The sequence below is a fragment of the Pogona vitticeps genome, chromosome 3 (assembly GCF_051106095.1).
Source record: "Pogona vitticeps strain Pit_001003342236 chromosome 3, PviZW2.1, whole genome shotgun sequence".
Lineage (NCBI taxonomy): Eukaryota > Metazoa > Chordata > Lepidosauria > Squamata > Agamidae > Pogona > Pogona vitticeps.
Genome location: NC_135785.1, coordinates 55,610,328 through 55,682,416, shown reverse-complemented (window position 1 = coordinate 55,682,416; position 72,089 = coordinate 55,610,328). Strand labels below are relative to the sequence as shown.

General features: G+C 42.0%; 2 protein-coding genes and 1 long non-coding RNA gene across 10 annotated transcripts in view; 1 reads left to right on the top strand and 2 right to left on the bottom strand.

Annotated features, from left to right (window-relative positions):
- The window catches only part of CNNM2 (cyclin and CBS domain divalent metal cation transport mediator 2), a 159,834-nt gene extending 135,084 nt beyond the window's left edge, over positions 1-24,750 (bottom strand). For 4 of the 8 annotated variants that reach the window (XR_013543130.1, XR_013543131.1, XM_072995614.2 and 1 more), the window contains exon 1: positions 22,905-24,750. Coding sequence is in view for 6 of the 8 variants with exons in the window: in XM_072995614.2 (XP_072851715.2) it covers positions 22,905-24,561 (1,657 nt within the window). In the remaining 2 variants the exon portion in view is untranslated. The remainder of the gene's footprint in view (positions 1-22,904) is intronic. The other 4 variants (XM_072995613.2, XM_072995612.2, XM_072995611.2 and 1 more) reach the window with 3 other exon arrangements.
- A 1,417-nt stretch (positions 24,751-26,167) lies between these two features.
- LOC140705978 (uncharacterized) lies at positions 26,168-33,285 on the top strand. Its single transcript, XR_012085643.2, has 2 exons — positions 26,168-30,118; positions 31,009-33,285. It is a non-coding gene; the product is annotated as an uncharacterized LOC140705978 (long non-coding RNA).
- Positions 33,286-37,042: 3,757 nt separating this feature from the next.
- Positions 37,043-70,073, bottom strand: AS3MT (arsenite methyltransferase). The gene is made up of 11 exons (XM_020790906.3): positions 69,928-70,073; positions 69,649-69,680; positions 68,316-68,443; positions 60,139-60,289; positions 57,123-57,259; positions 55,561-55,630; positions 53,856-53,937; positions 52,940-53,071; positions 50,948-51,090; positions 49,565-49,699; positions 37,043-39,437 (listed from the first exon to the last, which is right to left on the bottom strand). Coding segments are annotated over exons 1-11 (1,110 nt in total). The 5' UTR covers positions 69,929-70,073; the 3' UTR covers positions 37,043-39,338.
- Positions 70,074-72,089: the final 2,016 nt, after the last annotated feature.

The window sequence follows — 72,089 nt, the reverse complement described above, 5'->3', positions numbered from 1 at the left end:
CCTAACACCCATCTCCCACCTTTTAAAAATAAATTCACTAAACAAGGGGAGGAGCACTTGTGTAACTGCAGAGCAATACAGTAAACATCAGGTACTATTATTTAAAAGCAAATTATTTGGACCAATAGGTATCAATTACAGTATACACATGGTTCCCCTTGACGTATTTGCTAAGGCTTTCACTGCCGGGATCTAATGGTTGTTGTGGGTTTTTCAGGTTCTTTGGCCGTGTTCTGAAGGTTGTTCTTCCTAACGTTTTGCCAGTCTCTGTGGCCGGCATCTTGGTTTGGCTCCCAGCAGTGAACCCGAAAAACCCACAACAACCGTTCCCCTTGACATTTAGTCTAGTCGTGTTCAACTCAAGGGTACAGTGCTCATCCCCGTTTCCAAGTCGTAGAGCCAGCGTTTGTCCGTAGACAGTTTCCATGGTCACATGGCGAGCGTGACTAGACACGGAATGCTGTTACTTTTCTACCATGGTGGTACCTATTTATCTACTCACATTTACATGCTTTCAAACTGATAGGTTGGCAGGAACTGGGGCAAGCGACAGGAGCTCACTCTGTCACGTGGATTCGATCTTACGATTGCTGGTCTTCTGACTTTGCAGCACAGAGGCTTCTGCAGTTTAATCCGCAGCGCCACCACGTCCCCGTATAACTAAATATACTCTTTTGTTAAACATTTAAAACTTGATATACAGTGCATCACCTTTACAATCAAAAATGTATACAAACACTAAAATAGTATTTTTATAGGAATCAAGTTTTTGTAATGTTTACATTTTTGGGGGAAAACAGCTTTAAAAATATTCACTCTAGTGTATTTAAAAACAACTTGGGGGTAAACTCAGCATTAGCCTACCTAAAGCAGACCCAATGAAATCACTTGTACTTAACATTAGTTTTGAATAACAAGCCTTACATGTAGGGGTCTACTCAACATACAATTAACATTGATCTGACTCAAAATTCAAGTTATGTTAATAATGAATAGTGTTTAATAAGTAAATGAGAATACATGAAAATAACTAAAGAAGCCCATATGAGATATTGTAAGCTATGCTCCAAGGTGAAAAGAGAAAGAGCAATATCAGGAAAATCAGCTTCTCTGAATCATTACAATATTTATTTATTTTATTTATTTATTTTATTTCTATCCCGCCTATCTGATCATATTAGACCACTCTAGGCGGCTTACAGTAAAAACAACAATGTAATTTTAAGACTTTACAGCAGAAACGTAAATAATAAAAAAGAATAAAGAACAGAATAAGAAAAAAAGATCGTCAAGGGTTTTCTGTTGGGAAGGCCCGCCTATACATCAATGTTTTTAGTTGTTTCTTAAAAATGCCCAGCGAGGGAGCCGCGCGAATCTCAGGGGGCAAGTTGTTCCAAAGGCGAGGAGCCACCGCCGAGAAGGCCCGGTTTTTGGTCTTTTCCTTTCGGGCCTCTCTCGGCGTTAGGCTCCTCAGCCTTATCTCCTGGCTCGCGCGAGTGACACGGGTAGATCTAGGTGGGAGAAGGCGTTCCGCTAAGCAATCAGATCTGAACAGAGTTCAAAGGAGAGCAAATCTTAAAGCAACTACGAAAATGCTAGAATACTGATGCAGATACCTCTCCTGCAAAACAGGTTATTGATTCATACTCAGCAATCTTGTAATGTAATATAGTAGCGAAGAGATAGATAAAGCAAGAACAAGAAGCAAATCTCAAAGTCTCCAAGTCTATGATTGCAGCAGATAAGGAAGAACTCACAGAAACTCCTGAATAGTTGGGCTGCAAAGGGCACTGGGAAAGCTGTTGTACAATGAACAGTCTGTGCTAAGTGTGTCAGCTTTACAGTGTCTGTGTCACAGCACAGGGCATTTCAAGTTGAATTCTTACAGCAAGCTAGAAATAAAATGTTTTGGATTTAGGATCATACATGCTGAGAACAGTCAGAGAAGAAAAGCAACAGGAAAGACCGCCAGTGGTTTCACCTAGGACTCAGGCAAAGAGGATCATTAAAAACACAACTGGAAGAGAGGCAAGAAATATTCACAAGTTTTTTTTTCCAAACTAAAGCTTTTATCCACTCCCTACTGCTGACCTCAAACCAACTCACCTTTCTGCGTATGAATCTTTCCAGTTTCTCTCTAGAGATAAAACTAAGCCTTTTATACAGTACTTGGACTGTACTGTTTTATGACAGTATCATGTGTGGAATTACAGGGCACTGACAGGCTGATAGAAGCATGTGTGTCAATATTTCTCAAACTATTTGCAAAATGTCACACCAAAATCAGCATAAAACCATGCTTCCCCTTGCAAGCTTATTGTTTGCAAGCAGCATGCTCACTACATTACCTGCACTTCTGCTAGCAGACAGCATCAGACACATTTCACACAACAGGTCCGAATACACCATCAAATAACATGGGATCTGCTCTGCTTAAAAATGATATATTCAACATTTCTTTTACTGACCACATGATGTAAAGACTCATTCAAATCCATCCAAGACTTTTTCCTCCCAACCCAGCTGTCCCCCCCCCCCCGTATCTTCTACTTTTTCATTCTAGAAGGATGCAAACATGGTATTTGCAAATACAATACAAATCCTTTCACAAAATATTTCAGCTATCAAACAATAAATTGAAGCACTTAAGCAAATTAACCATGAATCAGTTAGCATGATGTTGAATCCCCCCTTGAATCTAGCTCTAACCAGCATTCCAATCACAACAAAATGCGACTCCTGTAAAATACCTCATCCAACTGCTGATGTACAACTTAATGTTATTACTCAAGCCAATTTTTTAGATGTTGCACTAAAGGCCTCTGACTCAAGTGAGATGATATTAAACAAACCTCCAAAGCCAGGATCCCACCCTCCCAATGATGAAAAGAAAAAAAAGAGGATTGGAAGGGGGAAAAAGAGTAAGAAGACCAAACAAAAAAACAAAAATCAGAAGTGCCACAATAGAAAATATAAACCATCCAGGAGGAACCAAAATAAGCAGATTGTTTATTGTAATTTCAATTCTAAGAAAGCTATTGAAGGCACAGATCAAGTCAACTGAAGCACCATTTACTCCCTTATTTCCCCCAGAAGCTGAGGACCTAAATTTACATACAGTAACTATGGATCTCCTGCCTTCCAATTTACCTAACTTGGAACTTATATCCAATGCCTCATCTTCCGCCATAAGCCTAGAGGCACCCATGTTAAAGGCAAATTAAATCAGCAACTAAATACTGTGTCAAGTCTACCCTTACGTCCTCCAGTACACAAGGATCTAAACACAGTGGCTGCAAATGCGGACTTTCCGTCTCTCAAATCATCCAATTCGGAACTTTTAGCTAGCACTTCATCTCTAGCCATACAATCAGATAAGACTCCTGCTGAAGGTAAACCTGTACAGTCACCAAAAATATCAATGGTGCTTTCAAAGAATCAGTTAGTGTTTCTTAACTTTCCTAAGGCCAATGGAAAACTAACTCAGCTAGGACAGAAGTGTCACCTCTTACAAATTCTTGAAGAGGCAGGAGTGTATCACCTGTCAATCAAAGGCATAGAGAATGTTGAATATCTTTTATCCTATGGGATAAAAGCAACTTTCACAGGCCTGACTTCTGTGTATCATATACTTAAAAAAGGCAGGCTTTTACTAGTTTATGGGTTCGGGTGAGGAGGCACTTTGTCAATGCCATAATCCAGCCACTGATCAAAGACTGGTTTGCTAGGGATGGACAAATTATAGAACAGGAGAAATCTTTACCGACTTATAATTTAATACATTTAGACCTTAGTGATGCAAATTTAAGATTTGAGAATTTAAACTCCACTGGTCATAGAAGCAAGAACCTCGCCTATAATAACCAATTAAACAGAGACACAAGTGACACCCTCCAAAGCTCTCTGGAAGTAAGAGACTACTTTCCAGAGGGTACTCCAATAGTGCCTATGATGATCTCCGAAGAGGAGAAAGTTCTAATTGACAGGTATTTCACTTTGCCTATAACAGAACAACAGCATATCATAAACAGGCTTATCCATAATTTAGTCAGTAGTTCACTTAGTTTGAATCCCTCACAAGAGGAAGCAAATGAACTTCAAACAAAATCTGCAGACCTCTGTCCAATGGCATCACAAGCTTCCTGTACGCAAATCCTATCAGAGGCTGACCAGGCACATAGATTGCTATTAACAGATTCAAGAATCTGGCAAGCACCACCACCTCCAGCCAGATCATTATGTTTAGTTGATTTGGTTAAACCCCCCTCTATAGAAGATATATAACTCATACAGGTTATTTTCAAAATAAAACAAAAAAGTTACAGCAGAAATTAACATAAACCCTCAGTTGACAGCTAAGACAAATGCCACGACTATACCCCAAACTGAGGCGCATGCAGCACAAAACTGTATATCATATATGACGAACAGTTACCCTCACATTCATATGATGCAGTAACTGATGGACAGCCGTCCACCAAGGAAATTGGTCCCAAACCCAAAGGTATAAGTTCTGCAAGTAGTATTGGCAATATACTTGGAAGAAGTGAACAGAAATGATTACCTCTCTCTCCAAGTCTTAACAGATGTCTTCTTAAAGCCATATCCTGGAACATTGCAGGCTGGCCTTCCAAATTGATAGACAAAGATTTAAAGATTTCTGCTCTCAATTTGAAATTGTCTTTATTCAGGAAACCTGGGTGACTCTACAGGTTTCCCTCATCTCCTAGGTTTTGCCACTCATGCGCGACCCGCCAGCAAACTGGAAACTAGGGGCCGGGCACGGGGAGGTGTGGCAACTTTAATATCCCTTGATAGTAAACCAGAATTTCTAGAACTTGATATGGGTCTCAGAAGTAACATCCTAATCCTACAGGTTATCTAGCCACCTGCCATTAAAATCTTCTTGCTAAATGTGTATTGTATAACTTAACACCAAGAAGAGGTGGCAAGAATATACAGAAGAACTATACCAGAAAGATTTGGATATCCCAGACAACCCAGATAGTGTGGTTGCTGACCTAGAGCCAGACATCCTAGAGAGTGAAGTCAAGTGGGCCTTAGAAAGTTTGTCTAACAACAAGGCCAGTGGAGGTGATAGGATCCCAGTGGAACTATTTAAAATCTTAAAAGATGATGCTGTTAAAGTGCTACATTTAATATGCCAGCAAGTTTGGAAAATTCAACAGTGGTCAGAGGACTAGAAAAGATCAGTCTACATCCCAATTCCAAAGAAGGGCAGTGCCAAAGAATGCTCCAACTACCATACAATTGCACTCATTTCCCATGCTAGCAAGGTTATGTTTAAAATCCTGCAAGGTAGGCTTCAGCAGTATGTAAACCGAGAACTCCCAGAAGTACAAGCTGGATTTTGAAGGGGCAGAGGAACTAATATGCTAATATGCACTGGATTATGGAGAAAGGCAGATAGTTCCAAACAAAAACATCTACTTCTGCTTCATTGACTATGCAAAAGCCTTTGACTGTGTGGACCACAAGCAAACTATGGCAAGTTCTTACAGAAATGGGAGTGCCTGACCACCTTATCTACCTCCTGAGAAACCTATGTGTGGGACAGGAAGCAACAGTTAGAACTGGATATGGAAACACTGATTGGTTCAAAATTGGGAAAGGAGTACGACAAGGCTGTATATTGTCTCCCTGATTATTTAACTTATATGCAGAATACATCATGTGAAAGGCTGGACTGGAGGAATCCCAAGCCAGAATTAAGATTGTCGGAAGAAATCTTAATTTCGCTACGGGCGAGCGCGGAGCGCAGGACGCCGGGTTCGCCTGTTCAGCGGTGGTGAGCGGCTGCCTGGAGGAGCTTGGGGGTCCCTTGTTTGCCTGGGAGGTGTCCTGCCCCGGTGGAGTTGGTGGAGGAACGGGGCACCTTTTGGAGTCTGGGGACCTCGGAGGCTCGGCTGGACGGATTGCTGGACTTGGGGGCAGTCGAGAGGGTGCAGGATCCTGCAAACATCAGCGGGAGCTGGGAGGTCGCCGGAGCGTGGGAACGCGGGCGCCATGTTGGAGATTCCCCCTCCAGCTCCTTCTTCCCTCGCCTGCCTCTCTCCCTCAGCCTGCTTGTTGCCAACTGATCTCCCCCCAATTGGTTCTTTAAGGGGGGAAATGGCAGGGTCCAAACTTTTTACAGCTTGCCTGCTAGTGCTTTTGACCCTGCCCTGTGACCATATTGAGACCTCTGAGCCCGTTCTTGTGACTTGGGACTCCTGCCCTGTTAATGAAACGCCACGGACTCCAGTTCCATCTAAAGGGACAAAATCAATTGGCAGAGAAAAACAACTTTTGGCTATAAGTGGGGGATAACTTTTGGGGGAACTCTGTAGCTATATTGTGACGTTTTTTGTTTTTGTTTTGTTTCTTTAAATGTTTGATTAATTGATACTGTTATTATTTTTGGTTAGATTACTTTTGTTTATTTTATAATTGTATAAGTTATTTATTGTGGGTTAATTGATTGTTTGTACTGTTTTTTTTTTCCTTTCTTTCCTCCTTTCTTCTTCTTTGATATGGTTTGGAAGGCCTGCCTTCCCAGCGAGGGGCCCCAGAACATTTCTGTGATTACGGGTAGGGGGAGATATGGCGTTGGCTCCGTCTCTGCTCGTGTTAGAAGAACTAGGGACAGATGTTTAAAGGCTGTTCCTTGTTCTGAGACGGAGACCAGCCCCCAGCATCGAGGTAGCCAGACCAGCCAGCCTTCCACTCTACGCCTGGTGTTGTTGAACGCCAGGTCTGTATCCAATAAGGCCCAGGTAATTCAAGACCTTATCCTGGAGGAGGATACAGACCTGGCTTGCATAACCGAAACTTGGATTGGCGGAGAGGGGGGGTCCCCCTCTAGCTCTCATCTGTCCGCCCGGTTATGCTGTCCAACACCAGAGTAGACTGGAGGGTCGGGGGGGGAGTAGCCATTGTCCATAAGTCCAGCTTGGAGGTCACTAGGCGCTCCTCGGTGATAAAGCCGGGTCTTGAGGCCCTCCACGTGTCTATCGGGGCCAGGGATGGTATTGGGATCTTGCTGGGCTACCGTGCTCCCCGCGACCCACCCACCTCCCTACCGGAGCTGGTGGACTTCGTCTCCGCGGCACTGTTGGGTTCCCCGAACCTTTTGGTGCTGGGGGATTTCAACGTGCATGCGGGGGCGGAGACCTCTGGTCCAGCTCTTGAGTTCTTGGAGACCATGGCCTTCTTGAACATGTCCCAACATGTCAACGGCCCCACTCACGTGGGGGGTCATACACTTGACCTGTTTTTTTCTACCAATGGGAGTGAGAGTGGTCCGATGGTGACTGACCTTGAGTCGGTACCCTTGTCATGGTCGGATCACCACCTAATAAAGTGTACCATTAAAATGGCTCTCCCCCCCCCCCCCGCAGGGAGCAGGGATCTATTGTTATGGTCCGCCCTCGAAGGCTACTGGATCCTGTTGGATTCCAGGATGCCATGAGAGGTGTTACGGCTGACCTGGCTGGCGCTCCTGTCGAGGCTCTGGTAGATGGCTGGTTTGCTGCCGCGACTAGGGCTGCTGACATGATCGCACCTAAACGCCCTCTCCGCCGCAGAGATCGCCCGGCTCCCTGGTTTAACCGGGACCTCCGGGCGAGGAAGCGGGTCAGGAGACGGCTAGAGCGCAGATGGAGAGGGGCCCCGACGGATTTTAATAAGATAGCTGTCAGGGTCGCTACTAACCTTTATCTAGCTAAGGTAAAGGCTGCTACTAGATCATACCTCGCTAACCGGATAAGCGAGGCGTCCAACCAGCAGGCGGAGTTATTCCGTATAGTACGCGACCTCTCCGGAGTTGGTCCGGGCGATGGGCCTCCCCCTAGTTTCTCGCCGGACCAATTTGCAGCATTTTTTAAATCAAAAGTGGAGGCCATCCGCCGGGACCTCTCTCCTTTTTTGAGCACAGTGAGTCGAGCTGAGATGTCCAGCGCTCCGTCTTGCCCGGTGATCTTGGACACCTTTCAGCCTGTTACGCCTGACACTGTCTCCAGGGCGCTTGATCGCTGTCGTGCCACCACCTCCTCCTTGGACCCTTGCCCGGCCTGGCTAATCAAAGCAGCCAGGCCGTTAACAACGGAGTGGGCCACGGCTATTATAAATGGGTCTCTCCTTGAGGGCAGATTTCCATCTGCCCTGAAGGACACACTCATTAGGCCCATTAGGAAGAAACCCAGTTTGGCGGCGGACGAAATTGGCAATTACAGGCCCGTCGCCAATGTTTCCTTCCTTAGCAAGGTAGTCGAGAGGGTGGTGGCCGACCAGCTTCAGGCGCTCCTGGAAGAAACAGATGCCCTGGACCCATTCCAGTCGGGCTTCAGGCCCCGCCATGGCACAGAAACGGCTTTGGTCGTCCTGTGTGATGACCTACTGAGGGAGGCCGATAGGGGCAAAGTGTCCCTGTTGGTCCTCCTCGACATCTCAGCGGCCTTTGATACCATTGACCACGGTATCCTCCTGGGGAGGCTCTCCGAGCTGGGAATAGGTGGCCTGGCATTGTCCTGGCTCCGCTCCTTCTTGGAGGACCGTCCCCAGAGAGTTCAGCTTGGGGAGAGAGCCTCGGCCCCGTGGAGCCTCAATTGTGGGGTTCCACAGGGGTCGATTATCTCCCCAATGCTATTTAACATCTATATGAGGCCGCTGGGTGGGGTCATCAGGAGGTGTGGGGCTTCGTGTCACCAGTACGCGGACGACACGCAGCTCTACATCTCCTTTTTGCCAACCGCAGGAGAAGCCGTCCTGTGCCTCCAGCGCTGCCTGGGGACTATACTGGAATGGATGAAGGAGAACGGACTTAGGCTGAACCCGGACAAGACGGAAGTACTGAGGGTGGGCCCCCCCACAGTCCGGGATTTGGGAAACTCCCTCTCTTTTGGGGGGGTGACCCTCCCTGCAAAGGATGGGGTTCGCAGCTTGGGGATCCATCTGGACCCGGTGCTCTCCATGGAGTCACAGGTGGCGTCGGTGGTCCGCACCGCCTTTTTTCATCTCAGGCGGATAGCCCAGCTGCGGCCCTACCTGGAGGTGGGGGCGCTCACCATCTTAGTACACGCGCTCGTAATCTCGAGATTAGACAACTGTAATGCGCTCTACGTGGGGCTTCCTTTGAGGTTGCTGTGGAAATTACAGGTGGTGCAGAATGCGGCGGCCAGATTACTCAGTGGAGTGAAAAAATTCCAACATATTTCGCCCACTCTGGCCGCATTGCATTGGCTGCCCATCAAGTTCCGCATTGACTTCAAAGTGTTAATGCTTACGTATAAAGCCCTAAACGGTTTAGGGCCTCGATATCTGGAGGAACGCCTTCTCCCACCAAGGTCTACCCGGGTCACACGGGCGAGCCAGGAAGTGAGGCTGAGGAGCCTAACGCCGAGGGAGGCCCGAAAAGAGAAAACAAGAAATAGGGCCTTCTCGGCGGTCGCTCCTCGCCTGTGGAATAATTTACCTCCTGGTATTCGCGGAGCTCCCTCGCTGGGCACTTTTAAGAATCTACTAAAGACCTGGATGTTTCGGCAGGCCTTCTCACCAGATTACTTCTGATTTTCTTATCTTTTATTGTTTTTTACTTTTATCTGTTTTGTAATTTGTTGTTTTATTTTTATTGTATTCTTTCCCTGTTGTAAGCCGCCTAGAGTAGTCCTTTGCGACTAGATAGGCGGGATATAAATAAAATAAATAGGTTAGGTTAGGCATCCTTCAGTCTCGAAAGACTATGGTAGCGTGCTCTGTGTGGAGGACTTGGAAAAAATAAATAAATAAATAAATAAATAAAAATAAATATCAACAACCTCCGATATGCAGATGATACCACTCTGATGGCAGAAAGTGAGGAGGAATTAAGGAACCTCGTAATGAGGGGGAATGAAAGAATCTCTTAATGAGGGTGAAAGAGGAGAGCGCCAAAAATGGTCTGAAGCTCAACATTAAAAAAACAAAGATCATGGCCACTGGTCCCATCACCTCCTAACAAATAGAAGGGGGAGATATGGAGGCAGTGACAGATTTCACTTTCTTGGGCTCCATGATCACTACAGATGGGGGACAGCAGCCCCGAAATTAAAAGACGTCTGCTTCTTGGGAGGAAAGCAATGACAAACGGCGATAGCATCTTAAAAAGCAGAGACACCACCTTGCCAACAAAAGTCCGCATAGTCAAAGCTATGCTTTTCCCTGTAGTGATGTATGGAAGTGAGAGCTGGACCATAAAGAAAGCTGGCCGCTGAAGAATTGATGCTTTTGAATTGTGGTGTTGGAGGAGGCTCTTGAGAGTACCCTGGACTGCAAGGAAAACAAACCTAATCCATTCTAAAGGAAATCAAACCTGAATGCTCACTGGAAGGACAGATCCTGAAGCTGAGGCTCCAATACTCTGGCCATCTCATGAAAAGAGAAGACTCCCTGGAAAAGACTTTGATGTTGGAAAAGTGCGAAGGCAGGAGGAGAAGGGGACGACAGAGGATGAGATGGTTAGACAGTGACATCAAAGCGACCAACATGAATTTAACCCAACTCCAGGAGGCAGTGGAAGACAGGAGGGCCTGGTGTGTTCTGGTCCATGGGGTCACGAAGAGTCGAACATGACTAAACGACTAAACAACAACAAATAACTTAATATTATCAGAATTAGACCAGGCTCTTGCAACTCTCTTTGAGCAATATATTGACCCTCCAATTTTGTTAGCAGGTCATATGAATGCCAGAATAGGGGGAAATAACTATAAAATAGGAGGTGATATGAATGCCAGAATAGGGGGAAATAACTATAAAATGCATTGGCACTTACAGGGGAAGATTTAAACTATCTCCCTGAGAGGAATTCTAAGGATCCAGGGGTTAATAAAGCCGGAAAATCTTTTTTTGGTCTCATCTATAAATATCACCTGTACAGTATATATGTAATGGAACAGAGGTAGAGGTAGACCCAGACTCAAGTCTATACACATTCATTGGCCCAAAGGACAAAAGTGTGATAGATTATATGGTTCCTTCACATTCAATATTACCATTCTTAGTAGGCCTGAGAGCGATCATATGCCAATTCAACTGTCACTTTCTTTATCAATTAGAAAACCATTAACAATAATGTCATGCAAGGTAAATGTGATAGTTCATGGTGACAGAAGGTTGCGATGGACTGGAAATTTACAAGAACAGATAAATTTATTTCTAACTTTTATTTTTAAGAGAACAAATCCTTACTTCCTCCGACCCTTTGGAAAGTTTTGACAAAGTTGTTAAAGTAATTAGACCTTTCTTGTCTTCTTCTAAGCCTGCTTGCACAGACAGAAAATTATAACAAGGATGGTTTGCTGCCCGGTGTGCCACCCAGAAACATATCCTGACAGGAGCAATAAGGTTTCACCGGAAAACTTTTCTTCCTATGTTCATCTCTCCAGAGAATATACAGTAAAATCCTGCTTCAGCAGAAGAAGGAAGAACACCTAAGGAAATCTCGGTTAGAGTTAGGTGCAGCAGCTTTGAAAAGAGATACGGCCAGGTTTTGGTCATAACCAATACTTATTCTGGTGCCTTAGACAATCAAATAACCTCTTCACAATGGCAGCTCTTCATAGTCACACCATTTCTGGGCCTAAACCAAAGCCATCCTTTAGTATGGTTCCATTCCCTTTCTCATTTTGCCCTGACTGGGACCCAGTCACCCCAGATGAAATAAATGACTTGATCACCTCTTTGCCCAGTAACAAAGTTCCTGGTGAAGATATGCTCCCAGAAGAGTTGTTTAAGTCAAATACCACCTGGTGGTGTATAGTGCTTGCTAGAATGATCACTTATATAAACCAGCATGGGAAAACACCTCAGGGTTGGGATGTAAGTATAATCGTCCCTATTCACAAAAGAGGCTCTAAAGCTGACCCAAACAATTTTAGATCAATCAGTCTTTTCAATGTAGTCTCTAAACTGCACTCGAAATATTTACTGGGCAAATTAGAGTGCTGGGCTGTTGAAAACTCAGTAATAGCAGAAGAACAGGAAGGGTTCCAAAAGGGAAAATCTACTTTAGACCAATGTTTTGTATTCCACCATTTAATACAAAAATACTCTCAATTAGGTAAGAAGGACCTGTATGTTGCCTTTGTGGATTTCAGTTCAGCCTTCAACCTCGTAGATAGAACCCATCTGTGGCAAAAACTCTCTGACACCAATATAGACAGGAGGCTGTTGTTTTTAATTCAGATGCTTCACTCTAACACCAGCTTCAGAGTAAGGCTTGGGGCAAATGGCCTGTTGTCTGAGTCAATTCCAACAGAAAGAGGAGTCTGTCAGGGACTGTTGTCCCCTTTCCTCTTCAGTTTTATATTAACAACATAATCCAAGAATTGAGCAGGTTGGAATTTTTCTGACCCACAACTAGGGATGTCAAGCTCTCAGTCCTTCTATATGCAGATGAAATTACAATGGTCTCCACAACATTAGTTGGTATCTGAAGACTCTTGACCAATTTGAGCAAATTCTGTCCAAGAGAATACCTGACCATCAATTACACCAAAACTAAAGTTGTAGTTTTTTGAAAGAAGAAGAAATTCCATACATGGAAGCTTGATGGCAAACCCATTGAGCAGCTATGCAATTTTAGATATCTTGGCCTTTGTTTCAATGCCCAACTTTCATGGAAATATCATATGAAAGCAATTAATCTGAAAGCATCTAAGTCCTCTCAGTCTCTTTTGCAGTTTACTTCAACCCATGGCAGGAGGTTGGTGGCCCCTGAAGTTGATACCCCAAATAACATATGGGGCAGAGATATGGGGATATATAAAGACACTGAAGAAGTGATCCAAAATTCTTTTATTCAATCTCTTCTAACTGTCCCTCACAACACACCCTCTGCGTATCTAAGGGCCGAAGTAGGACTGATTCCAATTGAAAAACATTCTCATATTGTGCTGGCCATGTATTGGCTGAAATTGGCCAGTATGAATGATTTTTGCCTTCCTAGAAAGAGCTACACAGACCAGCTTCAGAATCCATCTTGAAAATCCTGGATGAATTTAGTTAGACCCATTTTGCAGAACTATGGGATTGACACAGACTCCCTTCCTACCTTTGTTTCAAATAGAGTTAAGCATCTGGTTAAAGAAAAAATATGTATTTACTGAGATGGCAGGATCTCCATGCCATCTCAAAAATGCCCTATTCTGTTGGTTCCCTTTGTATAAAACATCATTCTGTTTGGAGGACTACTTTGTTAACCTCAGCCCCTCTAAGAAAAGTATTTACAGCTCTGCACTTTCAGTGTATGCCAACAGCTATACTAGTAGGAAGATGCGAAAATGTTCCTTTTGATCAAAGACTTTGTATATGTGGATCAGGAGAAGTTGAAGATGTTTCTCATTATTTGTTAGGATGTCCTTTATATCAGAGGTCCCCAACCCCTGGTCCATGGCCCGGTGCCAGTCCGTGGTCTGAGGCGGACTGGGCAGTAGAGACAGACCTCCCCAGCTACCCACACACTCCCCCAACACAGCCTGTTTGCACCTGTGCGCGAGCGTGCCTGCACAAGCGCTGCACTGCCCTTTGCACAGGCACACGAGCGTGCACGGGACCATACAAGTAACCCCACTGTTTTGCACATGCACAAGAACATGCATGCTCCTTTGCGCATGCGCACACGTGCAGCGGGATGCTCTGCCTTCCCCAGCCGGTCCGCGGGGCTAAAACGGTTGGTGACCGCTGCTTTGTTTGATCACCCCAGGGGCAAATTCCTTGCAGGCATACTTAGAATTTTCTGGCTCAACTTTGTATGCTGCTTTTGGGCAGGGATGTCATTACTACCCATCAAGTAGCAAAATTTGCCCTGGCAGCAAAGAAGATTCGTGCCAAGCAACAAAAATCCTAAATCTTTCTTTTTAAGTGTAATTGTAATATGACAGTGCCACATATGTTTGATGCTGTCATTGGATATATTGTGATGACCTATGGTTTTAAGCAATCAACCAATAAAGTAAAGTAACAAAATTAAAATATAGATTAAAATGTAGGTATAAGTAAAAATAATGGAAATCCTATCATGTTAAAATACAGTGTTGCCTCGCATTACGACGTTAATTCGTTCCAGCGAAAACATCGTAATGAGAAAAGAAAAAACCCACTGAAACGCATTAAAACCCATTTAATGCATTTCAAAGGGCTGTAAACTCACCATCCAGCTAAGATCCTCCATAGGGTGGCCATTTTCGCTCCCTGTGCAGCGAAGAATCCATCCCAGAAAACAGCGAGGGGCCATTTTGTTTACCTGGTGGCCATTTTGAAGCCGCCAATCAGCTGTTGAAAAATCGTCGTTTTGCAAAAAATCGGTTCCCGAAGCAGGGAACTGATCATCGCAAAGCAAAATTCCCCCATAGGAAACATTGTTTAGCAATCACAAAAGCGATTGCAAAAAGTTCATCGTAATACGGTTTCATTGTTAAACGGGGCAATCGTAAAGCGAGGCACCACTGTATAATTAATCAATGTATAATTGTAATTAGAGATGGGATGTTCGTATTTGTCTTCCGGGGGAGACAAAAACGAATAGTGCCACCACAGGTGGCAGGGCCGATTGGACCCTCTCCCCAGAACTGAGCCGTCCACTTACTTGCACTTCTGCCAGCACACAACATTAGCCATATTTCACACAACAGGTCTGAATATACCTTCAAATACCATGGGATCTGCTCTGCTTAAAAATGGTATACTCAAAATTTCTTTTACTGACCACATGTACAGTCAGCAAAAACAAGACCTGGAGCTGATTGTGGCTCTGATCATCAGCTTCTCATAGCAAAATTCAAGCTTAAACTGAAGAGAGTAGGAAAAACCACTGGGCCACTCAGGTATAATCTAAACCAAATCCCTTACGAATACACAGTAGAAGTGAAGAACAGATTTAAGGAACTAGATTTGGTGGACAGAGTGCCTGAAGAACTTTGGATAGAGGCTCGTAACATTGTACAGGAGGCAGCAACAAAAACCATCCCAAAGAAAAGGAAATGCAAGAAAGCAAAGTGGCTGTCCAACGAGGCCTTACAAATAGCAGAAAAGAGAAGGGAAACAAAATGCAGGGGAGATAGGGAAAGTTACAGAAAATTGAATGCAGACTTCCAAAGAATAGCAAGGAGAGACAAGAGGGCCTTCTTAAATGAACAATGCAAAGAAATAGAGGAAAATAACAGAAAAGGAAAAACCAGAGATCTGTTCAGGAAAATTGGAGATATTAGAGGAAAATTTTGTGCAAAGATGGACATGATAAAAGACAAAAATGGAAGGGACCTCACAGAAGCAGAAGACATCAAGAAGAGGTGGCAAGAATACACAGAGGAATTATATCAGAAAGTTTTGGATATCCCGGACAACCCAGACAATATAGCTGCTGACCTAGAGCCAGACATCCTGGAGAGTGAGGTCAAGTGGGCCTTAGAAAGCCTGGCTAACAACAAAGCCAGTGGAGGTGATGGCATTCCAGTTGAACTATTTAAAATCTTAAAGGATGATGCTGTTAAAGTGCTACATTCAATATGCCAACAAGTTTGGAAAACTCAACAGTGGCCAGAGGACTGGAAAAGATCAGTCTACAACCCAATACCAAAGAAGGGCAGTGCCAAAGAATGCTCCAACTACCGGACAATTGCACTCATCTCACACGCCAGCAAGGTTATGTTCAAAATCATACAAGGCAGGCTTCAGCAGTATGTGGACCGAGAACTCCCAGAAGTACAAGCGGGATTCCGAAGGGGCAGAGGAACTCGAGACCAAATTGCTAACTTGCGCTGGATTATGGAGAAAGCCAGAGAGTTCCAGAAAAACATCTACTTCTGCTTCATTGACTATGCAAAAGCCTTTGACTGTGTGGACCACAGCAAACTATGGCAAGTCCTAAAAGAAATGGGCGTGCCTTATCCACCTTATCCATCTCATGAGAAACCTATATGTGGGACAGGAAGCAACAGTTAGAACTGGATATGGAAACACTGATTGGTTCAAAATTGGGAAAGGAGTACGACAAGGCTGTATATTGTCACCCTGCTTATTTAACTTATATGCAGAATACATCATGTGAAAGGCTGGACTGAAGGAATCCCAAGCCGGAATTAAGATTGCCGGAAGAAATATCAACAACCTCCGATATGCAGATGATACCACTCTGATGGCAGAAAGTGAGGAGGAATTAAGGAACCTCGTAATGAGGGGGAATGAAAGAACCTCTTAATGAGGGTGAAAGAGGAGAGCGCCAAAAATGGTCTGAAGCTCAACATCACAAAAACTAAGATCATGGCCACTGGTCCCATCACCTCCTGGGAAATAGAAGGGGAAGATATGGAGGCAGTGACAGATTTTACTTTCTTGGGCTCCATGATCACTGCAGATGGAGACAGCAGCCCCGAAATTAAAAGACGTCTGCTTCTTGGGAGGAAAGCAATGACAAACCTTGACAGCATCTTAAAAAGCAGAGACATCACCTTGCCAACAAAAGTCCGAATAGTCAAAGCTATGGGTTTTCCTGTAGTGTTGTATGCAAGTGAGAGCTGGACCATAAAGAAAGCAGACCGCCGAAGAATTGATGCCTTTGAATTGTGGTGCTGGAGGAGACTCTTGAGAGTTCCCTGGACTGCAAAGAGAACAAACCTATCAATTCTAAAGGAAATCAACCCCGAGTGCTCATTGGAAGGACAGATCCTGAAGCTGAGGCTCCAGTACTTTGGCCATCTCATGAGAAGAGAAGACTCCTTGGAAAAGACTTTGATGTTGGGAAAGTGTGAAGGCAAGAGGAGAAGGGGACGACCGTGGATGAGATGGTTGGACAGTGTCATCGAAGCAACCAACATGAATTTGACACAACTCCGGGAGGTGGTGGAAGATAGGAGGGCCTGGCGTGCTCTGGTCCATGGGGTCACGAAGAGTCGGACACGACTAAACGACTGAACAAAAAGACCACATGATATAAAGACTCATTCAAATCCATCCAAGGCTTTTTCATCCCAACCCAGCTGTTTTCCCCCTTCTAGGTACCTTCTACTTTTTCATTCTAGAAAGATTCAAACAGGGTTTTCCCCATCCGTCAGTTTTACAAGATAGGAGTCATGTTTGTAGGTGTGGAGATGATCCAGTGCTAAACTCAAAGGAAATAAAATTAAAATAAAAAATTAGAGGATGATCTAAGGAGAGCAGAAAGTGCGGGGAAATATTCACTGGATCATCTCTGCACATCAAAATATATATATTTTTAAAGAACGGAAAAAGTAGCAAGCAAGACAAAATGAAAGATGATGTGAATGAATGTGTGAGCTTGAAAGTCAAACTGCTTTACAACAAACCATAAAAGGATAGCCAGAGGTGGGACTAGAGGGAAGGCGGAATGCAAATTGCAATGTGTCCAATGTGAATGCTGAACTCCCGAAATGTTCCACTGCCCTGTTTGAGCACCGATTATGATTTTAAAAGCAACACAGGCTTCAAAATGAACTGAAGTAAAATCAAGTCTTCCGATGTAGAATTCCAGTGTAGTCACACGCTAAGTCTAGGTTCCATGTTTATTCTTTACAAATAGCATATTACATAATTGCTCTTATTTGGCTCCTCCCAAAAACAAGAACAGCTAAATGGGCCACAGATACTGCCATTTATCACACTACAGTACTTGAATTAGGAACAAGGGTTTGTCTTTTCTTTCATCAAACAAGCCTTGTTTATTGTTACCTTTAAATACAGTACTTACAGAGAGACAAGCCAGAGTTGCTAGTTCAGATATAAAATAAACAAATACCAGGTGAAGTGTTTGCATCTTGTTCAGCCAGTGCAGTCTGCAGAGGGGTCCGAACAAGACCACCATCATCATAAATAAGTATACACTAGACATCTAGCATATTGTGACATACAAACCAAACCACTGTTTCCAATACATAGCGCAAATCCTAGCAGAGAAAATTTTTGAAATGTTTCTTGTCTCTGTTACATGTTCCAAACCCAAAGAACATTTGTGAAGGGCTTTCATTGGCTAAACAAATTCCAGTTTTCCTATCATGGCTTCTCTTATTACCTTCTTCCCCTTTCAAAGCCCACCGATATCCATTTATCATGACATCCTATCCTTTTTGCCATCTGATATGCCTAGTTTTGCAAGAATGTAAAAAAAAAAAAACACAAAAGAAACATACAACTTATTTCATTACACTTAATTTGGTAATCACGGGGTAGGTGAGGGTTCCAAACCCAACCAACATAAAATTGTCTATATGCAGTGCAGAGAACACAAGTAATTGATGGAACCCTACCACTGAAACCAAACTCCATCACCCAGATCTAGAAAGGCTTGCCAATTCATGCACTGTGAACACATTAAATGGATCCCAATAATACAGTTATTTATTATCAAAATCTTCTTTAATGTTGCTCAAAAAAAGTTTATACTTTAATCCAGAATCTCTCTCTCTCTCCTCCCTCCCTCTCTCTCTCTCTCTCTCTCTCACACACACACACACACACACACACACTTAACTCAAGCCCCCTTCTAAAGTCAGCATACCTCCAAACCAGAGCTATCTTCTAGCAGGCCAGTATATAAGATATTCACACACACTGCAGCATATGGTGGACTAATCCAAACTTCACATCAGAAGAGTAATACAGCCATCAGACTCTCTGAGGAGAACTCCTGTGGCCAGGAGCTCCTGACATTCCTTGCAACAGTGAAGTTTCTAGGATTAGCATCTAGCAATAGTTTACCACTGCTAAGTGTCACCAATTCTACCTTCTGCAGAATCCTTTCCCATTCCCTGCAACTCCGTGTCTCACCTTCAAATGTCCTCCGTCCTCCCTCTCCAAAAAAGCGGTCCACCCATCCCCATCTGAGTGCAACTTATGTTTGCCTTCAAAGCCTGCATTTCTCATTATACCAAGGTTAAGAGTTTTCTTTGTGTCAGTCCAGCTGCTAACAAGTAAGTAAACATATTACTAGAGATGTAGCAGCAGCACTGCCTAAGACTGTAAAGTACAAAGACATGAATTCCGCTCCCCGAACCAGTCAGGAGCAGGTACCCAGCAACTCTAAATGTCAATCAGTTTTTAATACACTTTTAATGGCTCACATTATTAATCCTTAAAGCACTGGATGTTAAATTGCAGAAAGCTCTTGTTCTTGTATATTTCCATTCTGACTAAAGCAAAATGTACCTGCCTTTAATCTAATACCTTGTTAATTTTATATGAGTTTCAGAGTAAACATGAACCATTTTCAAAACTTCCTCTGAAGAACTAGCCCTACACTGTTCACTCCAGTGAAAGATGATGTGAAGTTCAGTCAAGGATGACTTGAAGTTCAAAAAAGCACAGAGGTCAGCTTATTTCTGCTAGTGGAAAAAGAGCTGTCACATTAACTTAATAGCTTGAGGGAAACACGATTAATGGGAATTTCTTACAAAAAATTTGTCTAGCAGAAGACTTTGTTCATGTGTTCCTGCTCAGAACAGAGAAGGGCAAAGAAATCACACATGCAAAAGCACAAGCACAGAAATACGCATATTGGCAATATTCAAGAAGCAATTGTTACATGGCAGAATTTATGGCAAAAATACAGTATGCTAATACATGGCACCAACATACATTTTAGACAATGATCAAAGCCCCTTGACTTTCTATTGAAAGGCAAGAACTTATTTGGAAGTTAGGTGGAGTAAATGTCAAATCATATTCTATCTCATTACAATTTCATTCTACTGTATTTTGATAATATGATATAGTATGACATTACATGTTATCACCGGATAGTATCACACTAGTTTGCTGCATGCATTCAAGGAACCTTTATTTTATGGACGAAATGAAGCACTTACTAATAGTTTTTCAGAATAATATTATCTCTCTTGGCAAGACAGTAAGGTTTAACATCAACTTCACTAGATTGAGGCAATACTGTACTGTATAAAAACTGTTTAGGTAAGCTAGTCCATAGCTGCAATGGAACCTTGGTTCTGCAGGCATATCGTCATCACTTCCACAGCAATATCTTTCAACCTGATAATGCAGCTAATGGCAAACACCATGCGTGTAGCTAACAGTCAGCCCTTTTCTGTTCAATGGGACTTGCATCAATAAGCATGCTTAGGACTGCTAACTTAATAGCTTGAGGGGGGAAACACGATTAACACTACTAAATATAAGCTTGTTTAGGACTGCTACAGCAGTCAGAGTAACAGCAATGGAAGGACATGGAGGGGTCTTCTGCACCTGTAAGTCACATTTTAAAGAATCCCATTTTTTTCCACTCAACTAGTACTAGTTGCTTTACCTAATACAAAAAAAATCTATGTACGTATCATCTTTATAATTATTACGTAACACTTCATATCATTTAAAATTAATATATAACAATACAAATATCACAAATTAAAAACAATGTTATCAGCAAATTTGACAAGAATAATGCTTGAATAGCACTACAGAACTAAAAGATATTAGTACAAAAATGGGAAAGCAGTTATTACCACGCAGCAACCACAGAATCACACAGTTTGTAATTTAACCTGCCTGGCCTTACTGCTCAAAAGTTTAAAAGTAGAGATAATCTAGGTTACAAATCTTTTTCCCTCCACCCTCTCTGGGAAATGGTTACCTCTAGTGTATCATGTGACTGAAGGAGACACATGTAAGGTTAAAAGAATTTCAAAATGCTTACATGAGAAAAAGCTAGAGTATAGCACCAAATCTTGCATAATTCTAGATCATAATAGGTCAATCAAACATGATTTTGAAATCTAACCAGCTGGGAGTACTGCACAGAAATCAGAAACCTGAGGGCAAAAGTTCAACTATAGTGCAGCAATTATCTTGAGAAAAGGATGACTTCAACACAATGCTGTTTACCCAGCATTGAGCAAATTCAGTTGTTAAGATGGTCAGTAGGGCAGACAACTTTCAACTGAACTGGATCCACAAAACTTTTGATTCCTATGGTGTCTGAAATCCTGTTTAGTGTTACACAAAAGATGCAACTTTTAGAGGAGAATTGCTGTAAGTGAAGCAATCTCCACTGCATTAGATGCTGAGTCACATGACTTATTATGCAACATAAATGCCTACAGAGATTTCTTAACTTATATTAATTTGCCTCTGAAACTTACACCTTTTGCATAACAGCACAATAGGATTTCAGCCAATGAAACAGAACAACACATCTTTGCCCATGTTATCCCAACTTCATCTTGGTCCCAAATATCATCTGAAGCAATTTCATATTAAAATATTCAAAGATATTCAGCAAGTCTGCAGTGAGAGGGAACTCTCTAAATGACAGGCAATCACTTTGTGTTTCTTGCGTTAAGAAACAGATAATTATCAGTAACAGGATATTCTCAGCTTTCAGAGTTCAAAATAAGATAGAAAGGTATATACAGCACAATTAATGCAATCCAAATGGACCAGGTTGCACTTCAAAGGTAAGCATGAATGATTAGAACAAGTTAAGGCAGAGCAGAAAATAGTGTCCTCTTCCTGCACAATCAAAATGCAAAATACAAGACTAGTCCTTTTGACACTTGAGGCAGAAAAGGCCACAGGTGCCTCTCTCCTTCCCCGGTTGTAAAATGTCAATCATTAAAAAAAGTAAGCATTTTCCTGACACCCAAAATCAGCTGACTGAGGGCAACCAATTTTTTTCCTGTCAAACAACAGACTATCCTTGTCAATGTTTATCAAAGGTGGTGTACCACCCTTCGGAGACACTCCTATATTGCATGTGGGGCTCCTGGCATACAAGCATAGCTATTTAAAGTGAACAAAAGTACCCACAAGTGATATCAATAGGATTTTATAGTCTTTGTGCAGTTGAAGAGCCATGTAGAGCAGTATCATCATGCAGAGGACACTTCTGTATAGAATATAAAATCCATGTAAACTGTAACATTAAATTATAGTACACTTGGGGTAGTGTGGGTTTTTTGCTCTGAATATATATGACACTCATGCAATAAGTCACTGACAATGACAGCTCTCCTGCATGTGTACAGAAAGTGAAAAGCCCTTGCCTACAACCACGTGCTATGTTCTAAGTGCAGGTTTCATATGAATTCATGTCTTCCATCTAGGAAAAATGTGTACATCTGACCACTGAACCTCTCCAGTTTTCCTATACAAAACTGGCACAATATTAGTGCTGATCTATAAATAGAAAAATCCATTCAAAATTGTACTTCAAAGAAAACTGAGATGTAAAAATACCACAAACACCTGTGACCTAGAGTCTAACTAAACACCAAGCAAGCATAAGAATAACTTTGCCATGGTTTATCATACCAAATACACATTTCACTTGGAGGGGAACAGTACATGACTGGTAATTTTTTGTTTTTAAATAAATAAATAAATAAATAAATAAATAAATATTTTGCCTAAGTATTTTAAATGCTCTTTTGGAAACAAGCACGGCCCCATGAACAACGTCTATTGCTGCACGAGAGACATCTCTCCGGAATACATTTTAAAAGCAAAGTGTATACACATAAACATGTTTTTAAGAAAGCATATGAAAAAGATACATCTAGCAGGGAGGCATGGCTGCATATCATAGCTGCACATGCATTAGCTATTGAGCAATATGCCAATTAACTCTTCAACAAGAAAAATAATTCTCAGCCAAACCCAGAACAGCAAATCAAAGCCTAGAAGTATTGGGAGCAAGGGGAAAATGAAGATGAGGAAAACAGTTTACTACCCTACAATTACCCTACAAAGACATCTAGGCAAATATTGAATATGGTATAGAACACAGAATTCAGCATCCCAAGAACCTCAACTATACAAAAAAAAAAATAAGCAAGTTCTTAGCTCCAGAAGCTCCCTTTCAGTTTCTTCTTCCCCACTCCCACTACCAACCACCACCATCCCACCTTTTTTGAATTCCTCAAGCATTGCATCAAGCTTGGTGTCATTGAAGACAAAATGCAGCGGATGGTTATAGAACCGTGTGATGGTTTTCAGTGGGGTGCAATCATCAGGATCCACAAAAGCCAAATCCTTGACAAAAAGAAGGTCCACAATGTTGGAGCGGTCCCCTTCAAAGACAGGTATACGGGTATAGCCACTCTCCATTATCTCAGACATAGTGTTGAAATCAAGCACAGCCTCAGCAGCAATCATAAAACAGTCCCGAAGTGGGGTCATTACATCCTCCACTGTCTTTGTGCGCAATTCCAGTGCCCCTTGAATGATATTCAGCTCCTCCTTGACTAGGTCGTTATAAGGATCAGTGACCCTCAACATCTCAAGTAGTTTCTCTCGGTTATAGACAGTACCAATCTCCTGCCCTAAGACACAGTCAAGTAGCTTGCTGACCGGGTAAGAGGCTGGGAAGGTCATCATCATGAAGAATTTTGTGAGGAAGATGGTGTTGGCGCCTACAGCGAGGCCATGCCGAGAACAAATCGCCTGTGGCACAATCTCACCAAAGATGACAATGCCAATGGTGGAGACCACCACAGCCACCAGTCCAGAACCAGCGATGTCATCAAGCAGGATGGTAAGGGTGGTATTGACTAACACATTGCCCAAGAGTAAGGAGCAGAGTAAGTAATTACCCTGACGGCGCACAGGCTCAATGCGTTTGGCATAGTTCCTCTCTTTTTCTGTCCCACAGTTCTGCACAATACGCAACTCCATGGGGTCCAGGGCCATAAGTCCCAGGTTGAGACCACTGAACATGCCCGAGAGACACAGCAGAAGGGAGATGAAGATCACCTGAAGCCAGAAAGGTAGCAAGAATTTCTTCTCTTCCCCCACTATCATTTTGGTGTCCTCACCATCATGGTAGACCCAGGTGGTTTCAGTCCATGGACCCCCATCAGAACCAATGATGTTCCCTCCCCCACTAGGGCCTCCAGCCGAGCTCCCGGGCCCTCCGAGGATGGCAGGCGAGGAGACGGAGGTGCACAGGTAGTAGGACTTGCTCTTCTCCGTTTTGCGCAAGGGCTTGATGTCGATCTCAATGATCCCGGAGGTGCGACGGTTGAGGGTAATGTGCGGCTGGATGATGATGTCCGAGGTACGGATGCCGCAGCGTTGCGGGACTGGGGATGCCGAGCCGATGGGAGCCGAGCCATCCTCCTGCTCCGCGGGCGGACGCCGGCCCTCTCCATCCCTCCACCGCTCATGCTCCGTAAAAGCGATGCGGGACCAGGTCTCGTTATTGATATTCTGCCCGTAGACCCGCAGCTTGACACGGGTCCTCTCGCTCACTCGTAGCACCCCCTTCTCCATGAACGAGACGTCGTCCGTGTCCTCCAGCCGCAATCCTATGATCACCGTCTCCTCAGAGTCAGATGCGCCGGGCAACAAGGAAGAAGACGACGACGAAGACGACGAGGAGGAGGAGGCAGAGGCGCCGGCGCGTGGGGGTTGTTCTCCGAGGCACCGGCTGAGGAGGACCCCCAGCAGCAGCGGCAGCAGCAGCGGCCGGGGAAGGCTGACCCGCGTCTCCCGCTCGCCGCCTCCCGCTGGCCCCGCCATGAACCAGGCAGCAGCAGCAGCCGCGGGTAGCGGCGCGGCCATCTTCCAGTCAAGGCAGGTCAGCCCTTACCACGGCCACAACGACCGGAGAAGCTTCATCGCGGCGGCGGCGACGCTCAACGGGCACGGCGAGCTCCGAAGCCCTCGAGGGATAACAGACAACTGCCGGGCCTCGGTCAGGAGCAGCTCCAACCCCTACCCCTGAGGGGGGAGGGGGAGGGGGGCACCGAGCCCGCGCGTGCGTATCTACCAATCAGGTGAACAGAAGCGGGACAGCGAATGGAGCGGGCGGGGGGAGACCAGAAAAATAATCACCCAATCAGAGAGCGGCCGCGAGAATGGGGGGGGGGAGGGAGGCTGGAGATTGACTAGGTAGCCGGTTTGCCAGTCGCTCGCCGGTCTTTTTTCTCCCCATGTGTACGTACTAACAGGGGTAGAACCTCCGTGTGGAGGAAGAAAAGAGGAAATACCAGGTCACTCGCGAGGCTGCAAACCAACGCCAGCGAAGGTTTCGTCCAGGGAGGAGAAATGAGAAGGAAGACAATTGGGGTGGCGTGAATCCCGCTGAGGGTCTGCCAGTGTTTTGGGAATGGGGGTCCCGCACAGTCCCCGAACCGGGCTGCCCGTCAGGAATCTTGGAGGGTAACGAGAGTCCGCACGCGCTGGAGGTTCGGCAAGGGCTCGAGGCGCAAGAGGAGGAGGAGGGAGAGAAGGAAATCCCCGCCCCCTTTTTCCAAATTAAAAAAGCGCGTGACCGCTGTATGTATGTGAGTTCCAGCCGGAATGGTCATTGAGCCAATGGGAAGAGACGAAAGCAGGGATTGGCCGGAGGAAGGACCAATCGGGTCGGGAGATTTCTGCCGGCTCAGGTCCCCTTGAGATATTAACCGCGAAACTATACATGCGTGAAAATATGTTCCCTTCCATCCGTGATTTGTGCGTCTGTGCGTGTAACGTTCCCGCGCTTGCGGACCTCGTTTTTCCTTCTCGTGCACGGGGGCTTGACATCATTGATTTATTTTTCTGTTAACTAAGTAGTATTTCTTAGCCCTGAAATTAAAAGGCGCCTTCTTCTTGGGAGGAAAGCGATGACAAATCTGGACAGCATCTTGAAAAGCAGAGACATCACCTTGCCAACAAAAGTCCGAATAGTCAAAGCTATGGTTTTTCCTGTCGTGATGTATGGAAGTGAGAGCTGGACCATAAAGAAAGCAGACCGCCGAAGAATTGATGCCTTTGAATTGTGGTGCTGGAGGAGGCTCTTGAGAATCCCCTGGACTGCAAGGAGAACAAACCTATCAGTTCTAAAGGAAATCAACCCTGAGTGCTCACTGGAAGGACAGATCCTGAAGCTGAGGCTCCAGTACTTTGGCCATCTAATGAGAAGAAAAGACTCCCTGGAAAAGACCCTGATGTTGGGAAAGTGTGATGGCAAGAGGAGAAGGGGACGACAGAGGATGAGATGGCTGGACAGTGTCTGCGAAGCAACCAACATGAACCTGACACAACTCCGGGAGGCAGTGGAGGACAGGAGGGCCTGGCGTGCTCTGGTCCATGGGGTCACGAAGAGTCGGACACGACTAAATGACTAAACACACACACAGTAGTATTTCTAAAATCTACTTGGAAAAGAATGTACCTTGCTTTCTGTTCTGAACATTTTCCCCCAAAAATTGTTACCGACGCCTCCAGTATTTTTAATCTTAATTTTATTTCTCAGCAGATGATGAAAGCTTGCAAAGATCACTATCCGTTCTGAGAGGAAGTCTGCCACATTTAAGAAAACGACAGAGATACTTGTGTAAAAGCGGTGGTTGTTTTGGGAGAGACACAAAAAAGGACTGGGGTTTAGCGTGCAATTCTTATGACAATAAAATATAGCACAGAAGCTACCCGAGTTAGGAAACTTGCACCTTTTTAAAAGGATTTTTTAAAAAACTGATATAGTTTTGACCTTGCAGCTTTTCGGAGAAAAAGCTAGTAAAAAACACTCACCAGACACACTATAAATTCAACATCTCCACAAACCACTGGGATTGGAGATCTCTGGTGAAACTATTCACTATGATTAGAAGCTATATCTGCCAATCACAACACCTCCCTTCCACTATCTTTTCACCATCATGTCTTCCTTATATAGAGAATTTGGGAAGAAGTCCAGTTTCAATTTGGACATCTAAATCTGTCTGAATGAGTCCAGTTTGGTTCCTGATTCATCTTAATACAAGCACATAAATGGGTTATTAAAATTTGGAGAGCCCTTGGAAGCCTACCGAGAGAAATAAGTTACCTTGAATTTGATATCAACATTAATATCAAATGGTTTAAGCACTATGGGATTGTATATAAGCAGCACACCCTGTTTTACTTTTTGCTTTTGATAAGAGTTCATGTAAGCTGGCCGAATAGCTCAGTGGTTTAGGCATCTGGCTGCAGAGCCAGAGGTTGGGAGTTCAGTTCCCCAATGGGCGTTCTGTGTGAACAACCAGCCTGTGTGGACTTGGGGAGGATACACAGTCCCAGGACCCTCCCAGAAGAAGGGAATGGTAAACCACTTCTGAGCATTCTATACCTAGAAAATCCTCAAAAGGGTCTCCATAAGTCAGAAGTGACTTAACAACACGTGACTGTGAAAGTTCATATGGAACCATGCAGACCGCTATCAAATCTAGTCATGTGGGATAAGTTTAATTGATGCAGCTTAAGGACATGGGGAAAGTATTAGAGGGTTCAGTCAACAACTGCTATTTTTGATACGAGGGGGTGCTGATAAGTATTGAGCCTTTCCCAGAAAAAATCGAGCTAGGAAGCTGTACATTGCAGGGTGTATTGGCCAATTTGTCTGTATTCAATGGCGCAAAAATCAACTACCTATGATTTTAACTTATCTTTCATGTTCAGGTCCAAAGTGAACATGGCAGCACCTCCAGAAAAGTTCAATGTGGAAGAGCATAGGACCATAATCAAGTTCCTGTTTCTCCAAGGGAAAGTGCAAAGCAGATCCATGATGAAATGTCACAAACTATGGGTGACAGTGGCCCTTCATATGCAACAGTTAAACGTTGGGTTGTCAATTTTAAAACTGGCCATTTCGGTGTTGAAAGTGAGAAACCCAGTGGAAGGACTGTTTCTGCCTCTGTGCCTGCAAATGTGAAAGCCATCCATAACATGATCATGGAGGACGGCCGAATATCAGCCAAAAGTATTGCTACATATCTGGGAATATCACTTGAGAGAGTTGGTGCCATTATCCACAATGACTTGAAAATGAGAAAGCTGGTAGCAAAGTGGGTCCCCAAACTTTTGAAAACTGAACAAAAGAGAAAACATGTGGAGTAATCGGTGGCTGTTTTGGAACATTTTGCAAGAAATGTGTCAGATTTCCTGGGCAAACTGGTAACTGGTGACGAGACATGGGTCTACTGTTATGATCCTGAGACAAAGGAACAGTCTAAGGAATGGAAGCACAGTGGTTCCCCCTGGTCAAAGAAGTTCCGAGTGAAAAGGTCGGTGCAGAAGCAAATGGCAATATTTTGGGGGGATAAGAAGGGAGTTCTGCTGGTGGACTACCTCCAACAAGGTTCCACCATCAATGCAAAATATTACTGTGCTTTATTGACGAAGTTGAAGCAAAGCATCAATGAAAAACGTCAAGAAAAGCTCTCCAAAGGTGTCATCCTGTTGCATGACAATGCCTCGTCACACACTGCAGGTGAAACAATGGCAAAACTGACCTCCTTAGGCTTTCAAGTGATGCCCCATCCACCCTATTCTCCTGACCTGGCTCCTTCTATTATCTGTTCCCCCAAAACATCTAAAAGGACAACGATTGGGAGTGTTCTGGAGGCAACTAATGCTGCAAATGAGTGGTTACACCAGCAATTGGAAGAATGTTATTTGCAGGGACTTAAGAAGCTCCAGGACAGATGTCGCAAGTGCACTGACTTCCTGGGGAATATGTAGAATAGTGTGGCAGTTACAACTTCCTAGCTCAATTTTTTCTGGGAAAGGCTCAATACTTATCAGCACCCCCTCGTACTTGTCCATCTTGTCTAATAACAATTAACTGGAGAAGATTAACTGACAATGTATTAATACATTTTCACATTGGTGGATGCTTCCGCAAAGAGAAAGACAGGGGAGTGCAATTCTGTTCATTCTCCTTTCTCTCAGTGACTTTTGATATCACCTATCATGGTGTCTTGTGGGACTAGCCATACAAGTTGAGTGTAGGGGCACTGTATTATGTTGGTTATAGTCCCAATATATGGTGGGGAGGCAGAGTGTGCTTTATTGGGGCCTGGAAACCTATGGGGCTTGTCCCAGGCTGCAACCCTGTTACAGAGAGTGGGGATAGGGGAGTGTTTGTAGAATGTTGTTTCCACTTTCTATATATGTACAGTACTTACTCTCTAGGTTTTGCATAATTTTCTAGAGCCAGTCAGAAGCTCTACTACAGCACCACACGCAACATTCTAAGCAGTGATTGTGTTTACACAAACTATGCCTTGTAGTCTGAGAGACAAAAAGATTTGTGCTTCCATATGTGACATACCCCAAAAACTGCCAAGAAGTCCCTTGTGGAGAGGCAGCGGGGGGGGGGGGGAATAATAATAGGGACAAAACATCATAATAATCAAAAATAGAAAATAATAATAAAGCTTCAAAGTGAATGAGTGTTTACAGCTGTTGTAGTTGGTTAGAATTTTAAAAAATCTAAATATTTAGATTTTTTTAAAAAGACCAATCAAAAATTAATTTAGCAAACTATTCATAAATATCACATCAAACAATAGCTTCTAAAGTATTGAGGGGAGGGGAGAAGATAGAAAAGCTCTAGTATGAGCCATGAGGTAATTTCAAAAACAACATGGCCAAATTATTTTACACCACCAAAAGCACAGTGGTGTAAATTGCACTGCCATATTGCAATTAGCTACTAACTTGCTGTTTGCATTCCTCATTGCAGGACAAGTCAGAGGGGTGAAGAATATATGAATATATATATTCATGAAGAATATTAGGAGAGCTTCATTAACTAGAAACAGTTCACTGTTGTGCTTTATAAAACTACACATACCAGTGTAAACCATCAATGGGATTCTGTGTAGTGATGTAATTTCAGATTTTTTTCCATAATGCTTGGGATTATTTGTATGGCATAAGTGTGAGTTTGCCATGTGAGAGCCAGGTGGGGAACAGAAATAGCTTGTGGCTAATGCTGAGTCTTCTCCTATCTGTCTCAGAGGATAATGGGGGTCACTGAACACCATGACATTTGTTACAGAGGCCTGTAGAGTTCCATTCCACACCTTCTCAACATTTGTTTTGAGCATTTACAGAGAAGCCACTGAGTGGACTCATCTGAGGGGTTTGAAACGAAGTATGCTAATTACACCCATCCCTGTATGTTTCAGTTTTCTGAGTCAGAAGAAGCTGTGCTGGTACCGATCTGACATCTGGGTTCAGTAATTGGCTAGATAAACAGCAGTAGATGGAACTTGAATCCTGACAAAATGGAGGTGCTACAAGTTCTCATGTCTGAGAAATGGAAGTGCAGCTTGTTCTAGATATGATCACACACCCCATGAAAGAGCAAGTATGTACCCTGGGGTTCTCTGCAATCTAGCTTTGTTACTTTGGACAAAGGTGACCTCAGAGTTGTAGCTCAGAGTGCCTTTTACCAGCTTTAGCAGGTTTACTAATGATGGGCTTTTACAGATACAGAGATCAGACTCCTGTCGGTCATAGTTGCACACCTAATCGGCATTTGGCCACATGACGTGCTATGAATCATAATTACTCAAACATTGCCCTTAAGTATACATTTTTTTCTTAACACGATTTTGACAAAATAAACTGGTCATGGTAGTCCATACTCTAATAACTTCTCAACTGTACTACAGTACTGTGTTGTTTTGTTCTTGAGGTTGTCCTTTAACCTGGAAACACTCTGAATCCAGTTGCTAAATTTTTAATTAGGGGCACCTCACGGTGCAAGCACTAGGGAGGGGGACACACATCAACCCAAAATATCAAGTGAGGTCACTGTGAATACAACAGAATTAACTTCCAAGTAGATGCTTTTAAAACTGAGCTACAAATACTACCTTATGCTACAGATACATTTCCACAGAGTTTGGAAAACAGCCTTTAAGAAAAATCAGTATAATATTCATACTATTTATTTGTGAATCAAAACAGCTCAATCCTATGTATTTTGGGTTCAGTTAAGCATACTCTTTGGTAGATCAATTTGGGGAGTGATAATAGGTGTCTGATAGCCCATCCTACATTTCAATACTACTAATTTCCAGGACTAACCAGGAGTGTATATTTCATGTAGGCATTCCTAATGCAAGATGACTCTACTAATACATACTATATCTTTTTTAGATTGCAATTTGAAATTCATCAAATCTGTTGCTTGCAATTGTACCATTTACTCTCCTGGAATCTGAACTGTCTCACTGAATATTCCTCTTTCAGTTCTTTATGAAGCTATAATCCAACCTGAAGCTGAGGCTCCAATACTTTGGCCATCTGATGAGAAGAGAAGAATCCCTGGAAAAGACCCTGATGTTGGGAAAGTGTGAAGGCAAGAGGAGAAGGGGATGACAGAGGACGAGATGGTTGGACAGTGACATTGAGGCTACCAACATGAATTTGACCCAACTCCGGGAGGCAGTGGAAGACAGGAGGGCCTGGCGTGCTCTGGTCCATGGGGTCACAAAGAGTTGGACACAACGATTAAACAACAACAAACCTAACTCTACATTGACATAGCACTTTAATCCAATATACTTCCTACCCAGAATGTATTAACCAAAATGAATCTTACTTATTGATCACACTGAACAAATATCCCCTTTATTTCAGTGAGTCTGCTCATACTAACATATTTAGGACTAACAGATTTAGCCCTCAGAAAGTCCAGATGTCTTCATGATAAGTATGCATTAAACTACGTAGCAAGTCACATCTATTTGGTTACCATATACCACCAAGAAAGAATATTATCACAGCTTAGCATTATAATTTTACTAATTTGCCAGCATTATATACCACAAATATCTGGTGAAAGGAATGTACTTATTTAAAGCTTGCAATTGTTTTACCTTGCTACTATTTGGGGTGGTTATTCTTGTTCCTTTTGTACGGCAGTACAGCTCCCCCTACTGCCAACATTAGACACCAGCAACAGGATGAAAATTGGGTTCTTTTTACATCAGTGGTTAGCAAGGCATAGCCTTGCATTTATCCAGAAACTAATCCCATTAGCATCAATACAGCCTACCCCACCCCACCCCAATTAAGTGGGTACAGGATTGCAGTCTGAGTAAATTTATATATATTTTTTATAATCCTCCTTTTTTTTCTCTTTATAGGCATATAAAAACATTCACCCCTGAATTCAGGCTCCCAGGCATTTCAAGCATGTAAGTTATGTCAGAGTTGGATTTTATGGACTTTATGCTGTGTATTTAGATTTTTAAATCCTGATCATATTTAGGGCAGTTTGCTAGTCCAAATTATTTTACCCAGTAGCATTAAATGTGTTTGTCCCTGTTGCACACTCATTTCTTTAAGCAGTGAGAACTTTCATAGGCAGTATTATCAGTTTCAGGGTCTGGGGGATACAAGAGTAAGGACTAGATATTCATGGCACTTTTATAATATTTGCTTTATTTAAAAATAATACAAACTATTTTGCAAAAAACGTAGGGGGAAAGCAGCTTTTTGCAAAGAAAGTGGAGGGGAAAGCCCTGTCCTCGCAAGAAAGTGGCTGGGGAAAGCAGGAATCAAAGCACTTTGATCCCTGCCTTCCCCCTCCACTTTCTTGTAAGGAAAGAAATTTTGGGTTAGAAAAATGGGGGGCATCTTATACATGGGGGTGTCTTATACATGGGAAGATACGGTAGATGTAACCTCCTGAGGAAATTCCAGGAATGGCTGTGATACTGTTAGGCTGTCTGTATTTGGCAGAGAAGGCTGTACTTCTGTACAAAGGTCAGCCACAGGCTGCAGTCTAATCAAGAAAGGCACAAAGACAACTACATTTGTGGAGAGCCTTTTGGAAGCACACAGTGGTGGTGCCTTCCTGAACCTTTTTTCTTCAACTAAGGACAGAAACAGATATTTGAGAGAGCTAAGAGTGAAAGCTGAAAGCATGTTAATAGCACAGAGAAGTGGGAGACACAAATGTTATATATTTGTGAAATCAAATGAAACCAAAGAAATCCATGCTTGAATCCTGAAGACCAATCACCAAATAATACAAACTAATTTTCATAATCCCACAGGGAAAATAAGTTTATGCTGTGATAGTCAAACACTCACATTAGTTAAAAATTTTCCCTCTCCCACTCATGGGCTATCTCTAACACCTGTTTCTGGCCATCAGCTTAAAATGGATAGTGTGGACACAACACTATTTGATGCTTTGGCATCCCATACAATAGTCATAATGCAATCCAGTGAGAAACCCAAAAGCTTTCCTGATTGTTGTGGAGCTTCATTGTTTCTTTCCACTTCCATTCAATTTAACTTTTTCCTTTGTTGCTAAAGCAAATTCAAGACTGAAGAGAGTTAAATTGTCTTCAGATATAGGACAGTGCAAACAAACTGTTTCACAAGGTAAACTGGCTGGATTACTTAATAATGCTTTTTAAAGACAGAACATTTTGCTGTACAAAAATATCAAGTATGTTGCCTGCTTTCTTACGTGATATTTTATGAGGCTGCAATAAAGTAATTAAAAATTAACCTAAGAGGCTTCGGTCTCAATGGATTCCTGCTGTATATATGACCCCCTGCTCCTCATTTGACATTTCTTTATTTTTCTGTCTTCCTGGAGATTTGACATTTAATATTTATCAGCAGAAATCATATAACAGCTTTTAAGCACATGGTATCCTAAAGGATTTCACCAGATTAAAGCAGTCTTAAAATTTAAATACTGGGAATTACCATGAATAAGACATATTGTTTATCTTCACCATGCAGGAGACAATTAAAGTTTTTATTTGCCTTTCAAGGTAGCTGTATCCTAAGTCTAGAAAGCACTGAAGTCATGTCCTGCTCTGGCCTGAAAAACATTTGAGTGCAGCACTCAAGGGTAGAACTTGGCAAATTAGCATTTTTAGTACTATAACTTCCTGAGTAGCATGATCGGTGGTCAAGTTGGTTAGTGATTCTGTGAAGGACTGTCCAAGAAAATAATTTTCCCATTTTGGTTTACCACAAGTAAGAGGAGAGTTCCACAATTTGAATAAATTTTTTCTCAATAAATTTTTTCTCAGCACTGCAGTTTTTAGGGAATCTTATCTTGCATGTCATTAAGTCAGAACTGACTTCTAGCATCTTTCAAGGTAAGTCTCCTGAGCCCTAATCTGCCACTATATCCATTACACTGCACTGGGTAACTCTTACAAATTAAGGCTATTGTATTAATTTACTTTCTTTAAAAAAGGAACCTTCCAAACTACTAGAGGAAACTTCAGCTCAGTATTTTTTTCATCATAAGTAAACCAAAGTAACAATCCTGAGAGGCCTCCTTGCTAGGTCAGATTAGATCTATCTAGTCTAGCAGTGCCTACAACCATGCTCAACAATTACTATACAGAAGCTTTTAAGTACAGTATCATGCAGATTACTCCCCCCCCCCCCCAACTTTACTCCACCATCTAGTATTGCAGATGAGGAACTATTACTTTTTGAACTACATCTGTTATACTCGCCTAACCATGCTAACCCTTCCCATATTTTAGAAAGAAATATTATCTCTGTTCAGATGGTTTCTACTACTGACTATCATGGCTGAATAAGCTTATCCTTTCTGAATCTGTCTAATCCTTCTCTAACTTTAGCGACCATTCATGCTCATCCCACAAATACACAAAGCAAGAAAGCCATATCAGATTTGAGAAGTCATGTAAGAACTGTAGGGCAGCTAACTAGTGCAGGGAGTGCAAGATAAGCCATGTGGCACCCATATATCTGTTTTTCCAGTAGCTTACCATCTTAGTCAGCTGCCTTACTTAAGCTAATGGAAGACCAAGTATTATACAGTAATTTTCATTGGCTGCACTTTTTCCAGAGGAAGAAAAAATGAAAAGGCAGGAAAGACTGTCTTAAGCATTTCGTCTCCAAAACATTAGGTGAGGAGAATCAGTTGCAAAATATTTCTAGACTATTGCAGTTTTGATAAGTACCATATTTTTCCATGTATAAAATGACACTTTTTTCTTAAATAATTTGACAGAAGGCAGCTCTTTACCACTGCCTTTTGTGAAGGCACAGGGCTTTAGCAAAAAGGAAGGGGAGCCATTGCTCCCTTTTTGCTAAACTCCGTGCCTTATCAAAAGGCGAGGATGCGCTGGGCTAAAGCCCCACGCCCCTCACCTTTTGAGAAGGCAGGGAGTTTAGCAAAAAGGAAACAAAGGCTCCCCTTCCTTTTTACTAAGCTTGGTGCCTTCTCAAACGGCGAGGAAAAGCGGCAGTTACTTTGACAGCCGCTTGCCTTGCCTTTTGCCAAGGCACGGGGTTTAGCCCTTTGATCCCTGCTTTTTCTAATTTGGGGTTAGAAAAGGGGGGGTCATCTTATACTTTGGGTCGTCTTATAAACAGAAAAATATGGTAGTTTATTTCATTGTCACACCAACTGTATGTAGTTTAAGAATATAACTTATGACTTTTGATATACAGCAGGATAATCAATGATTTTGGTCAGCTCACATTTTACAAAAACAAGACAGAGTTCTTCTCTTCCCCCCCCCCACACTTTCCCACCTATTCAGTTTGGCTTCTCCACTAATGACAGTAGAAATACCAACGTGGAGAAAGTAAATACCCCCAGATAGGTTTGTTTCACTTAAGCTGCCATTACAACAATCCTTTTTATGAGATTAACTTCCACAATATGTCATATATACTCACTGTGCCTGCATGAATCTGTTATTCTCATAACTTATGCATGCTGGCCAGTGGCCAGAATCCTACCAGGATTTAGCTCTAGAGTAAATGAAATTGTAGATACCATGGTGGCTACCATATTTTTCCATGTATAAGACACCCCGATGTATAAATCGCCCCCCACTTTTCTAATCCAAAATTAAGAAATCTAAGTGGGGATTAGCAAGTGTAGGGAGAAAGATATCAAAGTGCTGCAGGATCACTTTGATCCCTCCTTTCCGCTCCCAATTGTTTTTGTTCTCTCCTCAGCTTACTTCCGTGTATAAGACGAACCTCAATTTTTAGTCTAAAGATTTTAGACAAGAGTATAGTTTTATACATGGAAAATATGGCAATTAGCAAGATGTCTAATTGTGTCTCAGGTATCAGGCAGTTAACTGGTGCCTTATTAATTCGCTGCAATTCACCACCAAAATTTTCCCCACTTACTCTGGAGTGAAATCCTGATAGGATTCTGGCTACTGTGTGCTTTTGGGGGGGGGGTGTTTCCTTCTGTGTCCCTCAGGGGACACAGAAGGAGACACAGATAAAGAATGGAACAACTGTGAACAAATGACTCCTGGGCAACAACAGCGTCCTGTTGGCAGATTCTTCCACTTCAGAAAAACCACTGAATTGCTTCTAATACAAATGAAAAACTAAATTACTTACAAGGCAGGAAGTTTTGAAAGAGCTGGAGGAGCTAAAGGAGAGCCATCAAGAACCAGAAGAAGGTGTTTGGAGTAACCACAAGGTTAGCAAAGTATGCCCTCCCCAAACAAGCTCCCCGTCAGAAACAACCATAATGAGAGAAAACAACAACACAAGAAACATCCAAGTGATAACTGAATACTGTACGCCCAGTAGTCATGGAATGCTAGGTATCAATTAGAAAGTAAAAGTCATGGGGGTGGGTAGGAGGAGTGAATGTTTCACTTAAACATACAGAATCCTGGAAGGCAGGCAACAATTTTGAACAGAAGCAGTGCACTGCTAGGAAGCAAGCATATACTGCTGGTGTGGGTTGCTGCAGGTCCCACTTGCTATGGTGTAGGTCTTTAAGTACAAAAAACAAACATTTCTCCTTTGAATCTTGCTCGTTCTGATCCATAAGTGCATTATTTCCATTCTCATATAGCTTTGCATAGGATCTCTGATTCCTGGATTTGAAACATATGTTTTCTAAATTTAGAATTCTAGCAACTCTGATTCTTGGATTGGTTATATATGGTTGCTGAATTTGTAATTCACTATTTAGGAATTTATTAATCATACTTTTCAATAAAAAAACTGAAAAGCTATTTCATATCTTTATATAACATTGCTTCTTGAACCAGAGAAATAGAAACAACTATTTTGATTTCAAAGAGAGTCCAAAGAGCAAAGAACTGCAAACCTATTCAGATTTTTGGAGATATCACAAGATATCTTACTGAGCAGTACACAATCTACTGTTGCTAACTCTGCTGTTTTTCCCTTCCCCTCTTGCAATCTCTCCAACACCTTCTGATGTTCTTTTTCCAGTTATAAAAAGAACAAAAACTATTTAAACAACATCACAGAACAGAGGTTACAAAAGTATGCTGCAAGTTGTATTTCATGTCACAGAATTAAGTCCTACAATCTTTGTCTGAGTCTAGAAGAGCACCACATTTAATTAGTTTATATATTCCAAAAGAAGGGTCTGATCCAGATACAAAAAGGTACATCATTTGAAATTCAATTACCCTCCACTCTAGATGGCTGCAAGTTGATGAATGTCTTGTCCTTACTGAAAAGCATAGCATCCGCAATTATATCTTGCTATGCTAAAGTTCTGTTTATAACTTTACAGCTGAAATGACACATTCACATTTGCAAGTAAACATATGTGAACCAGACCTCAGATTTCAAAAACTCTGTGACCATGTTAAATAATGAAGACCTCGTTTCAATGCCAGGAAGGATGCAAGTTTTTAACTTTTTGGGCTGTACCGACATGCCAAGCAGTAACAGAAACAGGACATACAGCAAATACCTTGGCATTTAACAATGGCCTTTTTACAAATGCAGACTTTGAACGGAGAGTCATCCTGATGAAACTCTCCAGAAGCCTCAACAGGGGTCTGAGAGAGCTGCAACAAAATTTCATGTCTTTTTAATGAATGCTATTTTCACAAGCATCAGCACTTTCATTCTCATTTTAAAGTTCATCTTTGATACTGAAATTAATTAGAGAATATATCCCAGCAGGAATGTTTTCAAAGAGACTTTTTGAATAAAAGCACAGAGATCAGAATATATGAAGAGCTATTTACATGGCTGCCTTCTCTATCAGTTCTGGCATCAAGCAAGCTCTTGCCCAGTCCTTTCCTACAGTCAATACTTGAAGTAGGATTCCAGAACTTTTTTTTTTAATACCCTAAACTTTCCATAAAGTTAAACATCAAATATGTAGACAAATTATCTTTATCTGCCACTTGATACGTTGGCTCAGTGGTGCCTCGCAAGACAATTGCCTCGCGGGATGATTAATCCGCAAGATGATTGGTTTTTGCGATCACTGTTGCGCTTTGCAAGACAATGTTTTCTATGGACAATTTTCGCAAGACGATGATTTTTCCCCATTGGAACGCATTAAATAGATTTCAATGCATTCCAATGGGGAATCGTGTTCCGCAAGACTATGTTTTCTTTGGACGATTTTCGCAAGACTATGTTTTTTCCACTGGAACACATTAGATTTCAATGCATTCCAATGGGGAACCGCCTTTCACAAGACGATGTTTTCGCAAGACATTTTTTTAGCTGAACGAATTAACATCATCTTGCGAGGCACCACTGTATCCCACAATTTCACTTCTAGATTAGTTCTGGTGAAAATTCAAACATTTTAAAAGACAGTGGTGCCTCGCATAGCGATGTTAATCCGTGCAGCAAAAATCGCTGCTAAGCGATTTCGTCGCTATGCGATTTTTAAAAGCACATAGGAATGCATTGAAATCCCTTCAATGCATGTCTATGGGCTTAAAACTCACCTTAAAGCAAAAATCCTCCATACGGCGGCCATTTTCGCTGCCCGGTAAGCGAGGAATCCGTCCCTAAACACAGCAGGCGGCCATTTTTTTTACCCGGCGGCTATTTTGAAACTACCTATCAGCTGTTGGAAAATCATCGCTATGCGATGATCAGTAAGTGAAACAGCGAACCGGTCATCGCAAAGCGATTTTTCCCTATAGGGAACATCGCAATGTGATCGCTTTTGCGATCGCAAAATCTTCATCGCTATGCGGTTTCATCGTTAAATGGGGCGCCCGTTAAGCGAGGCACCACTGTATAGTGAAATTGTGTGCATTTCCTAACTAATACCATAAAACCAAGAACTTTTATCATATTATGATCAATTTAATAATCACTCTTGTATGCATTGTTCAGTGACAAATAAAATACCACCAGACTATTTAAATACTGGCATTATAATTATCTTATAGTAAAACAAATTCTAATATCCTCATCTGAATCTTGTTTCAGTCGCCAAAAACTTAGTGAACTGTCTGAACATATTTCCATTTGAATGATGAGTGAATATAATTCTGTAATTCTCAAAATATGTTCTTCCAAAACTTAACAAAACATATTGTTTGAACAACAAATTAGTGCGTTTAATTACAGTATCTATGATTCAGTTCTATTTTTCTCTGTAACTGCTCTTTGGTCTAATGCATGTTAATGAAAGTTTAATTTAAAAATAATAAAACCCAGGTTAGCATAGCAAAGCATTGATTCATTCCCATTCACTAACTATTAGAAATGATGGCTCATTTTCTTGCTCACTGTTTCTGACAAATCAACTGTTCATTCAAAATCAGTCTGTCGACGTTAAACTTTCAGCAGCATCCTTTGGACCCACAGCATCCTACGGAAGACTGTACAGGGGCTTTTACCTCCATCTCTTCTACCAGTCTGAATGGATTAATTATCTTCTCCTATTTTTAAAAAAAGGATCGAAATGAGAGAGGAAGAAGTTGGACTCCAATTACAATATTAAATTCATTGCAAACGCAATGTAAATGGAGAAAGCAATATGCATTGAAACAATAAAACGATGCAACGATGGAAGAGTCAAAGCCCTGGAAACTTATTATCTTTATGGCACAGTGTATTTGTATCAAAACTGTTGTTGTTGTTGTTGCCATCAAATCCCTTCTAATTTATGACAGCTCTACGAATTAAAATCCCTCGCTGGGTATTTTCAAGAATCAATTAAAAACATGGATGTTTAGGCAGGCTTTCCCATCAGATAATTCCTGACGTCCTTTCTTTTCCCTTTCCCACATCTTTTCTATTCTATTTTAGTTTGTTTGTAATGTAAAACTATTTTATATGTATATTTATTGTATTATGTGTTATGTTGTTAGCCGCCTAGAGTGGTTCTCACACGACCAGATAGGCGGGATATAAATAAAATAAATAAATAAAATAAAATCCTCTGTAAGGTTAACTATTAATATTCCTACTGTGTTTCCCCAAAAATAAGACAGAGTCTTATATTAATTTTTGCTCCAAAAACGCTTTAGGGCTTATTTTCAGGGGATGTTTTATTTTACTGTCATGTCATCTTCTGGTTGCTGCACAATGCTGCACAATGGTGGAGAGCAGGGTTTCACTTAACTAGGGCTTATATTTCGAGCATCCTGAAAAATCATACTAGGGCTTATTTTCAGGGAAACAGGGTATTGTCCCTAAAATAGAATCAGAGAGAATGTTTATCCTTACAGCACTCTTTCAAGGCAGGTCAAGCAGAAGATAATGCACCTAAAGACATCAGGCAAACTAGATTATTTAAATCTGGGGAATATCTACATCCCATATATGCAATCACAACTTTTTTTTGTCTCTTACTGCTATTGTCATGTTACAATGGCTGAAATTCTATTGCACAGAGTAATATGTTACACTAAAGTAGGCCTACTGAATCACTGGGAATTTGGTAAGTCAGCTCCTCTGTAAGTTCCATTGATTCAAACAGGCCTACTCTAGTTGTCACTTGCTTTACAAATTGCACTTGGAGTAGGCCTATATGAATCAGTGGACCTTACAGAAGAGCTAACTCACCAAATCCCAATGATGCAATGGGTCTACTCTAGTGTGACTTCATATGCTAAGCAAAATGATTTCAGCAAATTCCCTTTTTTTAGACACAACCATGTCTAAACACAAAATATATTAAAGTGATTATGTACTGGCTAGGGCGAATACTTCTTATATTTTCATCCTTACTTTATTCTTCCCATAGGGCCTTTCCTCTCTACCATTCTTTGTGTTCCAGCTGTAAGGGCCTGGCTAGGTATAAAGGGGGTTGTAGTCTAATGCATCTGGATGTTACCATACTATCCTAAAATACCATGTGGCTTTACTGATACAGTATCCTCTAGCAAATGCTTTATATAAACCAGTACTGATCAAAACTGTGAAAAGCAAACATCACATTCCTCGTTGCATCAAATTCTATTGGGAACGAACTATTTCTTCCCCAAACACTTGGAAGTAAAGAAATTCCACCATTCAAAGAAATGCTGAAAAGATACTATATGACTACTAGCTGTCACTTTCAAACACTTTATATGACTGAACTCTTCATTCACAATTGATATACTTCGTATGTGTAAAGATGCAGTCAGTTAGTTTCTCTTTACTTTTTCACACTAATATTTCCGGAGGCCATTCATAGCATTGAAACCACCAGCAAGAGAAACCACAATGCGGCAGTAGAGGAAAATAAATGTGTGTACAGTAGGTGGTGCTGTTGCATGTTTCAAAACCACAACGTAACATTGGTATGATAGTGACTGGGAACTTGGAACTGTCTCAAGCAGCAGAATGCCACCAAAACCATTTTTGGCAGGGTATATATATTCTGGCCAGTTTAACTGCACTGGATGAGACTTTGTGGGAGTTGTAGCCAAATACATCTGAAAGGCACCAGATTCAGGAAGGCATTTCTAAACATAACAAAACTCCCACATTTGTTGTTCCCCGTATCTAATATTTAGATATCAGCCCCCTTTTAAAAGCCATCAAAATCAATAACCACTTTTGCATTGCGTGGCACTTTAACTACTTGAGTTAATTACTGACTGTGGAAAACTGGTAACTCCTTCTGTTAGGGACAATCTGAAATTACTATTGTGCAATTTTACAGGCTGTCTCTAAGCTATAGCATTATGTGGAGGAACAGTAAGAGGATACTGAAACCTTAGGACTAAAAAAAACACCAAGTTTCTATGGACCACCACCCCTTTCCTCCGATTCACATCACTGATTAACAAGCACCTCTCACAAATATGATGAAAGGGGAAAAAAGTCACACCCTAACCATTCTTGCCCTTTACTTTCTTAGCTTTATGAAACTCCATGTTCACTTTCTTTGAGAAGGAAGTAGTGCTTCCTTTCTGGCTTATAACTTGTCCCAGGGTTTTCTAGGCATAAAGTAAACAGAAGTGACTTATCACCCTTCTGGAGGCACCCTAGCACTGTGCAGCCTGTGTAATCTTCTTCCAAGAACTACTACAAGGAATCAAACATCGGACCTCTGGCTCCACAGATCCTACAGTATGACTGTACTTGGCAGTGGTACCTTGTTAGATACACCTATCCCAAACTGTAGCCATCAATGGTGGTGGCAAAACATTTATTGAAAGTTTTGGTTGATGCTGCAAGCAGATGGTGGTGGCCTAGTACAGTGGCGCCTCGCTTAACGACGATAATCCGTTCCAGGAAAATTGCCGTTAAGTGAAAACATCGTAAAGCGAAATTAAAAACCCCATTTGAAACCCATTCAGTGCTTTCCAATGGGGTAAAAACTCACTGTCCAGCGAAGATCCTCCATATGGCGGCCATTTTCGCTGCCTGTATAGCGAGGAATCTGTCCCTAAGCACAGTGGGGAGCCATTTTAAGCACCCGGTGGCCATTTTGAAAACCAGACGATCAGCTGTTTTTTATTGTTGTAAAGCGAAAATCGTTTCCCGAAGCAGGGAGCCGATCATCGCTAAGCGAAATTCCCCCATTTAGACCATCGTTTTGCAATTGCAATTGCGATCGCAAAAAGATCGTCGTAAAGCAGATTCGTCGTAATGCGGGGCAATCGTTAAGTGAGGCACCACTGTACTGGCACTTAAGGACAGTTCTCTTCATCTGCATCTGCTAGTACCACCACATTAACAGCAACAATCCTACATGTCATGAGTAGCACTTGTAGTGTGTGGCATGAACAAGATACGGCATGCCACCCAGACTCAGTCAACCCTCTCATTCATTACCATCTTCCAAGTTAATGGCATCAGTTGCAGTAATTCCTGCCAGGGTTTTAGCATGTGCCAGGGACACTGCATGCTGGCATGAAGCTTGCTAACAGCAATCGAAAAAGTGAGAACTAGGGACTAGCAAATGGAACTGGGGAAGAAGTAAAACATGACTCTGCACTGCTGAACCAACAAATCTGGATGACTATCTATACAATACACAGTAACATTTTCAAAAATCAAAACTGAACAGTGCCAGGAAAGATCTCCATTACCGGTACGTCTTATTTTGGTCCTTAGCTGACATTTTAAAATGAATTTTTTAAAAATTCCTGGGCAGCAAAAGCCAGACTATACTTTATATGTACATCTGCGTAAAACTGCACAAAAATACAACCACTCTGTATCTACACCCAGCCACAATTGCTAATAAGCTGTTTAGTAATCTAATGTAAATGTACTCATTCACTTTATGTGAGACTCTTTAATGTGTACATCAATCAAAACCATCCAGTTATGGTTTAGGATCCTTTTTTAATTAATTTTTTAAATTTTAACTATAACGTAAACATAAAATAATGTACATAAACCAAAATACAAATTAACTGTGTTCCCCACCACCATAGATGGGACCTCTTGCAATAATCTTCTTCTTCCTTAGTCCTTCCTTGCAATAGTCTTCTTCTTTTATTGTCATCTTCTACAGAACTGCATTGATTCTTGATTTGGAGCTTTCCCTTTTCCTCTTGTTAGCACATATTCCAAAAATCTGCCCCATATCTCATAAAAATTGTTCTTTTTCAACTCTCCTTTCTTAGCCTTTAAATTACAAGTTAGCTTATCATTTATAGCTACATTCCATATTTCATTATACCATTCATCCATTCAAAATTCAGATTTGATTTCCGTTGCCTAGCTCTTATTAGTCTACCTGCTGTTAATAAATTGGTAATCAATTCTTTAGTCATCATATTCCACATTCTCAAATATTGATAAAGCAATCTCAGGATTAAATTCTGTATCTTTTTCACATATGTCATTTAGTTCTTTAAAGATTAGTTTCTTTAGGATTTAGGCTCCTAGGTTTAAGATCCTATAATAAATGGATTGTCTAATTCAACCCTTAAGGGGGGGAGAAAGAAAGAAAATAGTGCCCTTGGCATTTAATTAAAGTCTTACAGTACTACTAGGCTCTTGAAAGCTAAATGCAAGGCCAGGGAACATGATTAAAAGATCAGGAACAGATAAAAGTGCAAGGCCAACCACTGCAATCCTAGGAATAGTATTTCTATACACCGTAAAAAGAAGAAAAAGACCTAGGATTATAGCTAAATTGCCAACCAAGAAAATGGTTAACTCCTGACACAAGTCCACAGCCATGGATTGCTCACTCCCTTGGATTTCCTATCTTTGAATGTAAGATAATACTCATGTCACAAGAGTGCAGAGATTATTAATGAATGGGCTAAGAAGACAATAGGTTATTGCTCTGACAATTGATAACAGAGACAAGGAACCTTTGCCTCTCCACATGTTTTGGACTCTCATCTCTCCAGTCAGTATGGCCAATGATAAGGAATTATAGCATAAGTAGTACAAAATATCTATAAGGCAAAAGATTCTTCAGCTTTGACTTACAGACTGGGAACCTGCTTGCACCAGCAAATTTGTGTGGTTGCTCACTTTTTTTAAAAAAAAAATTACTGATTCTGTGGCCCTTTCGTTGCTTGTTCTTGATTACAGTTCCACTTTTTCTTTCACATGAGAGTCATTCTCATATTCAAGTGATAGTAATCTTCCCGTTGTTGATAGGGACAGATATCTTGCAATCCAGCCTGGTCCTTGCTGTATTGCTGTTATTATGTGCTATCAAGTCCTTTCCTTATGGCAACCCTATAAATACTGACATCCCAAAAGTCCTACTATTAACAGTTCAGCTTAGGTTTTGCAAGTTAAGGGCTGCAGCTTCTTCCACTGAGCCAATCTACCTTATGCTAGGCCTTCCTTTTTTCCTATTGCTTTCCACTATCCCTACAATTATTGCCACTTTTTAGTAAATCATGTCACCTCACAATACGCTCATGGTTTGCTTGCCTTCATTTAATTATTTTGGAATCCAGTAAAAGTTCAGGCTCAATCTGATCTAGAACCTACTTATCTGTCTTTCTAGCAGCCCATGGTATGCCTACATTTCTACTCCTAACACCACATTTTGAACAAATTTAAATTTGCATAGCTACCGTCATGGCCAAAAATATTGGCACCCTTGCAGTTGTGTCAGAAAATGCAACCCTTCTCTCAGAAAATTGTTGCTGTTGCGAATGTTTTGGTACTCACATGTTCATTTCTTTGGTTTGCATTGGAACAACACAAAAAAACAGAAAAGTCAAATCTGATACAATCCCACACAGAAACCCAAAAATGCACTGGCCAAAATTATTGGCACCCTGTCTAAATTGTAAGAAATAATTGCTTTTTAAGCATGTGATGATCCTTTGATTTATATGTGACCCTACTAAGATGTTTCAAAAACCTAGCACACTACTGAAAAGCAAAAATTACAACTAACGTATAGAATAAAATTGCTTCATACAAGATTACTTCTTTGGCCCAAAGAGTTGTGTGCACTCAAATAGCATTTCTTCAGCTTCTAAGAAAGAAGACTTTCCCTCCTCTCCCAGGAGATGTCAGGGACTGAACAAAAGATATTCTAAGCATTGAGTATTGGACTTGGAAGATCAAGGCTCTAATCCTCACTGGGCCATGAAACTTCTTTAGCCAGTCAAACTCTCTCAGCCTGACCTACTCCAGGAGGGTCCTATGAAAATAAATGTGGGAAAAGCCACTTTGGGGAGCTCGTGGGAAGAAATGGAAGATATAAATGTATTTTTTACAGGAAACAAGATCCCAAAATCTATATGACCTTTAGGTCATAAATAGAGATGGGACGAATTGCCATTTTGTCGAGTTATTCTGCTTCAAGATTCATTAAAGCTGACAAAGCACGAAGCACAAAGCTCCTTCCCATGAACCAATGAAACACATTGGCTGTCTAAAAAAAAGCTGACCCCTCCACCCCCACAGCCTGCCCCCCTGCCCCCTTCCCAATACTGTCGCATCCTGACCTTGGCTGCCACAGTCTGCGCTGCCACTGCCACTGCCACCACCATCCACAGAGGCCTGTGCCATAGCAGCCTCCACAGTCACCATCTAGTACTGTTTGCTGTGATGGCCTCCACCACTATGGCCTGCCTTAAGGGAATCTAGGCTGCTCTTTGCAAAGACGATGGCTGCAGCTTCCTTGCCTAAGAGAAGGGCAACCTGGATTCCCTTAAGGCAGGCTAAGGGAATCTGGACTGCCTTTTGCAAAGATGGCGGCTGCAACTTCCCTGCTCTAAAAGAAGCCACAGTCGCCATCTTTGCAAAGGGCAGCCAGTGTCCCTTACAGCAGGCTGTGGCTGCAGAGGTCACCGCAGCGGGCGGCGATGGATGGCAGTGGCAGCAGATGACGGTGACGCTTGGTAGTGGTGGATGGCAGCAGCAACTAAGGTAAGTAGGGGAAGGGGGCAGGGGATAGGCTGTGGGGGTGGACAGCTGCAGGGCTGTCTTGCTGCCTATCGGCCTGCCAATCACCTGATTGGTGGGCCCATAGGCAGAATGGGAAGGCCACAGGAAGAGAGGGAAGGCTAGCCTTCCCTCTCTTCCTATGGGGGGACAAATAAAAATGGGGAAATATGACAAATACGAAGGGATGAATATTTAACAAATCAGCGATTTTTTACAAATATCACAATCCATTTTTTAATTTGTCCCCATGTGTAATCATAAACAACGGTGCCAGCTGTTTCCTTCTCTCTCTCTCTCTCTCTCTCTCTCTCTCTCTCTCTCCCCCTCTCCCTCTCCCAAAGCAGTAGCCTGTGGATGTGGGGAAGGATAAGTAGCTGTCACCAGAAATTTGAACCAATCACTTCTCATATTAGTCAAGAACCACACATAAGGAATGCAGATTGAAAGATTAAAAGACTGGTTAGAAAATATGGGGAACAAGGAGCAAATTAAAAATGAGATAATGATGGATAAAGTATCTTGGTATAATGTTATTCAATTAGAACAACAGGCAAAGGATTGAGAAAAATGGTAAATATAAGGAAATGATGAAATTTGAAGAGATTATATTACAAAAGGAAAGTGTAGGTGAAGATAAGGTAATAAAAGGGACAATCAATAAATAAAATCTACAAAATATTATTGGAAGCAGAAGATTAGGAAGATTTACTTAAAACATTATGGAAATATGTTCTAGAGAAAGAAATAAGTATCAGTGTTTGGGAAAATATATGGAATAGAGATAGACACAAACTGTGGTTTGGCCCACAGCATTGCCTCTGAGTGAGCAATTGCCTGGAGGAGGCAGAGGAGGGAATCATGCAGCGCCCATGGAACAACGTGGCACTCTGTGCTGCACCAAACTGGGCCAAACCACCAAACCGTGGTTCATGGCCATCTCTAACATAGAATATTATAATATTGAAATCTATGTCGGTAAGAATAAAAGAAAAATTTGATAGGTTAGTTTGGCAATAATACTTAACTCCAGTAAAACTAAATCAAATAGATGGCAATTATTCCAAGGTATGATGGGGAGGATGTCAAAAAAACAAGTACTTATTTTCATACCTGATGGGAATGCAAGATTATATCAAAATTTTGGCAATTAGTTTTTAAAGAAATAAATGAAACAAGTGAACTAAATTTAGCAGTATGTCCTAAAATAGTGCTTTCATCAATATTTTAAAATGAGGAATATAATCAGACAGCTAAAAAATTGGTTTCCAAGTTGTTAACAGCACTGAGATTTATTATAACCAGGAACTGGAAAACAATATACAATTTCAATTGAGTGATTGGTATAGGGAATTACGGTAGTTGGGGATATAGCTATTAATGATAAGCTGACATGTAATATTAAAGTTTAGAAAAGGATGAATTTATAGAAATATGGAAAGAATTTATTGACTTTGTAACTAATAAAGGGAAAGCCCTCTCACAACAGTCATTACAATTTTGGAAGCGGAATGGGGCTTCATGAAAGTAAATGGCTGCAACTCCCTATTGGTCCCAGGGGCAGGGAGAAGCATGTTTAGAAGATGCTTGTTAATTGCTTATTAGATGTTTGTACAATTTTGTTTATATTTTTGCTTTTAAAAACACATAAAAAATACCTTTCCGTAAGATTGTACTTCGGTGAGTATTCCATCTCAACCAAACTCTAATTATGGGTCTAATTTGCCTTTAATTAAACATTTAACCAAATGCAACAGTGAAGTTAAATTTCCTGTTTTGCTGACAGTGAGAGCAAAACTTCACCTTGTTTGTAACTTTATAGTGACCCACCCAAGATATAAGCAAAGCTATAACTTTGTATTCATACTGCATTGTACTTTTTTCATGGTAAGAAAGCCACTTTGAATTGTTTTTAACTGTAAGGCAACTTTAAAGTATCGTAAGTTTTAAAAACATACAATATCATTATAGGTTTTGTACCTTATGGTCACAAAAGTACCTGACTGGTCTAAGATATGCGAGCAGAGTTTATCGACTTTCATAGATAGATTGGAAGCCTCAAATTAAAAAACTTTACACCAAAATTGGGGAACCTATTAGTACCCATCAGTCCTAGCCAACCTACCTAATGACAGGGCATGGTGGAAATAGCAGTTCAGCAACCTTTGGAAGCCTGAAGATTCTCTATTCCAGTTAATATTTTCTTTCCAGTGTGGGAGTCTAGATTTTGCAACAGTTAACTGAGAATTATTTTGAAGCTTGCCGGTTAAATCCACGCCTGATTCAGAAAACCTAGTGGGTGATATTTTAGTGTACTACAGCAATAAAGAAGTGACATGTTTAATTACAAAAACAAAATTAATCACTTCCATTAAAGTTGGAACAAAGTGAGAGTTAAACCTGCAGACCCTCACTACAGTCTTCCCCTTGGGTTCTGGTGCTTATCTAAGAAATGTTTCTCCTGATCCCAGCCACCATCTCCTCTTCTTTCCTATCACAAACCAGTAGACACAAGGTTATCTTTTCTAGGACACACAGCTGTTTGCCTTCATCAGAAGAATCCAGAGTAGGGAACAGGATTCTTACAGGCAAATCAGTTCCACAACAGGGTCAGGGTTGGAAGTTTATGATCATGATCCAATTAAAGCATACGGTACTAGATGTACAACTAAGATCCTGGGGAAACCAGAGCATTTATGTTCCTCTAACATTCTGATTATAACAAACTGCAGTTTGCATTCATGCAGTTCGTATTAAATCTCAATGTACATTTCTTGTTTTCACCAAAAGCAAACTATAGACATGTTTTCAGATTAATGACAGACTTCTCCGTGTCACTGTCCTCTCATGAGCCACCTATGTGTATGGTAACATCAAAGCTGAAACAGGTTCACATATGTTTTACTCAATAAACTAAGTAAACTGTGAAATTTGGTGATTCATACTTGATGCCAGTCTCCTAGTGTAAGTCTAGACAAATATAACTACTTTCAGGACCCCTAACAACACACATTTAAACGTATTTTGTACACAGGTTGAAACCTGTGGCTACACAGCCAAAGTTTCTGGGTATCACACTTACCAACCAGTCTTCTCCTTGCTGGCTATAGAATTTGGAGATCTATAGGCCAAAAGGCCACATTTCCAATCTCCACTTAACCATGTAAAACAATCTACCGCTACAATCTGAAGAAAATATACTCAAACCTCCAGAATCTCTGTTCTCTGCTACTGAGTCTTAACTAACCTTCGGTTTCCCAGGACAACAGCCTGTGGGGGTTGTTTTTTTCTGCTCCACTGGACGGATCAAGAACTTCCCAGAAAACCTCGATTTTTGTAGAATAGCTGCCATATCCTCATCCACATCTACAACTCCTCCTTGCTGGAAGAGAGTAAATGAAAGGCAACAGACAAAATATTTATTCATTTATTTATTTATTTATTTATTTATTTATTTATTTATTTATTCATTCATTCATTCATTCATTCATTCATTCATTCATTCATTCATTCGATTTTTACCCCGCCTCTCTAGACAACGTCTACTAGCAATAAATAGACTTAGGTGTCTATAAAGAGAATAGGCAAGGCTTTTTGTTGTTCTCTGTTTCTCCCAACAGTCCCCTCTGACTCCAGCCCTACTTCTAGAACTGCCTCCCCCAAACTCGTACCTGCCAGATATTCTACACCTGCAGCCCGGTGCCCATCCATGGCCATGACAGGACCAGGCTGCGGAGACAGATCTCCCACTGCCCCCCGCACTCCCGCCCACCACACAGGGCAGCCCACTTTCACAGGGTGTATCAGAATTCCAGATGAGACATTAAATCTCTTAATTTTTATTTGGAAAACATGGGGGAATTATTAGAGGCAAGTTTTAAAGAGAGAATGAGATTTTTATGTTTGTCAAAAGGCAGCACAAGTTTCTTTAAAGGTGGGGAAAAACTCTGTTCTAGAATAACTACTGTCCTCTTTAAACTTTCCCCAACCCAGGCCCAGATTCCCCAAAGCCCAGATTGGATATTCCAATATCCAACTTTTGGTTTCCTAGATTGGGAAACAATGAAAGGAGAAATAATAATACATTTTTACACCAGCTTTGCTTCTTCTCTGATCTGCCATAAGGCCTCCCCCAGAGCTTTGCCACAAAGATCAAAGCAAGGGGAGATTCACTTACAGATCTCCTATAAAACATGGAGCTGAATATGCATACCAGAACTTCATACTGAAGGTATAAGGACAAGTATCAAACTCTGTGCCATATCCTGTCACCTCGTCATATTAATTATGAGCTTGTGACAAGGACAGCAAGCAGGTAATTGACACCAAAACAAATCCAAAAGTCATCTCAATAACTAGATATTTCTAGAAATGCTCAAGGCAAAAACTTAAATTTGTAATAGAAAAACCCACTTTAGTATACAGAATAAAGACCTTATTTTAAAAACTAATTTTAAAAAAAAGCTGCCATGAAGCTACTGCAGATTGTCTGCTAGCAATTTGGAATAATATAGAATAACAATACAAAATATTATGGTAGCTGATAATCAGGAGGTAAAATGTGTGCTTCACACCATTTCAGTTCCCTTCATATTTCAATAAAACATGATTCTGGCCCCCAGGTCTGTACCTTGAACTTGTAGTTAACATCAAACTCCAGTTCCTTCTCATGCCCAGTGATTCCACCTGTGTAAATAACTTCACAGCGTTGGATGGAAAAATCCTTGGGGATCTTGAAGAGGCGGAAAGTTGCAGAAACAAACTGGCACTCACCTGTAATTAGAGTATAGGGGCTTGCATCACAACCAGGATTAGAGACAACACAGATCAATTCCCAGATTAGAGCAAAACTTGGGTCATTCCCTTTTCAGATTGTAACTTTCAAAATCTTCCAGTCAGCACGGTGAGTGGTTATTGATGCACTGGGGAATAATACAGTGGTGCCTCGCATAACGATTTTAATTGGTTCAAAAAAAAACATTATGTGAAACATCGTTATGCGAAACACCATTTTCCATAGGAATGCATTAATCTGTTCCAATAGGCACGGATTGCCGTCCTTAAGCGAAAAAACCAATAGGAAACATCGTTAAACGATACAATGTTTCCTCCATTGGAATGTATTGAAGCTGACTCAATACATTTCAATGGCTTTGCGAAGTCAATTTCTGCAAAATTAAGTGTGTCATAAAAGGGTCAAAAATGGTTTTAAATGCTTGGATTAGCTTCTGCACCCTCTAAAACGGATGCAAAAGTTAATTTGGCTTTGATTTGACTTTTCGTTAATTTATGGTGAATTTTTTCCCCCAACTTTTGACAGCTGTCAAAATCTGACAGCTCCATTATTTCCTATGGGGGAAGAAAAAATTCACAAAAAATTAACGAAGACTCAGCAACTGTTCTAAATGCTTGGGTTCGCATAACGAATGTGATTTTAGGTCCCCTGCTTCACTTAACAATGTTTCCTTTTTCAATTTAAAAAGTGTCTTAGAAAAATCAGGTTTGCACATGACTTAGGGGGTCCTCTAACGAATCCAAGCATTTAGAACCGTTTTTGACCCTTCTAAGACACTTTTTAAATTGAAAAAAGAAACATCGTTAAGTGAAGCAGGGGACCTAAAATCGCATTCGTTATGCGAAGCATGGTCCCAAACTTCGCTAAGCGAAAATCGCCCATAGGAAACATCGTTATACAGTGCATATTATTTTCTAAAAAAACACATCGTTATGCGAATTCATCGCTAAACAAGGCAATCGTTAAGCGAGGCACCACTGTATTAGGATTGTCAAAAATTCAAAGACAAAGAAACTGTACCCATTGTGGTGTCATTCAGTGTTGTGCTTACCCAAATACTCCAAAAGAAAATGGACCTTGCCTTATTGAGGTGGTTTGTATTACACAGGTTTCCAGGCCGAAGTGGGAGTCTTAAGAATCAGAAAGGGCAAAGTATTTTGATTTGTCAATGTGCTGATCAGAATAATGTATAAATAATTATAAAAATAAGAGAACTCTTAATATTCTCATACAGTATTTTAGAAACAAATGGCCTGTTTGATCAAAGGGCCTTTCTTAATGCAAAGAAAAGCATGGCTAGCTCAAGGTCTTGGCCCAAGTCTCAGTCCCAATGCCTTTTTTCATCCAAACAGTGAATGATGAAGCGCCCTTTCCTTATACTTAAACCACCTCCTCTTTCATACCAGACTGCATCTGGGAAATGTAGCCTTCACAGTACCTTCAGGTCAATGGGTGTGTTCATACCAAGAAGAGGAGCAAGAACAAGAATGAGATGAGGCAAAGTAGTTGGAGGCTTACAGTGGACCCTTGACTTACAGACGGCTTGACTTACAGACTTTTTGAGTTACAGACTTCTCTGGCTGCAAAATTTAGGTTTGACTTGCAGACTGAGATTTGACTTACAGACCAGAAAAAACCCAAAATGGAACAAAAACGGCCTGTTACGGGATTAATCGGTTTTCAATGCACTGTAGGTCAATGGAGACTTGACTTACAGACTTTTTGACTTGAGAACCGCCTTCCAATGCGGATTAAGTTCTCAAGTCAAGACCCCACTGTACTACATTCTAGCCTTGCAAAATGTATTAGGGTTTGCTTGTTTCTTACCCACAACACTTTCCAGCTCCTTGTTGCCAATAGTTATTCGGGAGGCAGTCACCAACCGAGGTGGCTGGAATCCAACTTCCTGAGCAATTTTGTAGAGATCCTTCCACCACAGGGCTCCTCCTAGGCACTCGCCTAAAGATGGCACAAGGACAAAAGGTGCCCAAGTAATCAAAAAAATCAATAGCATATAAAAAGTACATAGGCCAGGTGTGGAAAGACAATGACTCTCTGTCTCTCCTCATCAGATCAGGGTGCTAAAAATTCCAACAAAGAATTTACAGCTGTTGTTGTTGCCCTGTGTTGCCTCAGTGCTAGTCAAGGGAAGTGAAATTAGCATAAATTTGCATCGATTAACAAGCTTCATAAAAATAGAAGTTTTCCGAATATGTGCACTACATAAGCAAAAACTTGTTTGCAACACTGCACATAAGAATGCACAAATGGGCCCTTTTAAAGAGAAAGGTGGATGGGTGGGTGGGTGGATGGGTGGGTGGATGGATGTTTCTCTCACACACACCAATTGTAATTGTTGAAGTATGGAGTAGCTGCCCAACACTATGCCTCAAGGGACAGACTATCTGAAGGGAACAACAAGGTGACATTCTAGAAAACAAACTGGATCTTGAGAATCCTGAAATAACATGCCTGGCTTTCAGGAAGGGGTCAAGAGACATCTTTGCAAGACTTATATCTCAAACTACAGACCTGACATATAGCAGCAGGCTACATGCACATAACTGCCTGCAGACTGAAACAGACTATGAGCTGGGAGAAGAATGAAATACATTGTAAGATGGAAATGATCCAATATGAAGCAAATCTCATGAGATATGTTTGATTGGAAAATGCAATGCAAGCTTTGGATTTTGCAACCCTATATTCACAGTTGGGGGTCTGGGTAGGCAAATCCACTCACCCCATAAGACTCTGTGTTTCCTGCTCACTTCCGGCAGATCATGGCTGGCATACACGTCAGTGAAATACATCTCCCCTCCCACCTGGAAAAGAGGTCAACAGCAAGCAAATAAATAAAACATCCACTTTCTCATAGCCAAAAAACAATATGCTTGAGGGGGAAAGGAGATATTACGACTTCATCAAAGTCAAGGGAACAGTTTCACTGAAGCTGAAATGCCAGCCACTCTTCACTGCCCTCCCCCCAAAATCATCTGCCATGGATGTGCTGTGTCCGCAACGTAATGCAACTCAGCCAGATACACTCATCAGTCAAGGTCTTTGGAAGCAACCCAGTCTTTCCTTGTAGGAAAGTCAATACTCCTCCTGTTCCTCCTTTCTTTGTACAGAGGAAGTAGCAACAGTCAGGAACCCAAAAACTTCACAGTCAAAATCTCAATCCAAGTTGTACATCTCATTCTTAGAGCTTGGAAAACTTACTTTTTTGGACTATAATTCCCAGAATCTCAAAGACAACATGGGCAGTAGCAACAGAGGGACACTAGACTTTGTATTTCTTCCACATTCTTTAGGACCTGACTGGGAGATTGCGGAACATGAAGCGCACAAAACTAAATTTTCCAAGCTCTGCTCATTCTGCTAAAACCCTTAAGAACAGACCCTGTGCTCTGTATTTATTTGCACATTTATCTGTCCAAATGCTTCACAGAACCATAGAACTGACTTGGAAGGCGACCAGAAGGCCATTGAGTCCAATGCTCTGCTTAAGGCAGGAATCCAAGTCAAAGCAGATGTGACAAATCGTTCTCCAATTTTCTCTCGAACACCTGCAACATTAGAGCGCTCATCACCTCCTGAGGTAATTCATTCCACTGTTGTACTGCTCTAACAGTTACGAAGTTTTTCCCTGATATTCAGCTTTAAACTGGCTTCCTGCAGCTTGAGTCTATTGTTACATGTCCTGCATTCCGGGATGATCGAGAACTGATCCTGGTCCTCCTCTGTATTACTACTTTGGAAGTATTTGAAAAAGGCTATCAGATCTTCCCTCAGCTTTCTTTTTTCAAGGCTAGCCATCCACAGTTCTTTCAGTCTTTCCTCCAGCCCCTTGATCATCCTACTGGCCCACCTCCAAAATTGCTCCAGTTTGTCGGCATCCTTCTTAAAGTGTGGTGTCCAGAACTGGGCACAGTACTCTAGATGACACCTAACCAGTGCTGAATAGAGGGGGGACTAGTAACTCACAGGACTTGGAGACAATACTTCTGTTAATAGTTTTAAAAGAGGTAGCCACATTAGTCTGTGCAGGCCGATCAGGCAAAGTCCAAAGAAACAAAAACAAAGATGAAAATACATGGCACTTTAAAGACTATTATATTTTAATGTGAGCGTTCGTGGATTTGTATTAAGATATAATAGTCCTTAAGGTGCCAAATGTTTTGTCTTGTCTTGTTTTTTTGCACTTAGCCTGATATACTTCTGTTAATGCATCCTAAAATAGCAGTATTTTATACTTCTATTAAGAGCAGCTGTGCACTTGGAACAAACTGAATATTTGTCCCATCTGTGAGCATGTCTGAATTGAGCTATTTCCAGTAGAAAATTTTTCTTGTCTGTTGCAAGTCACAACCCCACTTTTCTTTCCACCATCCATTCTCTGATGTGCACTGTGGATGCATGCATTATACAAACAGATCAAACTTTACCTTTAACACTCTATAAACCTCACGTAGGACAGCTCTTTTGTCAGGGGACAGATTAACCACACAATTGGAGCTAAATAGGAGGAAAAAATTAATTTAACTACCTTAAAGAAGGAAACCAAACAGCAAATGTTGATATTCACGATGAAGTAAGGCAATATAGGAGTAAAGCTATGCAGAAATTCTGATCTTCCACAGTGCTAATGCATAGAAATGCCCGGGCATGTCTTCTGTCCTGAAGGAATTCTGCTATATTCCCATAAGACCAGCACTGGGCAAAATAAGGGACTGCAGACACATTTCAATTTATAAAATTAATTTATTTTTAACAGGTTTGAAATCCCAATTAGAGAAGCTATCCTTATCCCCTCTAAACTAGAGATGGGGAAAATGCAGTTCTTCAGCTGCTGGACTGCTGTTCCTATCAACCCTAGCCAATACAGTGAATGGTGCAGGATGATAGCAGATGTGGTGAACAATCATCAGGAGATTCAACCATTCATTTTTCCTACTCTAAATCCTGCTAAATCTATACTGTTTCAACCACTGAAAAATCTCTCTGCTGCAGATCCAGCTTGCTTCCAAAATGCCAAGACGAATATACTGACAAACATGTACACCTCAAATCTCTTTGCTGTGAAAATGAATGCAAGGGCTCAAAGAGGCATCTGTAGAAGAGAAGCAGCTGTAAAGGGGGAAGAACTGCTCACTATTCTCATACTATTAAGTTTTCCCCAGCAAATGTTAGAATTAGACTAACACACATACACGCGGGACGGCGGGATCGTGCATAGGTCTTGTACAAGGATTTTGTCTAGTCTCAGAATTACATCAAAAGGGGGGAAAACAGTAAAAGTGTTACAGAGCAAAAGGCATCTGAAGAGAAGAATCAATGAGCATAAGGGAGAGCTAAGCAACCCCTCCTGTGTCCAGGAAAGTTGCTTCCAGAAGTGGGAACCCAGTGTGTGCTTTTATGTTGGTAAACTCTTCAGAACTCCTTCTAAAACCAATACTGGGTATCATTCTCTGTTATTCATTTACTGTTTACTGCGGTCTGAGGTTTGGACCAACCCTGCAGAGGAGGAACTGGTATTTGGGGACTATGAAAATCTGCAAATTCCCAGTCAATGTGTGGTGTGGCATACGACACCTGAAATTAAAACGAACACCTCAAACAAAACAGAGTCAGACACGACTGGACTAAATGTCAAGGGAAATCTTTACCTTTACCTATAGAAGAGGTTAAAGGAATATATGGGATGCTTTGTGTAACTTTAAGATTTTCCTTAAGAACTATTCATGAAACAACTTGTAACCAATAAACCTGTTCTTATTTCAAAGTGAAGTACTGAATGGACCTCAGTTTTTCACAGTAAACATAGCTAGTAAAGAGATCAACTGGTGGCAGTGTAGTAAAGGATGTGGTCAGTGCCTGAGATTGGGTCCATAATCTAGGTACATGCAAGAGGCACGTCAGAGATTGATGGTGAGCGACCGGGTACTGAGACAAGTGGTGTTAGCTTATAGGATGGTTGTGACAGGAAGGAACTAGAAAGAGCACCTACATTACAATATCAAAGCTTTCGCTCTTCAGGCCTGCTTCATCCAGTTTTTCTATGGCACCACGGATGAAGTTCACATTGGGCTTCTGGTAGCCAAACTTATTCATATGATAATCAATGTGTTTCTTTGCTACTTCTACCTGAAGAATGGGAAATAAAACAAGCAAATTATTAAAATGTCAGCATCCAGTTTTGGAGGAGACTAATTTACTACATGAAATCCGACAACCAAGGTCAATCCATATAATGCTGGAAAAATAAATCTTAAATTGAAACAGAGTTAAAAGCTTCCAAAAGCTACACGTGACTTGAGATGCCAAAATGGCAATCATCATGGAAACACTGGCACCATGAGGGAAAGTATGGGGTAGGGATGCAGAATGAGAACAAAAAGGACTGTCAGCACATTAGCATCTGCAGTGCAACCTCTTAATTCACCAGGACTAAATGTCCCTTCTGCTATGGCAAGGAACACAGCAGTTCAGCTATTTACAAAAAATAATACAGTAATAACAAAACCAACACTGATCTCTCCTATTGTTTCTATCCTTACCCAAGCCTTTCAGGAAATGGGCAAGCCCTGGTTGTCCTTGGTTACCCGAGGGCTCCAAGGTGAGGTGAGGTCTCCTTTCACTTACACGAAACATTGGGAAAAGACCCAAGACAGATTAAAATCAGGACAGATTTTGTCCTGAAGCAGGACAAAAGAAGCAAGATAAATGTCTGCTGCTTCTATCCTTCTCAAAAGCTGTCCACAAGTCCCTGCCTCTTCCTACAACCCTCCTTGCTTGTAGAGGCGGAGGCCCCAACTTGTCCAACATGCAGAAAACACTGGAGAAGAACAGAAACAGCGGGCTTTCTTCCTGTGTTACTACACTGGAAATCCCAAATGAAACAAGTCAGCTTTTCTGCAATTTGATTCACAGCCTGTATTATGTTTGAAATAGAAGTCAGTTCTCACACAGAGGCTGAAGACTGATTTCCGAGTTCACCCATCATATTGGATGCAATATGATTTGCACCAAGGCTCCCCCCTTCTTTCCTTCCTTCCTCTAGTCCCACTTCTGCTGATCCTTTTATGGGGTGTAAGTACAAGAAAGAAGAAGAATGACCCAGCAATAAGGTGATAGGGTGATCTAGTACTAATCTCATAAATTTAAAAAATAGATTAAAAAAATAATTTACTGAATGATCAGAGGAAAGAGAGTGGAGCCATGTTCCCCCAGCCCTGAACATCATACTCCAACTGCCAATGTCACTGAAACACCACCTACAGACATCTGGAAGTTGAGTCATGGCAACTGGACTTCTTTCTTATTAGGCTGAAATTTTTTCGCTACTCATCCAAGTAGCTTCTTCAGTTTGAATAAGCTCATTAGATGACTAAGGACTGGGAGTGAGTGAAAATGTTTGGTTTCTCCGGTGTAGAGCTCCAAACACTCCTCTTTGCATTGGACTGCATATACCGTATTTTTCCATGTATAAGATGATAATTTTATCTAAAATATTTAAGGAAAAAATTTAGGATTGTCTTATACACAGAAGTAAGGGGGGAGGGATCAAAGCACTTTGATCTCTGCTTTCCCCCTCCACTTTCTTCGCAAAAAGTGGAGGGGGAAAGCAGGAATCGCTTTGATGAATTGCTTTGATGATTCCTGCCTCCCCCTTCCACTTGCTTGCAAAGAAAGAAATTCTGGGTTAGAAAAGGGGGGGTCTTACATGTGGGGGTGAATTATACACAGAAAAATATGGTACTATTTATTTTATTTATTTATTTAACTTATATGCCACCCACTCTACCCAAAGGTCTCTGGGCGGCTTACAACTATATTGCTCCCGTAGTGTTTTGGTGTCTAGTCTTTTTGGTGGACAAGTCTCTGACTTAGTATGTTTGTGGGTTTGAAGTGCACAGGTACATGGTGTTCACCAAAAATCCTTTTAAGCTTTTGATGTAGTCCAATGCAAAGAGGAGTGTTTGGAGCTCTACACTAGAGAAACCAAACAGCCAAACAGGATAATGGCCCAGCACAGGAGGGGCAATGGCTCAGGACCACAATAAGCAGTGGTCCTTCATTTGAAGGACAAAGGACACTCATTTGATGACCAAGATGTACTCATTTTGAACCCAGAAGAGAAGTGCTTTGAGATAGTCCATGCCTGTGCATATAGAAAATCCCTCACTCAACAGGGTTGGAGGTCTTAAATACAATCTGTTTCCTCTTTATCATGCTGCCCTTTCATCCTTCCCAGAAAGATCAGGACCACACTCACCAGAAAGACCACTGTTAATGATCCATGACAACGGGTGGAGGACTGCAGAAGTGGGATTTTCACTCACCCCCCAGTCCTTTGGCCATCTAACAAGCCTATTCAGACCAGGGGGGGAGTGACACCAAAGTGGAAGATATATCTCCTACCAACTCTCCTCAGACTGAAGAGGCTGCTCAGATGAGTAGCTAAAAGTTTCAACCTAATAAGAAGTTCAGTTGCTATAACTCAAACTTCCAGATAATCTCACTTGGATGACTGAGGATCTTCAGATACACATACAGACATATCCCCCGTCTTTACAAGAATCACAATTAAGTACATGGGAGGAAGCCTATTCAAATTGTTCCAGCCTGAAAAAGTAGAAGCCCCCATCCCCCAGTGGCAGAAAAGAAAAGCCACTTTGGGAGCAAAAAGGGCTGGATTGATTCAAATCAACTGTTTCATCATGTGGGCAGTAAAAATACTTAAAATTCACCAATTGTATAAGCAGAGCAAATCCTGTGGTATTTGACCATGTAGTCACAGCCTCAGTTTCCAAATCATTCTGCAGGTCAGAAGAGGCATTCTCTTCATTGCTCAAAACTTGGAAGTGGACACTTTAATTCCATTGTGGTGGTGATAATCCAGATAGTAATTGAGAACAGATGTAAACTTGGTTAAAAATCTAAGGCATTATTTGCTCATGTCCTTCCTACCAACCTTCTGCCAAGACAGAATTTCAGTCCTGAACTAAAGATCCAGTTCTTACCTGGCTCTCAGTTATGTCTATTCCAGTTACATGCCCATTCTCCCCAATCAGCTTACTGAGCATGTAACAGTCTCGGCCACTTCCACTGCCCAAATCCAATATCAAGCAGTCTTCCACACATTCTGGAACCACCAGACCACAACCATAGAACCTGTGGAAAGAAAGTACAAGACAGTATGGAAAAGAAACATAGTTTTGATAGAAAAAGATGAGATGGTATGATGTGGCAGGTCGATACATATCAGCACACTTTCCATGATATATACAGCTGTTTTGATTTCACCTGTTTCTCCTCAGTACTCTCCTACTAGTAGTGAACAGTTAGGCCATAGGCTAATACTTTTGAAATCAAAGTGATCACACTATTATATATTCATACCAATTAGCACAAACATATTCAAGGAGTGGTAGATAATGATAAGAGTACTCTGACCCACATCAATTACATAGATCTGTCACCTTTACAATTAAACAAACAGTGCCAAACAAGGTTCTCTCTAAGCTGGGCCCCTGCGTGCGCATGCTCTGCCTCCTTGTGCACAGCTGTCTTCCTTCACACAGCAATTGCATTAGGTTCTGGTCGCAAAGGAACCCTATGTGTGGGGGGCAGAGTCATGCAAGCTCAGGGGCAAAATCATTATAGGGAGGTGGAGCCCTGCCAAATGGGACTGAAAATTAGAGAGTACGTTGGTGCCAATTTATTTTGTCTTATCCAACTGTCCACAAAAACAGACCTTATTGCTAAGGCACTGCAAAGCTTAAGAAGGTCTCAATGTGCATAATTGATCTGAGAGCATCTGATCTATCACAGTATTTGAGAAATGGGCATCTAAAACAAAGAAAGCAAAAGAGAAGATACATTTGCTGCTATATGGTATCCATTTATTTTATCTGCAAATGAAGACTCGTCACCATATGGCCAATCTGCAGATCCTCTGAAATTCTTGAAGAGTGGCCTTTGATTGTTGAACTTTTCCCTCTCAAACAATAGACTTTGGTCTGACCCCCCCCCCATCAATACACCGCACCGTCTAATTTTCAATCCCACTGGGCAGGGCTCCGCCTCTTGCACTCGGGGCTTCGCCCCTGTGTGCATGCATGACTCCGCCCCCCACACGCTGGGTTCTGTCACAACCAGAACCGAACACAACTGCTGCACAGAGAAGAGAGCTGTGTTGAGGGAAGCAGAGTTGTACGCATGCCCAGCTTAGCAAGAACCTTGCCCCCTATACTGTATCTTCATGCAGGTGAAGTTTTGCTTCTATGAGTGACTGCTCGGAACTATCTGTTTTGTTTGTTAGTTTCTACCTCTTCTCACTTCTTTGTTAACATTATTAATATTTAATTTTTAAAAAGAAAAAGAAATCCCACTAAGTGTTGCTGACTCCTAGGTTGGCTGGTGAGACAATAGTATGCTATTCAGCAGAAAGTCCCAACAGCATAGAAATGTAAATTCACACTGCTTGCACAAGTACTGCTATCTTACAAAAAAAGTAGGTTTTCTTCATGGAGATCACGACTTAAGCAACCACAATACTTATGGAACTGAATCAATAAATTATCCATACTTTAACTGACCAATCAGTTAATACAGATCTGCATTTCTTATATTACAGGCATAAAAGTTTTTCTTTGAACAGGTATTATTACTTTATAATTTAGGCCCTAAAAACTAACTGTTATTTTCCTGTCTTTTTTCTTTTATACTGACACTCCAGAACCAAACTATTGTATTGGTGGTGATTAATCTGCCCATTAAAGCTTACAGCTCTATCCTTTCTATTGCACCTCATATTACTTCAAATGGTGTAAAATGCGGCAGCCAGGCTCCTTAGTGGGGTGAAGAAATATCAGCATATCTCCCCCACCCTGGCTACTTTGCACTGGTTGCCCATTCGTTTCTGCATTGATTTCAAAGTTTTAATGATGACGAATAAAGCCCTAAATGGTTTGTGTTACATAACAGCACTGATGTTACCTGTCTGTCATGGGTTTGGAGGGAAAGTTCCATCCTATGGGGAGTGGAAGGCGGGACATCAGGAGGAGGGGCTGTACTGTATAAATATGTGATGCCGGTGTGTGAGAGGGAGATGCTGAGACAGACACTGTGAGACACTGGGTTGGGACGAAGCAGCAGCTGGGGAAGAAGAAGCTGTTGTGGGAGTCTGGGTGTCTGACAGGGTACTACTGTGTGTCAGAGTACCAGCCTGAAAGGTTCAGGGGTCTGTTGGTTAGCCAGAACTGATGGGTTCAGGGTCTGTGCTTTAAGTTAAAGGTTCTAGGTGAACCAAACTGTATGCTTGTGTGTGTGAGAATAAGCCACGTTACTTTATTTTATTCACCTGATTGTTTTATTTACCCTGTTTGTATTTAAAATAAACCTTATTCTTTTATTGTTTAAAAATCCATCCCTGGTCTGTGTGACTTATTATAGGGAATGGTTGGTGGCAGCTTAGTGAAACTGTGTGACATATCCCAGTAGGTCTGGGTTTGTCACATTGATTGGTGTCCAGCGTGTGGGATACGACTGGTCCAGTTGTCCAGTGGTCCAGCAAAGCCTTGGCAAGTGTGCCCAGAGCAAGGGGGGTCTAGTCAGGGACAGTCTGAGGCGCGTAGGTAATCTTCTAGGTGTACCTCACGGGGAGGTGCGCTAGTAGAAGAACGTGCCAACTGGGGAGACTTAGATTAAGGTGCTCTGAGGCAGCCTAGTTTTGGCGGGAAAAAGCTGAGGCAAAACTGCGTAGCAACAGCGAGCTAGCTTGCCAGCTGAGAGGCCCAGCAGAGGGGGGTAGGCTCTGACTTGATACTGTTGCAAGTTAGTGCTGAAGAACAGCAGCAATCTCTAGGGAGAGCTGGTTCTCAGGCAAAAAGGAAAAAAGTGGTCGTTTTATTTTGAGGCTTGACTTTTAAAGCCGCCGGTTCTGAGGGGGGGGTTATGCCCTTGACTCGAAGCCAAGTAGCAGAAATGAGTGAAGGGAAAGACCCCCAGATTGACCAAGGTTCTGAGGAGGAATTTGGCTCAGTGCAAGGTGACAGCACAGGAGAGCAAGACCCAGAACTCAGAAAATTGATCCTAGCCCAACAGCATGAACTGAGGGTGAGGGAAATGGAGGAAAGGTTAGAGAGAGCGAGAATGGAGAGGGAAGAAAGAATGGAGAGAGAGAGAATGGCGTTTGAATTAAGAAAACTGGAACTGATGAACCAGAACAATAATAACAATAGGGATTCTGAGGGAGGCCAATTGTCTAAGGCTGACCTGAAGAAATTCCCTGTGTACCACAAGGGAGATTGTCCTGAGGTGTTCTTTTCCTTAGTGGAAAGAGCGTTTGTGGACTTCTCAGTAAGGGAAACTGAGAAGATGACCATCATGCGGTCTTTAATCAGTGGTAGCCTGGCTGAGGTTTATGCCGAGATGCCTGAGGAATTGATGAAAGATTTTGCAGAGTTTAAAAAACTGGTGTTTGCCAGACATGGGATAAATGCAGAGCAGCTGAGACAAAGATTCAGGTCCCTCACCAAGAAACCAGAACAGACTTTTACCCAAGTGGGGGCCCAATTGGTGAGGCTGCTTGAGAAATGGCTATCGCAGGAGGGAATAGAGACCTATGAGCAGCTTAAAGACTTGATAGCCCTGGAACAGTTCTATTCAGTCCTGCAGGGGGAATTGAAATTCCAGGTGAGGGAAAGGAAACCGAAATCTGTGGCAGCAGCCGCAGAAATCGCGGATTTTATCTCCCAAATAAGAAAGCCCTTGGGTGAGGGGAAATCTGTAGGTAAACCCAAAGAAACCTACAGCAAGTACTCTCAGGGACCAGGGAAAAGCCAGCAAGGGGGAGGGGCCCATGGTGAAGGGAAGCCCTCAGGCATGAAACCAAGCCCTCAGAATTTGGAGGGAAAACCGAAACAAGAGGAGAGAGAATCCAAATACACTAGAAAATGTTATTTCTGTCAGGGAAAGGGTCATCTAATCTCAGAGTGTGAAAAATTAAAGCAGCTAAAAGGAATGGTGCCTCAGAATTCTAGTGGGACCAAGCCAAAAGCTGTGTTCTGTGTCCAGAAAGAGCAAGGCTCAGTGTCACAGAGGGAGCCTGTTGCCATGGCTACTCAGTCTGGGACAGCTGCCTCTGCTGATCAGGCTGAGGAAAATGGTCCTCTTCTGGAGGTAAAGCGCTGCTTGCTGATAAAAACAGATTCTCAGTTGTTTGAGACAGCAGGGGTGGACGTAGGAATACTTGACCGTCAGTATAGGGGGCTGCGGGACACTTGTTCCCAAGTAACCCTATGCCATCCAGATATCATCCCTAGGGAGTTTATAATCCCAAATGAGAGCATGAAGGTGGCAGGGATTGAGGGGCAGATAATCTCTCTGCCAGTAGCAGAGGTACCTGTCAACTTTCAAGGCTGGAGGGGAGATTGGCGGATAGCGATTTCATCGACTCTGCCAGCAGCCGTGCTCGTGGGAAATGACCTGGCTGAACATGTGAAACGGGTGCTAGTGATTACACGCTCACAAGCCACCACAGGGACAGTTCAGGGGGGTAATGATGAGCCAGAGACGGAAGCAGGTGGGGGGAGTTCAGAAGCTGTGGTGGAAACCTTAACCACAGACAGCAGATTTGGACAGGAGCAAAAGGCAGACGCCACTCTCCAAAAGTGTTTTGAACAGGTGACTGACGCCCAGCTAACACCTGAGACCCCAGTGAGATTTCTGGAGAAAAAGGGGATTTTATATAGAGAAACCCTGAGGAATATCTCAAAAGGGGGAGATGGGATCAGAAGTCAGCTGGTGGTACCTGAAAAGTATCGCCCCATGATCTTACAAAGGGGTCACTCTGACATGTTTGCTGCACACTTAGGGGTGAACAAAACACAGCAGAGAAGGGTGAAAGGGCCCCTTGATTTGATCAAACAAAATTGGGAGCAGGTCACCCAGGATGACCCACAAGACGTTGTGACTTACATAGACACCTTGATGAATGACCTAAGGAGAAATCTAGAGCTGGCAGCAGAAAACCTGCAAGCTCAGAAGGTCAGACAGAAAACATGGTATGACCACAAAGCTAGAGAGAGGCACTTTGACCCAGGGGAGGAAGTGCTTTGGCTTAGGCCCTGCAGAGAGAATAAACTGCAGCTCAAATGGGCAGGACCATATAGGGTCATTTCCAAGATGTCAGACCTGAACTACCTAATAGAGCAGGAGGAGAACCAAGCAAGGAGGGTGGTTCATGTGAATGCCCTAAAACCCTACTACAGAGGGGAACAGAGGGTTTTATTCGCGATAAAAGCAGCTGAGAGTGAGGAAGCTGAATTACCCTTCTGGGAGGGTAGAGGGGAAGTAAAATACAACCCAGAGGAGGTAAAGATCAGTCCTGCACTCACCCAAGACCAGCAGCAAGAACTAAAAATGCTGCTTAGAAAATATCAACAGGTGTTTTCCAACAAGCCGGGGATAGTGAAGGGAGTGATGCATCGGATCCACACAGGGGATGCACCCCCGCAGGCAGTATCCCCATACCGAGTAACGGGACCCTATAGGGACAAGGTGCGGAAGGAGCTGGACGAAATGCTGAGGGAGAACATAATCGTCCCCTCTTCTAGCCCTTGGTCCTCTCCAATAGTCCTTGTGGACAAGCCTGATGGGAGCATTAGGTTTTGTGTTGATTACAGGAAGTTAAACCGTGTAACCACTCCTGATGCCTACCCAATGCCCAGGCTAGACAACCTGATTGAAACCATAGGGGGTTGTCGGTTCATCTCATCATTGGACCTGGTAAAGGGATATTGGCAATTAAGAATTGATCCCAGGGATCAAGAAAAGACTGCCTTTTGCAGCCCTTTTGGTCTCTATGAGTTTCGAGTCCTGAGCTTTGGTCTCAGAAATGCACCAGCCACATTCCAAAGGCTGATGGACCAGACCTTGGCAGGGCTCAGTGACTTTACAGTGGCCTACATTGACGACATAGGGATCTTCAGTAATACCTGGGAAGATCACCTGATACACCTGGAGTTAGTGCTGCAGAGGTTAAGTGCAGCAGGGCTAACAGTAAAGGCCAGCAAGTGTCAGCTGGGTAGCCCAGAAATAAAATACTTGGGTCACATGGTAGGGGGAGGAATGATAAAACCCCTGGAGGCCAAAATAGAAGCAGTTCGTGATTGGCCCAGACCCAACACCAAGAAAAAAGTCAAATCATTTCTTGGGTTGGTGGGCTACTACAGAAAGTTCATCCCGAGGTTTAGCGAGATTGCGGCTCCGCTGACCGATCTGACGAGGAAGAAGGCTGATGACAGCATCCCGTGGACCAGCGACTGTGAGGCGGCGTTCCAGAGGTTGAAGGAGGCGTTAATCAACTATCCTGTGTTGCGGGCTCCAGACTTCGACCGGGAGTTCATCATCTACACCGATGCGTCTAACAGCGGGGTAGGAGCAGTTCTGTGCCAAGAGGATGAGAATGGTGACCAGCATCCAGTGTCCTACCTGAGTAGGAAACTTCAAAAAGGTGAGAGACATTTGGCAACCGTGGAGAAGGAGTGTTTGGCCATAGTCTACGCGATCCAGAAGGCCAAGCCTTACATCTGGGGAAGACATTTTGTTCTGTGTACTGACCATTCACCATTGCAATGGTTAAAGACGATGAAAACCCACAATAGCAAACTTATGAGGTGGGCTTTGAACTTACAGGACTATGACTTTGAAGTGAAGGTGGTCAGAGGGTCAGTGAACTGTGTTGCTGACGCCTTATCAAGAAGACCTGAAGACTGAAGACGGCGAAAGAACATGGACTATATGTATATAATGAAAACAAAAAGTTAAAATGTACCTGGTTTTAAATTGGTTTGTATTAATAAAGGTAAATTAATGTAATGTATATGGTAAATGTTTAAATGCCTATGTGCTATGGTTTAACTTAGAGTGTAAGTATGAGTATGTATAATATATGGTATGTATAACTGTTTTTGTATATTTTATACAGGTTGTTTTTTGGTGAAAAGCACCTTAGCTTTCCCCCTACAAAACAACTTTTAAAGAGGGGAGGTGTTACATAACAGCACTGATGTTACCTGTCTGTCATGGGTTTGGAGGGAAAGTTCCATCCTATGGGGAGTGGAAGGCGGGACATCAGGAGGAGGGGCTGTACTGTATAAATATGTGATGCCGGTGTGTGAGAGGGAGATGCTGAGACAGACACTGTGAGACACTGGGTTGGGACGAAGCAGCAGCTGGGGAAGAAGAAGCTGTTGTGGGAGTCTGGGTGTCTGACAGGGTACTACTGTGTGTCAGAGTACCAGCCTGAAAGGTTCAGGGGTCTGTTGGTTAGCCAGAACTGATGGGTTCAGGGTCTGTGCTTTAAGTTAAAGGTTCTAGGTGAACCAAACTGTATGCTTGTGTGTGTGAGAATAAGCCACGTTACTTTATTTTATTCACCTGATTGTTTTATTTACCCTGTTTGTATTTAAAATAAACCTTATTCTTTTATTGTTTAAAAATCCATCCCTGGTCTGTGTGACTTATTATAGGGAATGGTTGGTGGCAGCTTAGTGAAACTGTGTGACATATCCCAGTAGGTCTGGGTTTGTCACAGTTTGGGACCTCGGTACCTGGCAGAGCGCCTTCTCCCACCCAGGTCTACCCGAATCACTCAACAAAGCCAGCAGGGACAGCTGAGGGGCCTTACGCCGAGAGAAGCCCGGAAGGAAAGAACAAGAAACCAGGCCTTCTCGGCAGTGGCCCCTCGGTTGTGGAACACTCTCCCAACGGAAATCCGCTTGGCTCCCTCGCTGGGCATTTTTAAAAACCATTTAAAAACTTGGCTCTTTAGACAGGCCTTCCCTCCAGTCAATTAATTGATCTTTGTTTCTCAATTATCTCATCTTGATAATCTATAATGCATCTGTTAGTAGGTTTTATTTTTATGTATGTGATTGTATTGTACTGTATTTTATTTTATTGTATTTTATCACTCCAGTAAGGTGCCCCAAGTACACTTTGTCTAGACGAGCGGGGTATAAGTCCAAATAAATTAAAAAGTAAAGTAAAATTAACACACTTGCGGGGGGGGGAGGAAATAACGTCTTCTCATCAGATAAAAAATAATTTTAAAAAAGATATTTCTCCTCTATACAATCAATTTTAAAGTAATTCATATGATCAGAGTTGGCTCAAAAACTCAATACCGTACTTTGCTGAAACCTCCTCATGGACACACTGCAGTGCTTCTTTGATAAACGTGGGCAAAGGCTTTGTTAAAGTAATGCAAGCATTGGTTTTCAGATCCTCTCTTGTCTTCAACTCTTTAGCATAATAATCCTTAGGGGAGAAAAACAACACAGAAACAACTGCCATATACAACCAATCTATGATCTAGACATTATTGAAAGGACTTCCATGCTTAGACTTACTAGGCTCCAGTCATCATTAATACAACATTAAACTGTGCTGCATATGTTTGAAAAGTTGGACAGGTGAACAGAGGATACCTTTAAAATGATGTTGAAATATTTTTAGAAACACTAAGTTACTTTGACAATGCCTGAGAACAATTGTTTTGCTGTCCTTTTGCTAATGAAAAATGCTACACTTGCTACACTTCACCCAGTTCTTATCTTTTGTTATACATACAGTAATCTGTAGTACTGTGTTTGCATAGACAAAGTGCTAGGACTTTATACTTGGTAGTGAAGGAAGCATCATCTGCCAACTCTTTTAATTCCTCTTTCCCCTCTAAGCTTTGCTGCAACCCTCAAAGTAGCTAGAGTGAAATGGTAATGAGGGAGATTTCCCCAGCAGCAACGTATTGTAGCGAGTTGTAATACAAAATATTTTAGAATGGCTTCTTCTTGAATGAGCAATCAAGATCCACTAGCTTTACAAAAGATCTGCTCCTGATGGAAATGAAAACTGGCTTGTTAAGATGGGGCAACGGCTGCTTGCATTTTGGCACTCGCCTGGAAGTGTGACTACAAGGATATGTACTTGTCGTTACGAGCAGAACACCCACAATACTAGTAGTACACCAATGCAATACATATTGCATTGTCGCATCAGGCCGAACTTATTTTCTAAGAAATTAAAGGAAGAGGCATTTTGTGTAGTGGATGAAGTATTTCAGGAAAAAAGGGTTCAAATTTTAACTTGGCCATGGAAACTTACTAGGGAGTGGCAACGATATACCACTCCTTGCATATACCCAAACCCTCAAAAATCTGTTAAGGTCACCATAAATCATAAGCTACTTGAGGGCAACAGCCAACTAAAGCCCTGGTCAAGTTCCACAAGGCACTGCCAACATTCTGATTGAAAGGAAATATTTCTATCAGAGGCGAGAGAAACAGGCCTTGACGACAAGTAAGGAAAGAAGCCTCTGGCCATAAAATATGTAACTTCTCCTTTAGGTTTGTAGTGAAATACTGTACTGGGAAAACGCGAAGTGTCCACTCGTGCTAACCGCAGGCTCCGACAGAGCAGAAATGAAGCGTGTTAAGGCCTCAATAACACTGGATCCCACCTCTCACCTGCACCTCTCGGTATATCCGCTCCGCAGCCACTGCAAGGCAAGAAAAGGGAGTCAGGGGTGTGGTGTTCGTATTTGGGTGGGAAGCCAAAGTCGCAGAAGGAAGACTATCAGAACCCCTCCCTACCCGATCCACGCAACCCCGTATGAGGGCTGTGCAATCCCCAAAAGATTGTAACTGGGTTTCTATTCCCTCTCCTATCCCCACCACCAACACCTGTACGTTGGACGTTTTTTCCCTCCCCAGGAAACATTTCACCCCAATGCTCCACAAGCTTACTCTGAGCGCTGCCTCAGGCCTCGCTCCCGCCCTATAAAAGTCCTATGGGAAAAAACGTCGCTCCCTGCAATACTTCGGACGGAACTACGCTACGCCGAAGACGGGCGGGCGCGCTCGTTATTGCCGGTTCGAGGCCGGGCCGCCCCCTATCGTCGCCCAAGGCGTGGCCAAGCTGTTCCCGGAAGCTGATATGGCTGGTTTCTGTGGGTGGTGGGGGCCCCGGCTCTGCGAGATGCGGTCGTGGGTTTTCTGCAGTTCTCCTGCCCGCTTCCCGCACTAAATCTTTCGGCCAGATTCCGACGCTGGCCGAGCTTTGAGGAGCCCTTCTTGCAACCGTGTGATGAATGTGCAGCGCCAGCCCTGCAGCTGCCGTTGCGGACTGGCTCCTTACTGCTTTCAATCCTCTCTATATCCAGGGCCTGGCTTCTGCTAATTCCCAACGTCCCGTTACCCAATATGGTTGACAATAAATCAACAGGTAGCCTGGGAAGACACAGGACGCGACTGCAACACCCATCTCCTACTCTTGTTTCCTTGGGTTTTGACGTGTTCTGTCTTTGGTACTCGTGTACAACCATCATTCCTTCACAGAAGTAACCCTGATACAGTAGTCTGTTTCAGCGACGAGAAACACACACCAATTATGATCAAAAATGTTACTTCAGTCTGAGCTTTCGTGCGTCACGATTTGCAAATGCACCACAATATACCTTACTGTAGAGTACTTTGGATAATGATACAATATGTTCCGACGGCATATTTCATTGCTTGATATCAGTGCTGCAAATCAATATCTAATTAGGACCTGGTTAACAGCCAGCTTGCATATTGAATTTAGTCAAAGCTTTTCTTTTACTCTTCTATACATGCATTTGGCCTGTGAGAAATTGTGTTGATCGTCAATCTATTAAACTTTATTCTTACTTAAAATATGCTAATAAAACTGCAGAAAAAGAATCACACACTTTTTTCTACAGTAAATTGCAAAATATTGGATTTTAAACCAAATCCTTTTACATCTTATAAACTTTTTGATATTAAAGAACATATGCGACCATTATAAATCATAGGCATATTAAAAATGTACATATCTCAGAAATTAACTGCAATAATCACCATAAATGGAAAACAAGACTTTTGTTTGTTTTTGTTTTATTTAACTATCAGTTAAGAATGGAATCAGTAAACAATAAGAGTACAGATGGAAACTGCACTTAAATGTGTGTTCGGTGTTCCAGGAAGCTAACCAAATAATCCACAATACCTTACTCTGTTTTCAAACCAGTTTTCTAGCACATCTCCATTCAGCGCTCCACAGGCACTGAGTACAGGCAGTCCTCACCAAAAAGTTTAATCATATATTCTTCAATTTTAATTTTAATTATTTTCTTGTAATTCTGCCAACCTACTGAAAACTGATGCCTCCTTTCTTTTGCACATCTGGTGTAATTTGTTACATAACCAATCATCATCATAGAAAACATTATGCACAAAACACAAGACCCCATTCACTGTTTTCCACAGCTATATGTTGAACTCATGTTCGTTTAAAAAAAGACTTTTCTCCTTTCACGTTGTAGTGATTTAGAAATAAATTGTGAGGACTTCTTTATCACAGAACAGAAAATGGCATTGCTAATTAATCGAGAAAGAAAAGCTAATATATTTTAAATGTATAAAGTAGCAATTCTGCTTTTCAGTTGATTTTAAATTGGCTCAGTGTACAGCACTATGAAAATGAGATATGTCCCATCGCTCTCCAGCTATATACTGAACTGGATTATTGAATCGGTGGAAAATTGCATAAGGAAACCACAGCTCCTTAATCAAGAGCCTTTGTAATAATGAGTGAGAAGCATTGTAGTTCAAGGTCAAGACAGACAAAAGGAGTATATACACAGATGCACACACAGAGAAACATACTAGCATTGTTCCAGCACAGCTTATGTAACTGATATTGTAATGAGAAAAGGATTCTAATAACTGAAAACATATCTCTTCCCTTCAGAGATATAAATATAAGTTAGATCTTGAGGGATGCAAAATGCTACTCTTCAGTTTGCAACAAACAAAGCAAGTAAAAATATTAACAAAGAACAGTAATCATTAATATATCATGTTCATATTAACCTAGCAAATGTAATCCAAAGCATTCATAATCA

What these genes read in the sequence shown, in the direction of transcription:
- AS3MT (XM_020790906.3), bottom strand. An exon ending in CATGAGGAGGTTTCAGCAAA is followed by an intron (nt 60,290 to 68,315) that starts GTACGGTATTGA and finishes TTCTTTCCACAG; the next exon opens with GTTCTATGGTTGTGGTCTGG. An exon ending in ATGTTAACTACAAGTTCAAG is followed by an intron (nt 49,700 to 50,947) that starts GTACAGACCTGG and finishes ACTCTCTTCCAG; the next exon opens with CAAGGAGGAGTTGTAGATGT.